The sequence below is a fragment of the Mercurialis annua genome, linkage group LG7 (genome assembly GCF_937616625.2).
Source record: "Mercurialis annua linkage group LG7, ddMerAnnu1.2, whole genome shotgun sequence".
NCBI lineage: Eukaryota > Viridiplantae > Streptophyta > Magnoliopsida > Malpighiales > Euphorbiaceae > Mercurialis > Mercurialis annua.
The window spans coordinates 15,409,510-15,481,598 of record NC_065576.1 but is presented as its reverse complement, the minus strand read 5'-3'; the positions used below and the strand labels follow the sequence as shown (position 1 = coordinate 15,481,598).

The window sequence follows — 72,089 nt, the reverse complement described above, 5'->3', positions numbered from 1 at the left end:
CTTATCCATAAATCCTGCTTTTTTTATTAGCTATTCTTAAGGAATGTAAATAAGAAATATTCTAAAATCAGCAATGCTAATTAAATAAGAAAACACAAGAAAAGATGATTTGGGAAATTGACTATTTCTTCCATATGTAAATCTCTTGCTAGCCAATATTGGTTTTGGAGATTTAGGAGCTGTGTAAGAAAACACAAGAAAAGATCATTTGGGAAATTTGACTATTTCTTCCATATGTAAATCTCTTGCTAGCCAATATTGGTTTTGGAGATTTAGGAGCTGTGTCAGCTATAACATCACCCATAGCAACTCTAAAATGTGCAAATTTTATACTGAAAATGCACTTGAAACAATTATCTTCAGATAGAGAAGTAGCATCAGATGGACCTTACTGTAACTGTTTACATGGTGCATTGAATTATTAAATCATCTATTGTTTAGTGTAGATATATCTCTATGGTATTAATTTAAAATCCACATTTTAAAGAGTTTTTGATTTGAGTTGGGAACCATCAAGTAACTATATGAAGGACTTCATGCTTATTAAATGGACTAGTAATTTACATGGTCTGAGAGTAAAGATCTCTAACCTAGGCTGCGATCATGAAAGGCTAAATTTAGCCATTTCCATGATGAGCTGAGTGAGAGAAACAGACGTTTAGTAAGCTTAGTAAAATTATTGAGTGTGGAATTCAGATGTTATAGGCCAAAGGAGTAGAGTGCAATTTAAGCAGTCTAGTGATCTGTTAAATATTTTCAAAATTACCTAGGGCAAAGAAAGATAGAAAAGAAAAGGTTGTGAGTTCTGCTGCAGGCACGATCACTGTAGCACATGAAACAGTATGTTTGGCATTTGCCCATGTGCTCAACCTATGGCTACGCACTAAGGCCGTGCACGCATACTAACAATTGTTTTTTTGTCTGTTAAATTCAATAATCACAACTTCTGCTTCTTTTTTTTTTTTTTATTATATCTATGTTAATTAATTACTTTCTCACAATAAATAGTAATAAATTTATAGAGAAAATGCATTTCTTTGTCCTTAACAAATTAGTATCTATAGATCAAAACTCTGCTTTCCTCTTATATTACTAAGTGCAAGGTTCTTGTCTCAATTGAAATTTATATGCGTCTATCGCACATATAGAAAGCAAATTTAGCCTGCAAAATATTGGCGATTCGATATTTGATTTGAAATATACTCTTGGTTATTTCATACTTGTTCTTGTTTATATTATCGTTCTTGTTACCGTGACGGGGAAAGAAAGTGGTATAATGTGTGTAAATGTCGTGCCAACTTCCATCCATTGCAGCGTAGGCTGTAGTCTTTTTTAGATTGTAACCAAATTTCTTCCTAGAAATCTATTCATTTGGTTCCTTTTATAGGCGTTTTTATAATTTACGTGATAATATTAGGAAAACAACTGCTATAGTGCTATTAGCATTGAAGGTTACAAAACAAATGCTGATTTAATATGCATAATTTCAAGATGGTGATATGGTTATTGTTTGAACCAAACCTGAAAGGTTTCTAAAGATGCTTTCAGGAAGCTTCATCCAAAAGAAATAGGTCCTTTCAAATTTTTGAAGAAAATAAGTGCCAATGCTTATGTACTTGAGTTTCTGAATGACATGAACAAAGAAGATTTAACTTTGTCTTGCGGACGTGATGTGGATGTGCCTAATGATGAAATTAAAGCTAGACTACCTTCTGGCCATTGTCTAAAGGAATAAATTAAAAATGTAGTTGATCATCAGGTGGTTTCGACGAGAAGGAGTGGTCATCAGAGATTTATTGTTAAAAGGGTTGATCGTTCCCAATCCGATTGCATAGAGATAACTCAAGAAGAGTTCCAAAGGCTTGATCAGGATCAAAATGATAGATTAGCTCTTCCAAGCCGGGGAAAAATGATGGAAAAGGCAGTGGCAACATGTGCATAAACATCGTGCCAAAATGGATCCAATGTTCAAGCATTAATTTGGGACGTAGTTTTGATGGAGAGGCCGAATGAGAAATTAATTAAGTTAAAGAAAATCATTTAGTTGCAGGAATTCAGAATTATCAGTTCAAGGTTGTTTTATTGTAGTGTCTTAGGAAGGGGGATTTTGGGTTTACCTCCTCCTGTTACAGAATTTCTGCAACCAAAGCCATAAAAAAGATGAAAGAAAAAAGATGTCTTTGTTGAGCTTTGAGGAGTTATTTATTAGATGCTAGGTTGTAACTGCTGCTTTTATAATGTCCAGGAGGAGATTTGGCTGCTGATGTTACTCGTTTGTCTGGACAGCCTGTGAAGGACTTTTCAACACTGGAGAGTGTTTTAAAGAAACCACACATCCAGTATAAAGTTCTCGATAAGCATGGTTTTGGTAATGAGCTCTTAAATAGAGAGGAGAAAGCATGTGTTGAGATCGATGTTAAGTATGAAGGCTTCATTGTACGTCAGAAGATCCAACTTCAACAGGTATGTAATAGTTCTCCTCTTGTGAACCAATGAATCAGAAATCTCTGTTGTACTTATATTTGGATGCACTTAGAAGCTCTACATGCACAATTGTTTTATTTTATAACTTGAACAGTACTGCTTCTCTGCTTGTAGATGGCCCATCAACAAAATAGACCACTTCCAAAGGACTTGGATTACAATGCAATGACAACTTTATCCCTTGAATCACGTGAGAAACTATCCAAGGTTTGTACTAACTCCCTGTTCAACTTGACGCTATTAAGTGACAAACATTTTTATCTAATGCATGAGACTACTGCAATATCTTCATTTGGGATCATAGAGGACTGCATTTAATTCAATTGTGTTATAGACAGAGATTAAAGAAAAATTATACTCCCTCCGTCTCACTTAAGAAGTCCCATTTGCTTTTACACACAAATTAACAAAACATTTATTATCTTTGTCTTTTCATGTTTTGCCCCTATTAATAATAGTGAAATTTTTCAAAGAGTTTTTCTAAAATGACTAAAAGAAGGGTAAAATAGGGTATTCAATGGAAAGACATTTCAAAAATAGTAATGAGACTTTTTAAATGGGACATCCCAAAATGGAATATGGGACTTCTTAAACGGGACGGAGGGAGTATGTTTTATTCAATATAGAAGAATATATATACAACCTATAGGAGAACTTCTTAATCTCTGAACTTTTCAATCTCTAGTAGTATCTCTATTTAATTACTTTCTCTATTCTATAACATTAAGTACTTCTCACATTATATAACATTCTACAATATTCTTTGACACTGCCCCTCAAGCTTGAGTACAGATATTTATCATGCCTAGCTTGTTATAAATATAAGGAACTCGATTTTCATTTAGAGCTTTCATGAAATATCTCCTTAATGCCCTCCGGTCTTTACATACTCCAAAAAAGTAGGGACTCTTGTAGTTTTTTTTTGAATAAAGTGACAATTAACTTCAACGTGTTTAGTTCTTTCATGGAATACTGTATTAGATGCAATATGAAGAGTGGTTTGATTATTAAGACATAATTTTGCTGGCATTGGAGTCTTAGGGCCTAGTTCAATCAAGAGTTGATATATCCATATTACTTCACAAATAATTTGAGTCATTGCTCTATATTCTGATTCTGCGTCTGAACGTGAAACAACATTTTGCTTCTCACTCTTTCATGAAATCGAATATCTTTCAACAAAGACACAATAACTTGACGTGGATCTTCTATATTACACCCTGTCCAGTCTGCAGCTGAAAAGCACTCAATATGAGTAATGCCCATGATTTTCTATATAATGCCACATCCAGGTGCTCCTTTTAATAACCTAAAATTTGTTCCAAAGCTGCCCAATGATTAGCTGTTGGAGAGGGCATGAATGGACTCGCAACACTAACAAAGTGCCATGTCAGGACAAGTGTAAGATAGTTCAACTTTCCAACTAAACTTCTATACTTCTCATGATCTTCAAACAATTTTTCCTTGCTTGAAAGTTGCAAATTAGGGAACATTTGTTTGCTACATGGTTTAGCTCCCAATTTTTCTATTCAAGTCAACAAGTCGAGTACATATTTCCTTTGAACTAAGAGGGTTCCTTTCTTACTTCTCATTCCTTTGACTCCCAAGGAATACCCAAATCCTTTGTATGAAACTGAGTATGCAGAAAACATTAGTGTGCTACTACATGGTTTAGCTTTCACTGTTCCTGTTTCGATCAACAAATTGAGTACATATTTTGCTTGACACGAGGATTCTTTTCTTAAGCCTAAGACTATCAAATTGGGTAACCACGTGATAAAAAGGCAACAATTGGCTACACTTGGAACTAATGTGTAAGAATTACATCAAAGACTATCAAATTCGAACAATCGAGCTATCCAAGTCAATGACCATGGTGTTCACGTAAGAGTGGTTGCAAGAGATGATTTCTCTCTTCAAAATGCATGCATAAATAATGGAGGACAAGGTACTGACATAGAATATGAAAAATAATAAAAATAAAGTAGATGTTCCTTGTTTTGATGATATAAAATAAGTGAGGAATGAAGAGTAAGATTTACTAAGATCAGGGTTGGCAAAGATACGGTTTTATGGTGTTCTGCGTGATATGGAGAGAAATAGAGAAGATCCAAATAGTACATAGCTGAAATAAGGACCAAGGTTGAAGAAAAATATTTGCCATTGAGGAAGTGTAAAATATGTCTACACAAGGATCCAAATTTAAATGGAGATTTCTCGGGCAGCATGTATAAAAGATAGTGCAACAATCAAATATGCTCTCTCATATGACAATGAAGGAAGAGAAACAAGGACAACAACCAAGAGAACCCATGCAACAAATAGTTTAAATTCGTGAAGCAGAAAATCGAAAAAAATAGCTGTCTTTGGTGTGATTATTGGGAAAACTGTTTGTTCTATCTTTGTTATCTCCTAATTTCCTTTTAATTTTAGACCTAAAACTTCATATCTAACATTAGTTTCCGCTGTTCTGCTGTTTACAACTTAAACATGCGTAGAATAGATTTAAAAAACGTGTCCTACATCATTTGATAAGCTCAAGCTAGAATTTGGGTTCCTCAAAACTTTGCACTAGCTTGTTTATATAAACTTGAGCTCGAGCTTGATACCTCAACTCGACTGGACTTTGCTTGATTACACCCCTAATGTAAATTGCCAAAATGCTCATGAGTCAAAGCTCAACTAAAACAATTCTTGCTTGACCTCATTTGACGAGTCTCTTCTATTAAATGCCAACTCAAGCTAGAAGCCAGTTCTAGCTTGTAAATTTTGATATGAATAACTTGATACGTAATTTAATTATTTTGCTTAATAATATGTATGGAAATATGTACTTCAACTTATTTGTCAGCATAACATAATATATTTCATTTGCTGCTTTATTATTTTCATCTGAGCTTTTTGTTTATTGGTAAACTGACTAATAACTTAAATTCGTTGAGGTTCATTGACCGCCGTTAAGATAATAAATATAGTGAGTTTGACTACATAAGAAATAAGCCAAGCTCAATGTAGCCAAATCTCAGCTCGGCACAGCTTGTTCATATCCCTTGCTTGATGGAATTGTAGACCAATCCTTATCTGGTTGTACCTCTTCATTGTTAGGATAGTTGCTCTTTAAGTCGATTGTTTATTAAGGCATGAATTGTATCTCTAATGATTATTTTGACTATCATAGGATCTGTATGGGTCTGCGGGGATACATTATAGGATCAAATTGAGAAGATCTATTGTACAAAATGATGCTGTTTAAATATTATTATTAATTTTTTTGAACGAGAATGATATGGTATGGTTAATTTTAATTTGATGATCTTATATTCAGGTCAGGCCACAAACTATTGGTCAAGCAAGCAGAGTGGGTGGGGTTAGCCCTGCCGACATTACTGCGCTTCTAATAATCCTTGAAGCCACCAGGAGGAAAGCACAGGAACAGAAGAGGCAGAAAATATTGCATTCTGTTGCGACAGACGCCAATCCTGAATGCAATGCAGCTTTGACAGAGACAATCAGCTCTTGAGATTGTGCTCGTTCTGCTATCGGTTAAATTCTGTGGGTTTCACTGTCCTCTTCAGAGTAGTCGAGACAAGAAGAGGACATGTATTGAAGATGGTTAATTGGTGAAGGTTCTTGAACGGTCAATCGACCCCCACTTTGTGCTCGTGTGAACAAAATATTTTAAGGTCAGTACTCAGTTCAGAAGCCTAACCTGAAGAGAATAGTCAAAACCAAACAATTTCTTGGCAACTCTATATAACTAGCTTTTCCTGTTACTTTAATCATTAGAGCAGTCAACATTGGCAGGTACTCACATTTCTTGTAATTATAAAGTATATATTTAGGCATAGCGCAAATTTTGTATTATGAGCCTTCATCTATATACAATGATATTTATCGCAATTCTCAAATAGCGGGAAACGTTAGAATGATAAAAAAATACAAATGAAGCAGAAGTATCTCAAGTCTCTTTGTAATCATAACTATGACTGATGAAGACTAGCATTTTTTTTTTCATTTTTGTTGGCCGTCTCCATCAATGGTTTTGCAATGTGAAAGGAGAAAACCTACTGCATACTATGTTACATGCACGATTGGCTTAATCCATCAATGTGTTCTTGTATTTTACTTGTTTTGCATATAAGGTTCCTCCATCAAAATACATCATCATTAAATCCCTGCATTTTCAGTTACATTATCCCGAGATTCCTCTGTTAAAGCAAGTGTTACACCGCTAATGCACTTTCAATTTTTTAATTTTAGGTCTTTGGACTTTTAAATGTAGAAATTTTGCATAAATATGTATTAATTTTTAGTTTAATCAAATTAAAATGGCTAAACCCATTCAAAGGCCCCTCTACTTTATAATTTGGACTCGAAAAGCTCCTACCCCAAAGTTCGTCACGGTTGGGTCCCTGTACTTTCATTTTGGACATTTTGAGGCCCTTACGAAGACGGGAAATTGTGCATGAGTTTCAAACACTGTTAGGGAACGTGAGCCATGAATTTCGAAGTCCAGCTTGGACTCTGAGATAAAAAAAATTTCCACGTGTGTAATGTTGGTGGTCCATGTGGCGGCTGAGTCAGCAACTATAATATGACGCCGTTCCGTTTAATTAATCAAACGTCGTCGCTCTAAACAGTAGAAATTCGTAATTCGAAAACGTAGAACCCTAATTTATTAAGTGGACGGTGCAACTCGAAAACGTAAAACCCTAAGCTCCTAAGCTGACGATGAGTGTCATTGTCTAAAAACACGACCGCAAACACGACCTCAAACACCTTAATTTTAGTGTATGTGAAAAACGAGCTGAAAGAAAGCTCTAGAAAGTTACTGGCCGTCGGTTTGCAAAAACACATGGACAAAGTTCATGCCTTTAGTTGTCCGGTGAAGAAAGACGAAGGTTTAGCATCATATTTATTGAGGTTAGTAACTGTTTCTCTTTGATTTTATATTCTTCATTAATTGTGGTCCTCTTCATTGTTTACTAATTCTTTATGGGTATTTGGAGTAGATGATGTGGTCCCCAATTTATGGTTTTTAAAGAAACTATCGGAATTTATGGTTTTTTAATCAAACTTTTAGCAATTTACGGATTTTTCATTTGTAATTTAGGTTTTTGAACATTGATAATGCTGAACATTGTGTTTATTTTATGATTTTGGGTTGTGTGAAATGAAAATGTGGACCCCAATTTTGAGAATTGAAATATTTAGTGTTTGTTTAAGGTTTTTGTTGAAAGTTAGGGTTTGCAATTGAAAGTTCTGCAATTAGAGCTCTGAAAGTTGTAAAAAATTGTTTGTGTACTTTACTGTGGACCTATGTGGGGTTGGTTATTACTTGGTGTAATAGTTATTGCTTTTGATGCTCTATATTTATTGAAGTGTGTGTATTTGTTTGTAGCCCTAAATGTCTGTTATATTGCATGCAGAAAAATGAGGTATGTTAGCATAGTGTTGTACCATGGGGGTATTTTTACAGCAAAACAAAAATACATACGTGGCAAACACACCATGGTAGAAGAATACTGTGATTTGGATATATTGTCATACAACGTCATCATGTCTTATGTGGAAAGGTTAGGGTATGCAGAAATTAGTGGATTATACTATAGACTGGCCTCAGGGGATCATGTCCTGATATTTGATGATAAAGGACTCTTTGACATGATTGGGAAGCCATACAGTGGATCAGTGCTGTATTTCTATCTTGAGCACATTGTCAAAGGCAAGCAGGACCCCCAAAAGCAATTACAATTCCCTGATCAGTTAGAGCTTGAGCAGTTAGAGGGTGCTTGTCAATTTGAAGGTAATGAGGAGATAGAGGTTGAAGACCATGGTCCGGTACAAGCCGTCGATGTAGATCAGGAGGTCCCTGTGCATGCACAAGCACCTAAAGAAGTTGAGGCAGAGGTTGGTGAAGCTAGTAGGGTTAAGGTTGCTGAAGCTAGCAGAGTTAAGGTGGCTGAATCTAGTAGGGTTGAGGTGGCAGAAGCTAGTAGGGTTGAAGTTCATAGGAGGGATCAGACATTTGACAATCTATGTGTGAGTGTCAGTATATTGACTGACGACGAGGAAGACGATGAGCTACGCAATGCTAGAAAAAATGTAAGAGAAGTTAAGAAAAGGAGATTGTTTGTACCACCTGGAGGAGATGGTGGAGGAGATGGTGATGGTGGAGGAGATGGTGGAGAGGATGATGGGGGGGAGTCTGGGCTGGAAAATTCAAATGTAGAGGAGGATATTATAGACAACGAGGGTAGTGGTGATGACAGTAGCGACGAAAGTTATGTCGAAGAGGATGAGGTATATGGCAAAGATGGAGATGGTGCAGGTGGAACATGAAGTGTTTATTACGACAACGATGATTTGGGGAGCTATTACTCTGAGAACGAGGATGACCCTGACCCTAAACCACCTAAGAGAAGCAGTGTTAAGTATGACCCAGACACAAGTATTCCTGTGTTTTGTGAGAGAATGATTTTCAGAAATAATGAGGAATGCAGGCATGCATTAGCGAAGTATGCAATGTTAGTGATATGCACTAGGTCAATCATGTTTGACCATATTTTGACTTTATCATTTTGTTATATATTGATTGACAGTTTTTATCATTTTATATTAATGATTAAAATACTTGAATGATTAATTCTTTCTAAGGTCATCAAGTATGTGACTTGATAGTAGAACCCTTAGGTTTAATAAAAGAACTATATACCATCTATCCCTAGTCTTAATAGAACATTGAGACTAGTATGATGTTGACTGATGATTATGTTTTACTAATCATGTATATGAGATATTAAGTCAAATCATAGGTGCTATTTGAGAAATAAGGCACTGGATGACCCACTGTGAGAATACTACATAGATCACTGTCATAAGTAATTCTCATTACAATTCTATTAGTATAATCCTTTGACCTTGAAATCATCATGGATTTCTACATAGCTATTTCATGTTTTGATACAGTCTTACATTATCTTTAACAGAATAATGGAATAGATTGTCATTGGATGTGAAAGTAACTATGTGAGAAATGTGAGTGACTGAGAAGGAATTTGTCCCTCATTTATTTGAGTAAGATATCTATGGGCCCCTTGAAGAAGATAGACTGAAGGAAATGCATGGCCATGCTAATTGATAAGGAGTTATCATTTTCAGTCTACTTAGAGTCAAGAAACTAATGATTGAATATTATAAGGATGACAGAACTATGCCTTATATTCAATCTGGATATCGAGTGACAAAGGGATTAAAATATTATTGTAAATGGTTAAATCGGATTATCGATATTCGTATAACTTGGGTAGTCATAATGTCTTGCTAGAGGCCACTTATGACTTGTGGGCTGAAATAGGGATTTCGAGCCTACTGCCAACGTTATATGAACCTACAGGGTCGCACACTAAGAACAGGCCCAAAACAGTTATGGGTTGTACAAGCCCAATGTGATTAAGTGATTAATTATATATATATATAATTCGTAATATATATATTAATAAATATATATATATTAATTCAAAATTTAAGGATAAGTGTTTTTCTTAATTTATTATTTTTTGGAAGATAATAAATATAGTAATTAATATATATGGATAATTATCAAAAAGGAGTTTTTGATAAACATAAACTTGTAGAATTGCAATGAGATTGAAATTCGAATTTGTCTCAAACCCTAGTGTTGTTTATCACTATAAATACACATTAAGCAATTGGTTTGAGAATCACGAAATTCATTATTCACTAAATCACTAAAATTCGAAATTGCTTGTGAAGCAATAGTGCTAGCACACAAGCACTAGTTTTGGCCAAGGTCTGTTCGTGTGGATACTCGTAGAGGACGCGTTCTTTTGGAGGCGTTTCTGATCCGAGGCCAGGTATCACCAAAGTGAACCACCTCCTTCCTTCCTACATTGCTGTTGAATTCGACATACAAGTAAGTAATTATTCTGTTAATTCGAATTACATGGATCTTGGTTTGGGTTTTTAGATAAATTTTTGAAATTCCGCTGCGTTATGAACCTATAAAACCCAACATGCAATAATGAAGAGGCTGAATGTTCATTTTGTGAAAAATGACACGAAGAGGATAAGGGCGGCATGCCATGTTGGCTGCCCTTGGAGGTTCTTGGCAAGCATTGATGGGAGGACTGAAAGCCTGATGGTGAAAACCTACATTCCTGAGCATATGTGCTATATCACAAATACAAATCGCATGGCCACAAGTAAGTTTCTGGCTAAGCACCTGAGGAACAGGCTAATTTCTCAGCCTACCATAAAACTTGAAGACCTGAAGGCTTTGTTTAGAGCAGAATTGAAGCTGAAAGTTAGTAAAACAATGTGCCAGAATATCAAGAAAAGATTGTATCAAGACTCGGAAACAGTTACAATGGAGGAGTACAGGTGCTTGTTTGACTATGGGGAAGAGCTCGGATTAAGTAATCCAGGGACTACTTGCATAATTAGGGGCACTAGGGAGGATGGAATTGAGGTGAATCGTTTCAAACGAATGTATGTCTGTTTGGCTGCATGTAAACAAGAGTGGATGGCTTGTTGTAGGAAGATAATTGGAATGGATGGGTGCTTCCTTAAGGGATTGTGTATAGGACAATTGATGTGTGCCATTGGACGTGATGGGAACAACCAGATGTTCCCTATAGCGTGGGCTGTGGTCCAAGTTGAAAACCATGACAACTGGGGCTGGTTTATAAGGTTATTGGCATATGATTTGCAGCTTCAGAGGGGAGATGGATTAGTGATCATCAGCGATATGCAGAAGGTATATTGTATGCCATTTATGCTTTTTTCAATCGATTGTGCTGTCTATGGTGTTTATAAACTGAATTGTCATTTTGTTCAATTATTGTGATTGGTTTGCTGTCTGTGTCATGAACTATGGTGCAATGAATTGTCATTCCACTCACAGCTCAATAATTGTCTTTTTTTTTGGCTTCACATATGGACTGAGTTGTCTTTGTTTGCACTTACTGTCAAATTGGTAGGCTGTAAATAATATTCCACACTGTTCTTCATTTCAGGGGTTGGAGAGTGCTATACACAACCAACTTCCATTGGTTGAGCACAGGCGTTGTGCACGCCATGTATATGATGCACTAGCTAAAAGATGGAAAGGAGAGGACATGAAACTGGGGTTCTGGACATGTGCAAAATCAACTTTTGAACAGCAACTAAGACATAATTTGAATAAGCTTGAACTTATGGGAGTTGGAATGGCCAAACGATGTGTGCAGATATGATGTGGAGACCTTTTGTAAGGCTTACTTTAACACAACTGTTAAGTGTGATGTCATAGACAACAACCTTGCAGAAACTTTTAATGGCTGGATCCTTGATGCACGGTACATTATTAACCTCTTTATATGTAAATCTATTAGTTGTTTATTTAATGCTTGCTGACTGTTTCTTTTAATTTGAACTATGCAGTTGCTTGCCCAAAATAAGTATGCTAGAGGCAATAAGAGTTCAAGTCATGACAAGGTTGCATGTGAAGAGGGTTGCTTGCATGACATGGATAAATGACATAGGCCCCAGAGCAATGAAACAGCTTGAAAAAAGTAAGAATATGTCAAACGATTGGGTGACTTTGGGAAATGGGGACCACAGCTATGAGGTCACCAGTGTGTATGATACTTAGGATAAGCATACTACCAACCTCAGAATAGGCACTTGTACATGTCGAGAGTGGGACCTCAGTGGTATACCATGCCAGCATGCTATTGTTTCAATTTATAGTGCAAGTCGTGATCCAGAAGACTATGTGCATGACTGGTACAAGGTGGGCAAATATAAAGAAGCTTACCAGTACATGCTACAACCTGTCAGAGGAAAGATCATGTGGCCTGAAAGTGGTCTTGACCCTCTCGAGCCACCTCTGTATAGGAGGATGCCAAGCAGACCAAAGAGGGCAAGAAGAAGAGACAAACACGAAACCAAAAAGGTTGGGCCAATTGGCAGGCAAGGATGGGTCATGAGGTGCAAAATATGTTGTCAACTAGGACATAACTCAAGAGGATGCCCTAACAGGGTATAGTGACTAAACACTCAACCTCCTTTTCTTTAAAGCTTTACACTACCCTAATTTAACTAACAATTTTCAATGTTAACAGGACCCTACACTCCCAACTAGACCAGCTAAACCAAGAAAGAAAGCCAATGGAGCCTCGACATCACAAGTGGTGAGAAGATCAGCTCAATTGGTTGCAGAATTTGGTACAACAAGAAAGAGAAAGAGATCATCTGCAAGAGTACTACCTGATGCACCAGTAGTTGAAGCCCATGTTGCACCAGCAGGAAATGAGGCTCATGGTGCACCACCAGGCCAGGAAGCTCATGGTGCACCAGCACAGGAGGCTCAGGCTGCACCACCACAGGAGGAACATGATGCTGCTTTATTGTTTGCGGATAATGCTGCACCATTGGAAGAGGAACATGATGGACCTTTGGAAGAGGAACATGTTGCACCAGAAGATCAGATGCATGCTGCACCAGAAGATAAGATGCATGAGGCACCAAAAGAAGTACAGCATGAGGTCATCGATTTCACTCAACCAGAAGGAATGGATCTCACATAACCTGATGAAAATATGGATGCTGAGGCTGTAATAAGATCTTCTATCGAAAGCCTGAATGACTTCACATCACTTATAGTCATTGGTGAGATGCGTAGACTGAGTAGGGAAGCGAAAGGGAAACAGACAATGGAACTACGGTCAATTACAAGGAAACAGAAGTCAAACAATGATGTAAGTGTTAATTGTTGCTAAGTAGATTATGACTGGTTGTGATAATGTGTTAATGTTAGTCTTTTTTTGTAGGAACCAAGTGCACCACCAAGTGCACCACCAACTGCATGACGAAATGCACCACCAACGTTATCTCGAGCACGCAGAAACTCAGCTCCAAGTGCTCCATTTCGGAGGCCTAGGAATATTTGAAACTCCCGTGTTTTGGTAAAGTCTTTTTGGTTGTGCCGGGAAAAGATTGTCATATTTTTGAACAATTTGGCACTATTTTGTGTTCCTGCCGTTCTGAAGATATGTACATGTTGTACAAATTGTATCATATCTTGGTAGTCAATATTTTGTGCCTGCCTTTCATAGGATGTGGCTTTTTTGTAAGTATGAAATGGTGGGATATAAACCTCCAAATTGTTGGGTTTTTTCGGTTCATAACGTAGCGGAATTTCAAAAATTTATCTAAAAACCCAAACCAAGATCCATGTAATTCGAATTAACAGAATAAGTACTTACTTGTATGTCGAATTCAACAGCAATGTAGGAAGGAAGGAGGTGGTTCACTTTGGTGATACCTGGCCTCGGATCAAAAACGCCTCCAAAAGAACGCGTCCTCTACGAGTATCCACACGAACAGACCTTAGCCAAAACTAGTGTTTGTGTGCTAGCACTATTGCTTCACAAGCAATTTCGAATTTTTAGCGATTTAGTGAATAATGAATTTCGTCATTCTCAAACCAATTGCTTAATGTGTATTTATAGTGATACAACAACACTAGGATTTGAGACAAATTCGAATTTCAATCTCATTGCAATTCTACAAGTTTATGTTTATCAAAAACTCTTTTTTGATAATCATCCATATATATATATATATTAATTACTATATTTATTATCTTCCAAAAATAATAAATTAAGGAAAACACTTATCCTTAAATTTCGAATTAATATATATATATATATATATATATATATTTATTAATATATATATTTATTAATATATATATATTACGATATATATATATATATATAATTATAATTAATCACTTAATCACATTGGGCTTGTACAACCCATAACTGTTTTGGGCCTGTTCTTAGTGTGCGACCCTGTAGGTTCATATAACGTTGGCAGTAAGCTCGAAATCCCTATTTCAGCCCACAAGTCATAAGTGGCCTCTAGCAAGACATTATGACTACCCAAGTTATACGAATATCGATAATTCGATTTAACCATTTACAATAATATTTTAATCCCTTTGTCTCTCGATATCCAGATTGAATATAAGGCATAGTTCTGTCATCCTTATAATATTCAATCATTAGTTTCTTGACTCTAAGTAGACTGAAAATGATAACTCCTTATCAATTAGCATGGCCATGCATTTCCTTCAGTCTATCTTCTTCAAGGGGCCCATAGATATCTTATTCAAATAAATGAGGGACAAATTCCTTCTCAGTCACTCACATTTCTCACATAGTTACTTTCATATCCAATGACAATCTATTCCATTATCCTGTTAAAGATAATGTAAGACTGTATCAAAATATGAAATAGCTATGTAGAAATCCATGATGATTTCAAGGTCAAAGGATTATACTAATAGAACTGTAATGAGAATTACTTATGACAGTGATCTATGTAGTATTCTCACAGTGGGTCATCCAGTGCCTTATTTCTCAAATAGCACCTATGATTTGACTTAATATCTCATATACATGATTAGTAAAACATAATCATCAGTCAACATCATACTAGTCTCAATGTTCTATTAAAACTAGGGATATATGGTATATAATTCTTTTATTAAACCTAAGGGTTCTACTATCAAGTCACATACTTGATGACCTTAGAAAGAATTAACCATTCAAGTCTTTAATCATTAATATAAAATGATAAAACTGCCAATCAATAAATAACAAAATGATAAAGTCAAAACATGGTCAAACATGATTGACCTAGTGCATATCACTAACACAAATATGTAGTCAAGTGAACAGACAAACTACAAGGGGTTATATGTTAATATATTATCTATATTTGCCTACGACATTTGTGTTTTCCTGCCTGTTGCCATTAATTTTTGCACTTTCAGGTGTTTTCCTGGCTTTTATTCAATTACTTGCTTACCAATGTGTTTTTCTGCCTTTTCTGAAAAATTTGTGTGTTTTACCAAGTGTGTCTCACTTTATCCTAAGCTTCCCTGAACACCCTGACCTTTTCAAAAGCTTCCCTGTACCCCCCTGATCTTTTCCAAAACCTTCACTAAACCCCCCTGACCTTTATTCGGCCTCCATCCACGGACCTCCTGACAAACAAAAACAAAAATTGCCGCGCTGCCAACGATTACATCTTTTTGCATGCGTTTTCCTCACCATCTGTCCCCCACTTATACCTCTCGTTAGTCAGATCCTTCAGTTGCTATGTCAGACACGTCGGTTGACTTTCATATTTTTAAATTAAATTTTTTTTTTCACTAAAATTAATTTTGTCTTTCTTTTTGTTCACCTTCTGACATAATATTTTTTTGTTCATTTATCTTTGTTTTGAAATCATTCCTTTTTTATTCCCCCCCCCCACTTTCTCTGTGTCTGACCTAGCGTTTGTCCTAGTCATTTAGGGGTCTTCATTTTCTCTCGTTCTCGAGTCTGCATGCGTGTGTAATACTAGGAAGAAAAAACCTAGGTACAAGAAAAATGGCTGTTTATTTTGTGTACAGTAACTGTTATATGGTTTTCATTGGTTAACTTTGGGATGTTGACCCATTTTTTCCATACACATGTTTATATGGTAAAACAGTTAAAGAAGATAATGGGAAAAGAAAAGATCTTTGGCACTGATGACATAAAAGGGAAGAAACGACGAGGTTTTTGTTTTATTACATGACATTGTAATTTAAGATTTAGGGTGAAATTTTCGGTTCTTGGGTATGTGTTTTTGGAGGAGTTATTCTTAAGTTGTTTGTATAATTTGTTGGTTTGTGTTGTCTAACTGTCTCTGCATCGTTTGTTTGAACAGCCCCTATCGTAGAAGTAGATTCTGAGATCCTGGAGATTGTCTTGCACTACGATGGAGAATTTGGAGAGGGGGTTTATTTGTGTGGTGATGTGTGTGCAAGGTGTTTTGACATTTCGCAACTGTCACTCAACATGCTTGATTTGTGGGCCAAAAAAATTGGAGTGAAGGGGCTGGTTATGTATTATTGGAGGCAGCCAGAGTTGGACTATCATCGAGGAATAAAGCCAATTGAAAATGACGGAGACGTTGAGGAGATGGCAAGGGTTGGGCTAAAAGTGGGTGTGGTTGATGTGTACGTTATGTATTTAAACTGTGATAATGTGCATAATCTAGTGCCTGAGAGTGGACCCAAATTACAATTGAAAGAAATTGAGGATGATGTTCCATTTGAGCCAGTTGAAAATGGTCCACATGAGGCTGTTGAAGTTGCTCCGGCAGTTGAAGACATATTGTTGCTAGAGTGGTACGGCAGTGAAGATGAGGGCCAGGTAGAAGCCGTGGAGGTGCAGACTAATGCTTTTGAAGGACCATTTCATGTGGCTGAGGGTGCAGTTGAAGGGTGCAGCAAAAAACAGAAGAATAAATAAATGTAGCGTTGTTTTATTGTTCCGGATATGTTGTTATTTTATTTTAAAATACTTATATGTTTTTTATTTTTCCAATTTCCTAATGTAGCGTTGTTTTTCCAGAAGTAAATGTTGTTATTCCATTTTAAAACACTTCTATCTTTTTGCACTTCTATGTTTGTGCAATTTTGTTTATGTTTTGTAATGACTGTGGACAACTGTCTTTCATAGTTGTTGTTCATCTACGGTCCCTGAGTTTTTAATTGAGGTTCATCAATGGACCCTGTATAGACATATATTATCTATATAACGTCTCTGAGTTTTAAATTGGATTTTCGTCAGTGGACCCTGTGAGGACATATAATGCATAAACACTAAGTTACCCCTACATTGAAACTTGTTTACATTTATGACTTACCATTTTCTTATGGTTATTGTATTTTTTCAATAAATTAATGTAGGGAAAACATGGAAAAATGCCAATTTATGCTATCTTGATATTATAACATGACAATCGATGAATTTATCGAAAAACCCTTTGTAGCTTAAGTCATTAACTAATAAATTATAATTTGAAATATTTATTTACTAATTGAAAGTAGCGTATGATCTGTGATTAGTATTGAAATTTGATTTAGATAATGAATTGGTGAATTTGATTTGGATAAGAACTTGAAGAATATAACTTGAATAAAAAAATAAATCTTTTGGTAATACATAAAACATATAGAATATAAAACAAAAGTAATTATATATGTCATTCATTCAATAATTTTTCCACTAGACAACATTTAGAATCTAAAACATAAATGCATAAACAAGCAGAAATTAAGTCATCTTCTCAAGCAATCTCCGGTGCGCGAAATACACAAATCTTCATCTTGATCATACCGTCAGCAAAAAATACGTGGTCAGTATCAAGAAGAAACCCGGAAAAGGAACGGTAATAATTGCCGGTGCCTTGAATATTCTGGGTACAATTGTGAAACTTGTTTATTGAGTTGCCATTCACTTCAATTTCATAAGGACAGCATCCAGATGATGATGGTCCAAGAAAACACATCGTTAGAATATTCCCGTAAGAGCACGACGTGTTGTTCAGAACAAACACAATATCTGTATTTTCCTCTTGTAGAATAAAGAAATTGTCATTTAGCCGAACAGAAGCAGAGAATTTACGACAAAAAACAAACGGCTTAACAAAATCTTTATGCATTACTTTACAGTGAGCATAAATCATTTCAGAAGTCCCCTTCACATTCCAGACTTCTATTGGGCATGCACACTCTATAAAGAACACAACTTTTGGTGGTTACTTAAATCGGGACACCTCACAGTTTTTGGGCATCTATAATTCTTGTAGGAGCAAAAAACTCTTTAAGAATCAACCACCGCTTCCAGTGCCCGGTTCCTCTTTGCCCGGATAGGCAGAGTGCAAGCATGGCACTTCCGAGTCTTCTCAGAGCATGCGTTGCATGTTGCATGCCCATTCTCACACTGAATAAAAGTACAAAATTATCGTTGACCATTATTAAAAAATACAAGTACAGAAATAAAAAAAAATATATGGCAAGAAATGGGTACAAACCATAATAATGGGAGTTGTTAAGGGCTCACAGCAGATTGGGCAATCCATCAGTTCCATATCAAGTGAAGACATAAAGATATTATCGGACATCTTCTGGTTACTCTGAATATGAACAATTTGTTTACTCTGAAATGGTTGATTCATTATGCTGTGATAGTCTATTTAAATAGGTTCAAGCATCGTGACTCTTCAATTTCTTCAGATGCCCATTGTGGATGTAGTTAATTAGCGGATGTAGTTAACGAAGAGGCTATATTGGGACAATACATTGATGGAACGAGTGTAATGAAAGGGTTTCTTGGAAAACCCATTTCTTTGCCATTAAGGTTTTCATTTTTCTGGCGGTGAATTTTTTTGCGATGTCCAATTTAGCCCATGACCTTTTTAACAATTATGAAAGACAGCACCTGAACTTATATTTTACAATCAAGCAAAACACTTCCAATTTTTGCAAGGGTTCCACGACAGCACCGTAATTTATAATTTTGAATCACACACAGATTTGATAGAAAGCAAGTTGAATGAGTTTAAGATAATACAAAAAATTATTCGAACAGGATTAATGCTAGTTACCTAACAACAGTGCACAAACACAAACCATTGTCACTTCCTAAACAAAACTGCATCAATTTTTCTTGAACCAACCAACGCCTAAACTGCCACCGGCAACTGCAAAAGCCACAAAAAAATCAATCTTCATGATCTTGGTTTTCCTCTCCATGTCTGAGCACTTGACTTCCATCAGCTTGAGGTGCTCCTTCAGTGTGTCTATTTCCATAAGTTGCAGACCACTTTCCTCTATCATATTTCCATTTTCTTCGTGGTACATCTCATGAGACTCCTTCAATCCCTCGAAGGCCTCATTAAGTTCCTGCAGTTCGTCCATTTTAGCTGCCACCAGAGTATGAGCCTGAACTAGTTCCAGTAGAGCGGCATTGCGTTCTTCAGTCATGGCATTAAGCTCACTTTTCAAGCTCCTGACCACTGTCATTTGATAGGCCATGTCGTTATCGACCCAGGCAAAAAAATCGCATTGATTCTGTGTAATGTAGGTCAAACGATAGTTAGATGGCAACAACAGAGAATTAATTTTCAATAAAATACTTGCATTTCTCTTAGAACAGCCGTAAAATCTCCGTCCTGGATTTCGTTCAGTAGAGGAAATCTGAATACGGCATGGAATTCCACAATCGCACACAACTTGTTTAGTTTGACCTTCCATTGTCGTTGTGTTCTTCGAGCTGGAGAACTGTGGGTTGAGTGTTGAAAATGGGGTTGAGTGTTGAGTGCAATTATGTGTTACACAGACGTTTATTATATGTAGGGTTTAGATGTCCTTTCTTGTCAGGTGTGACAGATGTCCCTTCTTTCAATAATAAAGTACCTTAATCAATTAATTATGAAGGTTGAGGATCTGAGGTGATCTTATATTAATAGATTGAGGACCGTAGGTGATCATAATTTAAAAGGTTGAGGACCTTCGTTGATCTTGAACAACAAAAGGTTTGCCCTATTGTCAGGTCTGACAGATGTCCATTTTTTAAATAATAACGAACCATAATTGTTTTAATTATGAAGGTTGACGACCGTAAGTGATCTTAAGATAAAAGGTTAATGACTCTAAGTGATCTTCAGTTTAAAGATTGAGTACCGTAAGTGATCTTCAGTTAAAAGGTTGAGGACCGTTGTACGTCCTTACAGGTATTTACAGTTGATTTAACAAAAAAAATTAGACATTCACAATTACATGACAGTTAAATAAAAAATTCACAAATGGACATAATATCCACTGAAATCCAGGTCACAATGAACAACAAACAAATTACAAATAAATACGTTGGACCGGTACTTGACGCCAACCAAATGAAATAAACATGTCCTACAATTACGTGTTTTTGGATCTCTTCCTCACAATGTTCATGTATCTAGAGGGAACATCTTTAGCTCTCCTCTTCCCTTTTCCTTTTTAAGCTTGAGTGGAGATAGGTTGGGACAGAGCTCCATCTTCAACAGTGCTCCGTTGAATGTTTAAGGCTTGCTCTCCTGCATCAGCTTCACCTGGGTGGTTCTGGTCTGGTTGGCTTTGGTCAACAACCGGATGTTCCGCCTGAACTGCTTTATCGACATGAAGCACAAGCTCTCTTTCAGCAGAAGGCTCTCTTTCAGCAGACTGACCACCAGCTTCATGAGTTGACTGACCCCCACTTCTCTTTAGGCACCCCCTCTTATTGTGTCCAAATTTGACACATAAACTGCAAGTCATTCTCATATTTCCTTTCCTTGACAACTTTGCCATATTTGCAGCACCTTCCCTGGCATTTTCCACCCTATGTTTATCTAGTTCCTCTGCCTCCTCCTTTCTTCTAGCTTTTGGTATTCTGCCCCTCTTCTTCTGGTCAACTGGGGATGGTGGGAGTATGACGTTGAAGGGCTCAGGATCTGTTTCCCACATGTCTGGCCCATTCATAGGGTTGATTACATAGCTATATACCTTCTCCTACGTAGCTCTGCTGTAACAGTCATCCACAAACTCTTCAACCCATAGATTATTGCCATATATGCATGGTGTAGCATGCGAACATGAGATTCCAGTAAGCTGCCACCTCCGACATGTGCATGATCTGTTAGCCAAATTAACCACGAACTGGCCCCATGGGCCATCTACCTGCCACTGAGGGCTACCACCGGGCTCTGCGGTGAACTTCAAACCATAATCAATGATTTTGGCCAACTTCTTTCTGATCTTTGGACACAGCTCACCCTCTATATTTCTCCCACGGTTCTGCTTATCATTTATCCTCTTCATAAGCTGAGTCCTTATCATTTCGAACATTGACAACACTGGCCTCTCTCTTGCAGCAAGTATGTACTTGTTGAACGCGTCAGCCAGGTTGTTAAGGAGGATATCACATTTGACTTCCTCCTTGAACAGCGCTCTATACCAGTGTTTCTTGGGCCTGTCTTTGATCCATTTGAACCCCGCGTCATGTTTGTCTTCGAGAGCTTTCATTGCTCTATCCATGGCCGCTTTGTAAGTTGTTGTTCCAATGTTCCAGATCAAGTGCTTCAAGTGTTCCTTGTCAAACGTGCTCTTGAAATTGGCCCACAAATATCTCCAGCAAAATCGGTGCTCTGAATCTGGGAACAGCTCCTTCACATCATTCACCAAACCCTGCACAAACATCAAAATATAATTACCCATGGAATTGTAAATAATTCAACAAAAAACCTCTATAAACCACATGTAAAGACGCTAATACAACACATTACGATTGTTCACTAAAATCAACTAAATCTGCCAAACTGAATCTGCCAGAGTAAACAGTTATGCAATGTACCTTTTGTTTATCGGACATGAAAACAATGTTATTGGTAAGGTGCAGATCAGCTTTAAGTAGCTCAATAAACCACATCCAGATGTCTGTGTTCTCCGTTTTAACCTAGGCATATGTTAAGGGGTACATACAGTCATTTGGATCAATCCCTGTTGCAGAAATAAGTTCACCCCCGTATTTACCCTGCAACAAGCACCCATCCAGACAGACAATCTGTCGCATCCCATTCATGAAGGCCTGCTTCAACCCATGAAAGCATACATACATTCCCTGGAACTTCCCCGTTGCTTCTTTAAACTCCACCGTGCTTCATGGGTTGGTTCTCAAAACCTCCCTCTTGTAATCATACAACTTCTCGTATTGCCCTTCCTCATCACCCTCCAGTTTCTTCAATGCTGTCCTTCTTGTTCTTCTGGCTTGCTGAATGCTTATTGATTGTTTTAGCTCCGTCTGAATCTTCTTCACAAACACATCAGACTTATATTCAGGGTCCTTTCTAAATTCTTCTAAATACTTGTCGGCGAGGAATGCACTAGTCAGGTGGAAGTTTTTTCTCACTTTACTACATGTATGGGCCAGATTAAGGGTTTTCACTCGGAATGTGTTGTCATTGGGATCTTTGGGGTGCAGCTTTGAGGCAAACACATTGAACTCACATTTTTTGTCTGAGTAGCACCTTGCCCTCACCCTTGTTTTCTCATTTACAGGGAAATGCAGTTGGTACCTGTGTTGTATCCCCCACTCACGGCATGCCTTCTTAAACTGCTCCCTGTCATTGAACAACATCCTAACAGAGAAAGTTGGACCCTCATGGTCGTGATCTTCATCAAACACATTAAAAGTTTCCCCCCATCTTCTTCTGAATCTGAAACAGACCTATTACCATCAGACTCTATGTAGTCTAAATCACCACCTTCAGTGTCCTGGTGAATTGTTCTGTCCACACCACCAGACTCAACTTGGGTTTTACCTTTAGCTCTCCTACCAGCACTGTTCTGCGAAACACCAATATTCTCTTCATTCTCTTCATGCAATTGACCGGTTGACCTCAACTGGGTAGTCAAATCTTCATCACCATCCAAGATGTCATAATCAGGATCCACAATGTACTCATCAACATCATCATCCCAATCTTCAACCCATTCATGTGAAACATGACACTCTTCTTCAATGTGCATCGGTGGATGGTCTTCACTGCGCCTTTGAGGCAGTTCCCTGTTCTGGTCCTCAAATAAACCCTCAAGTGGGGGCTGATGTTGGGCCTGGAAGAAATTTTCAAAGTCCACATCTTGAGTTTGTTGAGTAGGACCCTTATCATGCAGCCCCTCTTCCTCAACGATGTGCGGCCCATGGTCAGCCCCCAAATCATGAACGTCCTCATGTCGCCCCTCAACTTGAACTTCCTCATCTGGCCCCTGAATTTGAACTTCCTCATCCGGCCCCTGAGCCTCCATTTCTCCTTGGACCATAGCAGCCCCTTCACTTACATATGGAACCACCCATGACCCTCCACTTCCTGAAGGACCTTCACCAACAGCCCCGCTAGCCACTGGTGTAACCCTTACATTTCTCACAGGAGTGGGATACACGTAAGTGTCATTGGGTTTTGGTATCTCCTCAAGTACAACATGTGGGGGCGACGGGGGACGAGGGACTAATGACTCAAGGTCTTTAATTGTCAGTTTCCTCACATAGACATCCACTTCTCCATCCCTCTTCCCAGCCCTGGCCATTTCCATGACATCGCCTTCATGATTTATCGGTCTTATCCAATCATGAAATTCCTTGTCTTTTTCTTTCCAATGATAATCAAATAATCCTTTAACTTTCTATTTTTTCACCCATCTATCTAATTTCCTCATAGCCATATCGGTTGCAGAATAAGTGTCGGTCAACACTTCCCCATCATGGTAGCCCCATTCCCCCAATTCCCCGTTAATGTGAAGGTTTATTTGAAAGAATTCTAAACCTCCCGGTGACACTGCAAACAGACAAATATTTAAACACACCAACACCCGTCAAGCAACACAACAAGAATAGTAAATGCCAACCAACAGAAACGTGCAAAAAACAAGTCGTACAAAGATTAAACAAATCAAACCAACTAGTGGTCCTACAGCAGTAAACAAACAAAAGCAATAAACAAATCAAAGCATACAATAAAAGACATTTACATAAATAAATCAAAGTACTTATGTGGTCCTAGTAAAACAAAATCCACAATAAATAAACAAAATAGGGTCACAATTGACATACCTTCTACTACATCGTCACTATCGCTCTCATTCCTTTGATTTTCAGGAGTTCCAGTTGGTCCCGTTCGTTCTCTTTCCTTTGATTTTCCCTTTTCTCTCATTTTTTTAATTCCTTCACTATAAAAACCTGTGACAGAGAGAGCACATTAATCAAACCCAATACCACATGAACCAGACAACAAGAGTAAAAATAAATCTTTCTTACTCTAAATTTCTGTTTTGTTCCTTCGTTATTTGTTCTTCTTCGCAATGCAAGAAGAAAGAAAGAAAAGAAGACAAAGAATAATGTTAGAGAAGGCAATCGAAGCAACAATGATGGTGGGAAACGGAGAGTTCGAGAAGAAAGAGAGGGAAGGAAGTGTATGTCAGAACGAAGATGAAAGAAATACAAAAGTTACTGAGCGGTTACTTTTTTTTGTAATTTAAATTTAAAAAGTCAAACTGCATCTCTGAGGGATGAACTGATGAATCCGACTGAGGGACGGGGTCACGTGGGAGACAAGTGGCGAGGAAAAGGCATGCAAAACGATTTATTCGTTGGCGGCGCCGTGATTTTTGTTTTTGTTTGACAGGAGGGCCATGGATGGAGCCGCCAGAAAGGTCAGGGGGTTTAGGGAACCTTTTTAAGGTCAGGGGGTTTAGGGAAGCTTAGGGTAAAGGTCGAGGACCGTTGATGATTATTACATTTTAGGAAGTTAACAAAACTAACAAGAAATTACAACATTAATTATCAAAAACTGATCATCTCAAACAAGCATACATAAATTTCAAATTGCAGTACTTAAATAAGCATAATACATCCAAATTGCAGTACTTAAGCATACAAAATTACAAATACATCACAATTAAAGTACTTAATAGGTCCTACATAATACCATCCTAATTAAACAACACATAAATATTCATACTAATACATCAAATAATATTGATACTAACACTCCTACTTGCCCTTCACAACTAAAGTGATCAACAACACAACGAGTGCAATAACAAGGTAATTAGGGAACTCTTTCTCTTTCTTCACATTCTTAACCTCATTCTCATACTCCAGGATCTCCACCAATTTCTTATTCAGCTCCATCTTAAGCTCCTTGTTGAGGTCATCCACTTTAGTCTCCAATATGACTTTGTCAGCCTTCACCTCTTCCAAACTCTTCTCCATCCCAATTGCATCAAGAGTGCTAGCATGATCCATCAAATATTTTAGGCGAAAAACATCACCCCTCAAATACTCAGTCTCCTTCGTCAATACTCTTTCTTAATTTTTCAAATGCCTCAACATGACTTTGATGTGGTGTGCATACTCCTCATCGAACCACATAAAATATGAGCATTGGTTTGCCTAACAAACAGAAAACAGTCCACTGTCAATAAACTCAAACAATAAGAGGCATAAACCCTAAAAAAAATAAAAACAAACCATCCAAACACACTATATCAAGTTAGGGTTAACAAACCCTGAAACAATTAACCAAACACTTGAACCCCTAAATTAATTTAAGACTAACAAACCCTAAAACAACCAAACAATTCAAAACCCTGAATCAGTTTTGGGTTTGCAAACCCTAAAACAACCAAACAATTAAAAACTCAAAATCAGTTTAGGGTTTAAGAAACCCTAAAAAGACCAAAAACTTCAAAATCCTAAATCAGTTTAGGGTTAAGAAACTGTGGGAAAAATTAACTATAAAACATGTAGAAAACAAATTTAATTTATCATGTTACCTCACATCGGAAAAATCTCCTTCCAGGGTTCTTGTCGGACCATGAAACCAGCATTTTAGCCTTCTTCCCGCACTTACAGTTACTGTGTTCACTTACAGGGACGACGCCGTCAAACGATTTTTCCGGCATTGCAGACATGATAAACGGGAAAGATGAGGAAAGGCAAGAAGGACAAACGAAGAAAGAAATAATAAGAAACGGGAAAGAAGAACTAAGAAAGAAATGATAAGAAATTAAAATAATTACTTAGGGTTTTTTTGAATTATGTTTGCCACGTCATGTCCACATTTCACCTATTTTCCACCGTGTCCCATTACATATATTACAATTAAATGACATGCAAATGCTTAATGGAGACTAACGGAGATTGAAACTTACGCAGAAATTCCCGTCCTCGTAAGGACCTCAAAATGTCCAAAATGAAAGTACATGGACCTAGCCATGACGAACTTTAGGGTATGGGCCTCTCGAGTCCAAATGGTAAAGTAGAGGGCCTTTTAAATGGGTTTAGCCAATTAAAATTAAAACGTATATTTTTCAAAGCATATGAATTTAACATAATAATGTCAAAAAATTATATCTTTTAATTATCATTTTATTGAATATTTAAATTGTTCTTATTAAATATTTAAATTATTATTATTTAGCTTTAAATAAAAAAATATAATTTATTACTTTCTTTAGGCTTAAACACCAAAAAAATCCGACCTTTTAGCCCCTTTTCACTTGCATCCTGACGTTGCAATTTTATCTATATCACCCTAATTCGCACCTTTTGTTTCCAATTACATCATAAAAAATTAAATTGACCCTTTTTCACTTGAAAAAAATGACAATTTGATCCTTTAGTTTTAATATAATTTTTAAAAAGCACTTAATATTATATAAATGAACAAAAGAACCCTCTTCTCTATAAATTAAAAAATTAGTAATAACTTTTTATTTAAATATTAGATATTAAAAAAAAAATTCTACCGCTTCGGGTTCGTCAGGAGAAAAACAAACCAGATCTGGTTCAAACGAACCAGATCTGGTCCATCTTCTATTCGTCTTCCTCTGTGAGGAAAACTGGTCTTCCTCACAGAGGAAAACCAGGTTCTCTTCCTCAGTGAGGAAGACGATCAAACACAATTCAGAGAAAATCTAACTATTTTCTCGAACAAAAATTCAAAGGAAATCTTCGCTTTGTCCTGTGTTCAAACAGAACCATTCTCCTCGAATACTGGTTATCTGTTCTGACCATTCCGCTCCATGATTGTAACGTGTTTCTAACTTAGGAACATTTCACATGTTCCATCAGTTGTAACGTATCTCGAACACAAGAACAACTCATGTGTTCCTGATCAAAACATCAATACATACTACACACATGTATAGTTGCTATCTATAGCTGAATGTATTCAATAACTGACAACTGATCAAGACATGACTCGAATCCTATGTTGCTGCAATAGTTCACTAGGAATTCTTATGACTTCTAGTACTTCTACTTAACATATATCAGCAACAATACTTCGGACATTCAAGTCCTAAAACATTGCTCTGATACCACAATTGTCACGACCCGATTTCCCCCTCGAAACTCGAGCCGAGACCGGCGCTAGGGAATGGGAATGGTTGTTCCGAAACCCGTAGCAAGCCTAAAATCTCTATAAATTTTTCGCCTCCTAAATATAAATCTAGATCGTACCTCGCGCACGACCCGTTTTCAGAAAACACCGTTAAAACATTTTTCCGTTTAACGTGGAAAATACATTCTGAAAATATTCATATAAGCGAAATCGCATTTTTAGAAATCCTGGTTGAATAACCCTAGTTATTCTGCCCCACGCGCATTTCTGAAAATCGGTGCGGTGTTACAAGGACTTGGCTCACGTGCCTTGCCTCGCAGGCATCCCTGTTTTAAACCGCGCACCCGAACAATATGTTTAATAAAATATATCGAACACTTTCCTTTTCAAAGCGTTGTATCAAACATATTTAAAAACATGCACAGCAGGCACACAAACGTAAGGCCAGCTAAAACTACACACAGTGTCTTTGCAGACCAAAGACACGAAACTTGGCCCACCCGTAGGGGACACCATAAAACACCATATGCCTATTGAGTAGCCACTTATTAGAGTTAGACAAAGTCAAGTTCCTATCAGAGTATATAGACAGAGGAACCATGACGTGGTCACATGCATATCAAACATATATACACTATTGCAGCATCTAAGAGTTAAAGTGTTATTTACATAACAACAGAATAAGCTTCCCTGATGGAGAAAGGGTGGAAGCTCGACCAGACCCGGTAGCTAGGTACCTGAAAAATTATAAACAACAACGGGGTCAGAAATATAAATATTTCTGAGTGAGTAGATAGGTTTACAGTTAAATACCAAAATCGCATATAGACAAAATATCGATATAAAAATATTACCAGTCCTCGATCCAAATGAAACCCTAATCCTGATTACGTTATAATGATATCATATATATAATGCATATGCACAACTCTTGTTTAATACAGGATGAGCTGTATACATATGTATCACAGCCATCTTGACTCTGTATAGGGTTGCTGGGCTGGAACTTAAATCACTGCCACCTCAGGACTACCCGATAGGTTTAAGCCGCTTTATAAGCATCTGGCTTAAAACCTAATCTCAGTATGTATGCTTATAATATTTACCTCTCATCTAGTTCATTAACACCGGTGATCACACAGTCCTATTGTTGCCCAATAGATAGCTCGTTTCAGTGGATCTTCCTTGGCTAAGTTTCATACTTAGTGCGATTTATGGATTTAAAAATAATTGAATACTGATATTCAAAAGTAAACAAATGAACTCACAAACACCGTTAGGTCTGGAACTTAATCCCGTGGTTGTGGTCAGACTGCTCGCTAGCTGGTCGGACTAACACACAAAGCAAACAAGATAAAATACATCAATATATGTTTCCTATAAAATTTCTAGGTCCTTAAACCCAGATCTAGGTCAAACATATAATCATATAACACGTAACACTTATGGTCTGTTTTCTTTTAAAACCATATTATAAATTCTCGTTTTGAGAAAACGTTCTAACTTCACTTTAGAAGTTATTTTAGGTATCACAATACCTAAAGAAAACCATTTATAGTATAGACCTAATTGTCAAAACAATTCTCGGTCATATACTAAGTATTTAGCAAAACTGATTGCTAAATCTTTAAAACCGTTTAAACGTTGACTTTAACTCTTTTAAAGTCCATTATAAACGTTTAACTTAACTTTTAAAATCTCCTTTTAAAAGTCTTTAGGTTTAGGTTATAAAACCTTTTCACTTTCTTCTAACACAAGTTATCGTTTTTAAAATATTTAATTTTGATTTAAAAACATTTAATAAAAGTGTTTTAGGTTCGGTAGGAAAACACCTCGGGTTATTAGGCGAAAGTACGTCGGAATCGCCCCCGGAAAATCCCCCGAAAACCGAAGAAAAATCGAACCCCCGACTGTCGTCGGGCAGCTGTGCGGCCGCGCAGCACAGTGTGCGCCCGCACAGCACAGTGTGCGCCCGCACAGTGGGCTGTGCGGAAATTGAAATTCGGAGACCTCCCGTCCTGCTTAAAACGTTCAAATACACTATTATAACGTCCACAATCACGTATACACAATTGAAAATCAATACGGACGTTTAAAACGATAATTCGATACGGTAACCGTTTATAAACGAGTTTATATTCGAAATAAATCGAAATAAACGTTTAATACGGATATAATACCTCGATTACGTGAGTAATCGTTGAAGAAATTGAGTTAGAATCGAGAAACGGACGAAACGGTTCGGAAACCCTAAGTCGCCGAAGTCACAGAGAGCAAGCTGCTCTATTTGAAAGTTGAAGTTGATGAAATGAGGGTTCTGTTCTCATTTCATGTGCTTCAATTCCTTTAAATAATAAATGGCTAAAGTGCCGTTTGGTACTAGCTCAATCATGCACTTTAAACCAACTTCTAAACTAGTCGTCCGTAGCCTAAACGGAAACGATTTTCAGATTTCGTGAAAATTTTACCAAAAATCTAATAAAATATAACAAGAATAAAAATATAATTTTTATTCTCATCCGACTTATATTTTATTCTTAATAAATCATTTTCGATTTATTAAGCCCGTATTGACTGCGCTTGATAAAATTTCTGCTTCCAAATTTTATCAAATTTTCACGATAACCTTTTTAAAATATTTCGCGAATATTGACACCAAAAATATTCGCTAGGGACTTATAAATTATTCTGCACCCAATTCATAAATCCATATTGCCACCGTTAACTATATAATTAATCAAATTTAAATTCTAAAAATTTAAATTTGAAATCCTATAGCCATAATATAAATTTAGGGACACTTGTAAATTAAATTTATCTTTAAATTTAATTTACCTACTCCCGTCTAATAAAATATTAGACACGTGGCTATATTTTAATCCTTAAATTTCCGGATTATTACATCCTCACCGCGGAAGACAACCTGGTCTTCCTCACCGAGGAAGACCGTCTTTCCTCAGTGAGGAAGACCACCGTCTTCCTCAGTGAGGAAGACGATGAACAGTCACCGTCTTGCTCACTGAGGAAGACGATGAACAGTCACCGTCTTGCTCACAGAGAAAGACAAACAGATCTTCCTTGAGGAAGACCATGGTTCGGAACAGATATGGTTCGAACCAAATCTGGTTCGAACCAGGTTCATCTTCCTCGTGACAAATTCCGTCACGTGAAAGATGAGCGGGTTGTCGATTTTTAGAAAAATAAAATAAAATTAATTATATATTTTGTTAAATTATTTATTTAAATTTTAAATATCTTAATTTATTGGGAAAGAGGGTTTTTTGTTCATTTTATAATTTTAAATACTTTTCAGAAAATAAATTAAAAATGAAGGACCAAATTGGCATTTTTTTCCTAGTAAAAAAGGGTCAATTTAGTTTTTTAGGGTGTAATTGTAAACGAGCGAATTAGAATGGTATAGACAAAATTGCAACGTCAGGGTGCAAGTGAAAATGGGCTAAAAGGTCAGGTTTTTTTTTGTGATTTAGTCATTTCTTTATTATGTTAGAAAATAATAGGGTTAATTTCAATAAAATATCAATGTTTGTGGATTTTGTCAGCTATAATCAAAATTTTAAAAATCGGCTAGTTTAGTCCATTTTGGGATATTTGAAACCTTTTTGTGCAATTTGTGAATCAGACCGAAAAATTTGTCATTCGTGAATGGACTAAAATATTCGATTTTCAGTGATATGAGATATTTGAAACCTTTTCTGGCGAAATCAATCAAAATCAGCTAGTTTATCCTATTCACGAATGATAAATTTTTTAATTTTTTTTGAGAATGTCTAGAAAATATTTCAAATATATCAAAATGGCTAAACTAGCCGATTTTGAAGTTTTAGTTATAACTGATAAAACCCGTAAATGTTTGGTATTTCTATGAAATCAAAGTGCATGGATCTTATTTATATAAATTAAAAGTGCAGGGACCTAAAATTAAAAGTGTAGGCACTTTATTTGTTTATATAAAACTACAAAAATAAATTCTAGTATCATAAAGTAAAAATAAATTCTACTCTCATAAACAGATATTACACACGCTGATAGAAGGTTAACAAAGGATTTCGGGTTGATAGAAGTGAAAGTGCAGAGATTTAATGATGAAGTATTTTAGTGCATGGACCTTATGTATAAAACAAGAAAAGTGTAGGGATCCGCCGATGGGTTAACCCGCAAGGATTTGAAGATTGTGCAGTTATCAATATCTGCATTAAATTAAGGGTTTTTTTATATTAAATACTCTACAACATTTAATTTTTTACTACTCTTTTTAAATTTTGACATCTCATACTAATTTTTTTTTAAGATTTTACTTTCTAATTTAACTCTCATTTTTTAGTATTTTCTTTCACTATTTTAAATTTTTTTTCACCATTGTATTTCTCACTTAATATTTATCATATATTTAATTTTTAATTTTTTTAATTTTTTTTTTGGAATTTTACTATTGACGTTTTTCGTCAATTTTAACATCAACGTAATATCAATACAATACCAACAATATTTAATAAACTGGGTAATATTAATTTAAATATTTTTTTCATACTAATTTTATTATTTATATTTTTTACTCATAATTAATCAGCATTTATTATTTGTAATATATTTAATTTTAATTATTTTCATATATTAATATTAGATCAACCAAAATCAACATGTAATAAACTAACTAATTTAAAATTTAAAATTTTTAACAATAATTTTTATATTTTTCAACATTGCTTCAAGTTTTTTTATTTCACGTATTATATAGTCTTTTTCACTAATGCTAAAATCAACCAAATATCAACATAATATCAATACAGTATCAACAATCTAAATTACAATAGTCCAACATCATTATTGTCTTATTTACCAATGCTCAAATCAATGAAATATTAACCGAAAATTAACAAATAAATCAATACAATAGCAACACTGTGAAATTAAAATAATTCAACATCATTATTGTCTTTTTCACCAATGCTAAAATCAACAAAATATCCACCCAAAATCAAGACAATATCAACACAAGATCAATCAACTATCAACTTAAGATTAATATAAAATTAATAATATTATTATTCAATCTCAATTTAATTTTAATTTTTTTTAGTTTATATTGCATACAATATCGTCTTCTTTATCAATGGTAAAATCAGTAAATATCAACAGAAGATCAACAAAATATCAACACATAATTAACACAAAATTAACATTGTAACATTATAAATATTCAGTAACATTATTAATTCATATTTAAAATGACTTTTTGTAAACAATATCATTACATTTAATTTCACAAAAAAACTGTTCGATTAAATCTTGCAAATCTTGATCCATGGCTCCAAGAACCCTCTCTGTTTGCTCCTGTACAACAATCTCTCACAAAGAAATCACTAAATCAGTAAGAATTTATTTATCAACTAAACAACTACCATAAATAACAAAAAAAAGGAGCAAATTAATCAATAAAAACATGTTACACAAGAAGAGTTTGTTTTCCTCATTTTATTAAAATTTGAATTTATACAATGTAGAAATGATCAGATTGATTCTTTCTACTTGGACATAGAAACCCAACTTCAACAAAGAATCGTATAAATTAATAGTATTTGTTGATATAATTACTGAAAATAAACTGAAATTCAATGAGTTTGAATCCGGACTAAGTCATTTTATTTTAGATGTTTCGCAGCACAGTTTGGTGGTGCAAAGCCGACTACATATCACGCCGTCACTAGGATAAAACAGCCGAAATACTGCTGTCAGTGTATTGTAACAACATCTCTAAAACAATTTTCTGTATTGCTCTTTGTTTGCTCTGTAATTTTTTGTATTTTCAAATGAAAATAGAATAAGTATTTATAGGCATAGAAAATAGAGCTGTTAGAGGCGAAGTAAATACAAAAATAAATACTGAAAACGTTTTTGATAATAAATAATATTAACAATAGTTAAAACGTGTGGAGAAAACCAAAGGATATATTTTTTATTTGGAAACAAATTGTTATGTAATAAAATAAAGTTTAATTAATTACGTATCCAAAAAAATATAGTGCAAACCGAACCAAACCACCCACCCCACCCAAACCGGGCTAGCCGACCGGACGGACGACGCGTGTATGGTAAATATGGAAGGATGTAACTTCTAGCCCGTTCACAAAATTAGGTACCCCTTAAAGTACAAACCCATATGAGAAAAATTAAGTTTATAAAGTCAATAAATTAAGTTCTCCCAAGCAATGCGAAAAATCACAAAACTCTTCATATTCTCATTTTTAATAACAAGGCATTTTTCTTTTTGTTTTTTTCAAAGTCAATAAAGTTTCCAACAATCCCCCACTTTAAAATTTTTAAATAGTTTCTCGAGCAATTTATGTATTAATAAGATTGTGCATAAGCAAAGGATTCTTTCGATTTGAATCTTTGCGTAGTGTATTCGATTCTGATTCAACAAGAGTGACTCTTAGTTTTGAACTCTATCTCGGACATCAAATCATGCACAACCTATTCAAAAGTGTTTTTCCAAAGCCAGTGTCTTTATGGCCCTGCACATCTATCCCCGTTTAGTGAACGCTCTAGAATTTTGCCTCAAAATCTCATAGAAAGCAGCACCACTTCCACATTCACAAAGGTGAAGCTATTAAGAGTATTCTTGTAGCTAGGTACTTCATTCCATATGGAATGTAGAATTCATTAAGAGATTCTATTAACTCATCATCTACTTGCTTCAAGAATCATGCACCAACATTACATATTCTGGCTCATACCTTTCATAACTTGTTATTACCCATTGAACCTATTTTTTGAGATCTCCAGTCAGTAAGGTCAGGTTACCATTATGAACAATGCATTCTATAGGCAATAGTCCTTGTTCTGGAAGTCTTCTTTTTGGCATGTACAGTTCCCGACCTATTTTAGCGCTGCAATAATATGGACCTTGGTAGTGTCGTAGCCTTTTCAGCGGTGTTGTATATGTCATGTTTTAATATCGCTGCTTCTTTATATAATTTTGCTAGGCTACGCTTATGATTAATAATTAGACGTCACATATTATGTAGTGCGAACTAGAAAGTTTGCTAGCTATATATGTAGTGACTTAGTACGTTTGATATAGTATATGAAAGTTTGTTCCTCTATAAATATTTTGTACACTACCTTTCGAATGAAGTATTACATATGCATATGCTAAAGTGTTTCAGCTAGTTTATTACTCTAAGTTAATTGTTTAACGGTTTAGTTTCGTGAAAAGTTTTTGTCACGACCCAAAATATTGAGCCGAGACCGGCGCTAGGGAACGGGAGTGGTAGCTCCGGAACCCGTAGCAAGCCTAAAACCACTATAAATTTTTCGCTATAAAACAAATAAAATATAATGTATAAACGGAAGCAACGTCATATATGTATATATTTATACCAATTAGTTGACATAATACACAAGGGCGTCTCACTTCCGTACCACGTACGTACTAGCCCACTTGTCAACTCGTACAGAGGGGTCATAATCGTAAACAGAATAGCCTAACTTAAGGCTCATACCCAGAGTGAAAAGATTTTTCTATACTAGGTCGCTCATAATCATTGTATACTACTGCAGCACTAGAGAGACCCGTGCTTTGTGCAAGCCAAGCAGACTTCTAGCACAAAGAGATGATCTGTCTGATCCAACTCCGATAACCTGAAAGACATCAAAGGTGAAGGGTCAGTATTTGGGAAAATACTGAGTGAGCTTGCAAGCTACTAACGATATTATCAAAAACATAACATCGCATACGATAAAAACTCATATATACAAATCGATACACGATATCAAAATATAACATAATGTAGTAGATAATACTCCAAGCATTAGATCCGATGGAAACCCTAATCACGATACTCAATACGATCAATAATTTCATACGATTCATAACGATAACAATCGATTCGATCGATCCAATTGGTAGGGTCCCGAGATAGTTCAACCGAGTTAAACATCTACCATCGCTTAATCCCAAGGTGTGGGTCCCGAGATAGTTTAACCGAGTTAAACCCACTGGATACGGGTCCCGAGATAGTTCAACCGAGTTAAACCTCGTATCCAATTCGATATATATTCCAACTTTGATACGATACGATATGATAAACGATGTTCGATATTCGATGTTCGATATAATTCCATAACACGATAATAATCTAGACACGCTAGACTGACATACTCACCGGTGATCACACAATCCTATTGGCGCCCAATAGGTAGCACGTTTCCTCGGATCATACACTGGTTTAAAAACTATAATAATTCGATAAACGATACAATAATCGATAATAATAGCAAATGATAATCGATAAAAGCAATTCAATAAGCGATACTTCAAACCATATATTATGCGATGTATAAAATCATAGTATATGATAATTACTTTTATAAACAATACGCGAAAGTAAAATGCAACTCACCGTGACCGCTATCCAAAAACTGCAATATCGTTATTCAATCACGCAGGTTCTATGCGTCGTTCGATCTCGTAGCTATTTCAGTTCGCCGGCCTGGTAGCTCGTCGATACGTCGGTTACCTATTCAAATCACATGTACGTTTAATCTATAAACGTCATCTGAATACTAAAACCCTAATCGTCGGCGATGTGTTTTACGTCCAAAAATCACGTTTTCGGAGTCCGGAAGTCACTATCGGGTCAGAGTACTTCATGTCGAGCCTCAGAATGGCATTCCCATGAAGAAACGTGCTTGGCACATTGTGCCAAGCCTCCCTCACGTCGTGAGCATGGTTTCTCATGTCGTGAGGACCCTTCCTCACATCGTGAGGATCATGCCTCACGTCGTGAGGCATCCCTCACGTCGTGAGGATCATTCCTCACGTCGTGGGGAACCCTAAATCCATTCTGTCATACTCTCATATCACTTTAACACAAAACCCATATCGAAAACCATCAACAATATCAAAACAATACGATTACGATTAGTTCACACGTTCGTGACGTAACAGCCCAAAACAACAAAATTACCTTCATTTGAACCTTAGAAAAGATAGAGGATCGAATTCTTGATCCAACGGCGCGAGAATCGCTCGATTCGGACGAGAAACAGCGAAACGGCGGCGGATCGACGATGATCGCCATTCCCTTCTTCTTTCTTTCTGGATCCATCTGATCCATTCTCATTTCCTTATTCTTAAGGAAATGTTTATATATAATTTGGCAAATTTCCCACTTCAACCCTTCGTTTCTTTAACTTAAACCAATTCTCTTTTAAACTTTTTATTTTAACTTAATCGGTAAATTATCCGTTTTAACTCAAATACATTCGTATTATTTATTTCCAAATAAATAATACTAACCCAGAATTAGCAATTTTCGTCAAGAATATTCTAATTACTATTCTCGAGGCTTGATTGGCTAAATTACACTTTGGTCCTTGAACTTTTCAAAAGTTGCAACTTAGCCCAAAACGTATTCACGTCCAAATTTTAAACAGTCTCCGATTGACTTGAAATTTTTATCATATATACTTTAAAATATTTCGCGGACTTTGGCGAAATAATTATTAACTAGGAATTTGTAATTTATTTTATATGAATTTTCTCAGCTATTTCCTTAAATCCCGTTAAATAACTTGATATAAATTATTCTTAATTTCTGATATTTTAAATTAAATGAATTCTGATTTACTTTATCGAGATTTACGACACGGGGCACGATAGAAATATTCGGGGTATTACATTCTTCCCCCCTTATAAAAATTCGTCCTCGAATTTTCATATACCGTTCTTATATAATTTGTTCAATTGGTATCCTTACCAATTTTCATAATAGTATATCTTATTTATCTTATAATGCCTTGTCGATACACTGAATTGATATTCCAATTCCTGTATTACTTAAACCACAACTTCAATTGTTGTTGACGACTTTAACGTCATTTTCTTCTTTTATCGTGACGGGAGTTGTATTCTTATGCCTCATGATTCCTTACCTTTAATATTTTCTCCTTGACCTTGTATACATGGCCTTTTTAACTGTTCCTTGTCTGATCAATACTGTAAATTCTTGTGCCTGTAATTGAACTTTCAGTTCCTTACTGATGTCCAATGGTAATTCGTTCTAATGATATTTCATAACTAAAGATGATAATCTTTGTCATTCGACATCTCCCCTTTTATGACGACACAAGTCGTATTCATATGTACTTACAATTCTCCGTTCTTTATTCTTTTCTTTTGTTCAATACGTCTAATCCTATCATCATTCATTGTTGAGTGATGTGAATACTCAATTAGCTCATGCTTTTCTACTTACGTAGTCTCTTTTGTATGGCCGTCATCGCGGTCTGATCCTTATTTATCATTGTGTTGGGATCTTTATCCCGTTATTCACTATTCTCTTATGTCTTGTCGTTTCACTTATCGTGTGAAGATTCCTTCTTTTACTATTTTCGTCCATCGGCAGTCATCCAAGAGATGGATCCTCATGACGTATCCTTATAAGGTCTTTGTTTTCCTTGTAAGGGTTTACTTGACTTATTTCTTATCTCTTCTTACTTCTCATCACTCTGTTTTCTCTTTCATTCTTTGTAATTTTGGATAACTGTGTTTGTCATCCCGTCCTTTACTTCCCCTTACGTTCATTGTTAACATAAGATTGTTCATCTTACATTATGTTTCTTTACATCACCGTTGCCCGTACCTTAATGCTTGATGTCCTATAAAAAAGAGATGTTTAATCTCTTAGTGAACCTTCTTGGTTCGGGCGCAGCTGTTACGTACACGATCTTCATACCATAAGGACATCGATTGTTGCCGCGTTGGAGTTTTACTCCTGATTTGTTCGATGTACCTCGTTTACTCATTTCCAATGAGGATCCTTGACTCTTTCAACTTTTATCGTCGTGTGTTGCTTTTGGCAGTGTTGTCACTGTCACCATCATCGCGTATCGTCTATACTCTTAATGATCTTCAAATTCGTTAATCCCTTATCTCATCTATCCAAATGCGTACTCGTGCTCTTATAGTGATCTTTGTCTATCCTTACCGCAAGCGTAACCATTCTTATAATCGCAATAGTATCTTGATCCTCGTGATCATGTACTATATTTGGATCCTTGTTGCAATATTTGGCACTTTATACCCTATTTACCTTAATCTTCTTTCGATGTTCCTTCCTCCTTTTAGTGAATATCTCACTATCTGCCTCGTTGTGATCTATCTTTTGAAACTCTAATGTTGACTTTAGTATTAACCCTTAGGTTATACTCGTCCTTAACTTCTTATATCATCTCAATTTATACTTTTCTCTCCTTTATTGTCTTCTTGACATAGTTCGTCTTTCGATTTTCAAAAATGCTTTTAGCATTCATTGTCATAATCCAACTATCACATGTCTATTTCTCCTTTTCAAATATTTGATCTTAGTTTGGCTCTTAGTTTCCAAACTATTTCATTACTATTACATGGTTTTAAGTTTACTTATCCTTACTATTCACATTCTTGTCTTTATCGTGCTTCTCGATCATCTTCCATTTCATTCTTTGCATTCTTCTTCATCTTGTCGCGTACATCGTGTACTTCTTCTTTTAGCATCAATAAAAGTGATCGTGAATAGGGGTCGTAGTCTATCTTGCCTGAATTACTCGACGCGGTGTGCATATCGTCTTATCGTACTCTCACTGACATCTTAATGGTCGGTGAGGCCGACCCTACGTTCGTATCATCTTTATCCCATATGTTTCCACGTATTTGCGACTACATAGAATTCGATTCATCTAATCTTTTCATCAACTTTCCATGTGACTTGCTCTTTTCCTTTTCTGGATCACTCTTAGCGAGTTCCATACGACATATGCAGGTTATTTTTACTCTCTCGATACTAATTACCCTTAAACGTCCTCTTTACTATCCTTTATCTGCCATCAAACTATTATTCTTATCATACATTTATTATACCTTCGATATATCTTACTCTCATCTTTTATCTTCTGTTTCGATCTATCCGGTACTACTTTCTTGAGTATGGCTCAATTCTGATATTGGGTCTCTTGTTCACATCCTTTCACGTATTTCGATGCTCGAAGCTCCAATCATATGTTCGACAAGTTTGATGTTATGTGATATATCTTAACCATCTGCATATCGTATCTACGTTCCCCATTCAAGGATCATTACTGATCTTCCATAACGATCGCGCTATGCTTTGACTCTTTGTTGGTCGAATCTGAAATTTAAGATTCGATATTCCACATACATCTATCATATTGATACTTTCGGCGGCTTGTTAATCTGCTTCGTAATTACAAACTTGATGCTGAAATTGCAGACTCCTAATTCATTTATTGCAATACTTATCGTTTACTTCTTAATCTTACGTATCATATACTTCAAACTACTCAATTCCATACATAATTGATATTAGCTATACTTAAGTGATCCATTTCCATACTTCGTTCCTCATATACCGGTCGCTCGTCCATTTAGCTTGTCATTTCTATCCATACATATTCATCATATATACTCTTATAAACATTACTTCAAATTCTCGGTTTGACGATCATAACGGTTAATACTTAGGTAACCGTCTTAGGGGCATCGTGTCCCAATAAGAACTTGATCCAACAGTTCAATTAGAAGTTATCACGGTTTTATTAACCTTCACGATTCATAGATCATATCTATAGCTTATCACGTCGATGCATAGTAAACTCTGCATGTTCCTTGCACTATGGTATATACCTGTCGATCTTTTGATTATATCTTTTTATATACTTCTTCTCTTATATCATAGTTTAATATCTTTGACGTCTCGTCAAAGCGATACTCATTTTCTAGCTTATCACTAATCAAGTACGCATCATTTTCCAATACATCTGTCATTTCAGCTGTATTCTAGCTCGTTAACTCACTACGGCATTTCAGCTGTTTTGCGACGAAAAATTCCGTCGCAATTCACTCATAATCCGTCGCAAATACACTTTTGCGACGGAATTGCGACGGAATTAGTCCGTCGCAAAAGCTCTGGTCGCTAAAATATTAGCGACCAGAGCGTCGCAAATATGGCGACGGCTAGCCCGTCGCCATATCCAAACACACCGTCGCCAATGTCGTCTCCCAAAAAATGAAAAGGGAGACGTATTGGCGACGGATTGAAACATTTTGCGACGGAAGATAGTCCGTCGCAAATCATGCCATTTTGCGACGGTTATGTGTCCGTCGCAAAATGGCAATATTTGCGACGGACTATCTTCCGTCGCAAAACGCGTCGCAATTTGGACAGAAATTATCTATTTTTCGTCCGTTTTTCCTATTCAATTCACGACGATTAAAATCTGTAAAATCTATCATTTGCAACTCTCAGTAAAACTCAATTTCCAAAAACGACCGATTTCATATAAAAACATGTTATATTTTACATATCGTAAGAAAATGTATAAAACAAGATAACACAAAATGTATAAAGTGACAAAATACAAAATGTCAGAAATACAAACGTGACACTACAAAGTCGGAGTGTCGTCATCGTCTGAAGGACCTGGGGGTGGGCGATACTGCGGAGGAAGAGTCTGCATCATCTTCGCCATCTCGGCCTGAATAATCTCGGCCATCCTCTCATTGGTTCTCGCCTGCAGGGCACGGAGATCCTCCACCTCAGTGGTAATCTGGCGCAGTCCATCCTGGATCCCTGCCTGCACACGCCGCTCGATCTCCTCCTCAGTTCGCTGTGACTGTGTGGACCTGGTCCTCGCCCTACTAGACGTCGTCGTATCCACGTACGCACTAGTCGCTGAACCCAACCCGTAGACACGCCGCTTCTTGTTGACGCCCTCGATATCCAGAAATAGCTGCGTCTCGTCGACTTCCGCTGTGCTAGACGAACCACCCTCTCCGGTCGGCGGCTGCGATGCAGCAGCAAGTCTCTGAGCAATTGCATCCTACAAAAAGATTGAAAAACATATATATCACATAACGGCTAATTAAAACGTATAACATATGAAATGTAAGTATAAATCCTAACGAAAAATCGGCAGCATTTCCTCTATAATTTGATCAACACCCATTTTTCAGGGACATCCTGCAAACATATAGATTTCATATACAACCCACCGGCTGTTAACACACCTAATCTAACATTTACAATTTAAATTAAAACACATTTTACACTAATTTAATCTAACACTTGAGTAAAGTAAAACAACTACTAAAATTAGATTGTTTATGACTTACACTCATGTCTTGGGCCCTCTAGTCTACCATGACACCCTTATCAGCTTCCGTGGAGTGCATCTGAGTATACAGCTCCGTTGCGGTAGGCTTGCGGCCGAGCTCGTCAGCCTAAAAGAATAATAAACAATTTGTTAGTTCATCAGAAAATCAGAAAATAAAAGATAGTTATAAATAAAAAAGAATTCTAGAAACAAACCAACACATCCATATGTCTGATGGCGGAACGGGATCCCCCTGTATGGCGTACTGGTCCGGAACCGGCTCCAGCAGGCTCGCTCATCCGATTAGCGCGAGCTACATCGGACTTCTTCTTCTCGTCCTCTGACGCCCAGACGGCCTGCCAGGAATCCCAGATATCTTGGCTGATCGAGGTATGTTTTCCGTCCTTCTCTCTCATCCTGTGAATAACGTCCTTGTATCGGTTGGCAGCATGCGTCATGAATACACCTTTGATGACGTTGTCGCTGTAATCCGTCGTATCCCACCAGTATTCCTTCTGCAAAACATAAACACCAAGTTTGAGTTAGTAATTTTGCGTTAGTCTAAATTCAAACTTTAAAATTAACAATTTATTACCTTAAATTCCTCCCAATAGAAATCTCTCTGCTCTGGAGTCAGAAACCGCCAGGCTCGCCCATTCTCGAACCAGCACTTTCTAAAGATCTCCCGCATAGATCGGGAGATTGGTCCAGAGTTCAACAGCCTCTCCCTGCGAGGTTACAGCAAACTTTTACTTTCTATAGCAAAACGATAAAAAAAAAATTAAACTAACAATTTACATTCTTACCTACTGGCGTCTGGGAAACACAGTGCCCTCCCCTGATCATCCAGCTCTGCAGGGGGCTCTCCTGGCTGTCGGGGCTGAACGGGGGGTGCCGCCTCCACCTCCTGCTGCTGATCCTGAACAGGGATATCCTCAACAGGGGCACGCACAGCTGGGTTACCCCGACCACGACCTCTAGCTGGGTTACCCCGACGTCCCCGACCTCTAGTCGGATCACCTGAACCACCCTGCCCTCTCATACCTGCAGACATTAAAATATGTTTCGTTCCACATATAACAATTTAACAATTATAACAAAACATTACAGAAAAATACATTATAAAAAAATACATTTTAATTGTTAACAATTTAATATATTTAAGTTAATTAATACATTTAATAATATAACTAATTCATTACAATAATAAATGAATACAACTAACAAAAACTGCAAAAATATCAAATACGTCAGTCAAGTTGTTCTTCATCTTCGTCTGATGAGGATGGCGGAAATTCTTCTTCTTCATCTTCAGCAGGAGGGATTTGCAACGCATCTTCGTCCTCCACCTCATTCAGGTCAGCTAAATTTGTGGGATTGTCGTCCGTTTCAACTATTAGGGGATTTTCTTCAATGTCATCTTGAAAGGCCGGGATAATTGCATCGGGCATGTCAAGTTCTGATCGTGCCTTAATTTTGCAAACTGCCCACCAATTTACTTTGTCCCGTTTTCTACTTGGATATGGAAGGTAGTGAACTTGGTCAGCCTGTTCTGCCAAAATGAACGGTTCGTATTTATTGTACATGCGTCTGTGATTAACATCTACCAAGTTGTATCGATTGGTAGTGTCAGTGCCTGTATCCGTAGGGTCGAACCATTCGCATTTGAAAATGACGGTCTGCTTCATTGGTAGAGCTGGATACTCTAACTCATTATGTCCGTTAGCACTCCATAAAAGTCATTTTCACCCTCAACATATTCTGTTCCCCTTACGCACACACCGCTATTCATTGTAAGTTGATCCTGCCCATATTCCTGAGTCAGAAATTTGAAGCCATTTACATAGTATCCCTTATATGTGGTGACCTTTCTACACGGTCCCTTTGCGAGACTCAGAATAAACGGATTAGTACAGACAGTTGGATCTTTCACCTGTGGGGAGTTAGAAATTTGTAAGATTTATAAACCTTATTATAAAAATGAAAGTCCATTGTTATAAGATACGTACATATTGTTCGAACCAAGAGGCAAAATCACTTTCAAGCACTCTTTCAATTTCTGTTTCACTTATGTCACTGTTCCTTTCGCGCAATCCGGCCACAAAAACCCTTTAAATGGAAGAGGCCTAAACTACATCAAATTCTTGCAAATATGTGAAATATTACACTATATTTAAATGCTTACCTTCGATAATCTTCGATTTCGGAACAATTTAGAAGAACATAGGTCCGAGCAGCGATGATCTCATCGTCTTCAAGATATCTCCTGCCGCTACCGCGCAACGGCTTTCCCTTAGGTTTAAAAATTCCCAGTCTTTCGGCATCTTCATCGATATCCATATCACAAGTTTCATTTCTTCCCAAACGCACGGGTAACATCGGATCACCTTCAGCAAAATAATAGGATGCAAATTTAGCGATTTCTTCTTGCAGATATCCACTACTAATGCTCCCTTCGACCCTGCCTTTATTAGTGACCTTTTTTTTCAATTTCCTCAAATATCTGTAACCGGATATTAATATTAGTAATATGAACAGATAGATTCAAGAAAAAACCATGACTAATTGATTACCTTTCAAATGGATACATCCAGCGATACTGAACCGGTCCTGCCATCATAGCTTCATACGGAAGATGCACGGGGAGATGCTCCATAGAGTCAAAAAAACTGGGTGGAAATATACGTTCCAACTTACACAGGATTTTTGGGATCTCAGTTTCCATACGGTTTAGATCTTCCTGTGACAGTGACGTGGAAGTTAACTCCCTGAAGAAGATACTTAACTCTGTTAGAGGCTCCCACACGTTTTTCGGAAGTAGCTCCCGAAGAGCGATTGGCAGAAGTCGTTGCATAAAAACATGGCAGTCATGACTTTTCATTCCATGCATTTTCAGCCCCTTTAGATCAACACATCTAGACAAGTTTGACGCGTACCCGTCTGGAAACTTTATTTTCTGAATCCACTCAAGCAAAACTCGTTTTGAATCCCTATCCAAAGCATACATTGCCTTTGGAAATCTCCCAGTTGCCGGATCTTTAGCTAACCCTGGCCGATCACAGATGTCGTTCAACTCTTCACGAGATTTTGCATGGTCTTTTGTTTTCCCGGGGACATTGAGAACGGTATTAAAAATGTTATCGAAGACATTTTTCTCAATGCGCATGACATCGAGATTGTGACGTATTACACTCGTTCTCCAATAAGGCAAATCCCAAAATATACTTTTTTTATTCCACCCATGATCTTTTGACAGTAATGCATTAGTAACTTTCGCACCAGGCTCAAATGCCTTCTTAAACCCCAATCGATCAATCTCTGCTAACAGTTCATCTCCAGTTCTCACCCCTGCAAACCTTTTGCCGACCTCTCGTTTCCCCTTACGGAAATCAGTAACATTTCGACGGAATTGGTGATTCGGAGGCAAAAACTTGCGATGGCAATCAAACCACGATTGTTTACCGCTTTTATCCAGTGTGAATGCATCGGTGTTTTCCATGCAGTACGGGCATGCTTTTCTACCAGCAGTGCTCCAACCAGACAACATAGAATAAGCGGGAAAGTCATTTATTGTCCATATAAGAGCCGCTTTTAGTTGAAAATTCTGACGCTTATGAACGTCATATGTCTGGACTCCACATTCCCACAGTTGGTTCAACTCTGCAATCAGCGGCTGTAGGAAGATATCCATTAGGTGTTTCGGGTTTCTAGGCCCCGGTACCAAAACCGTTAAAAACATAAACTCATCCTTCATGCACATGCCTGGGGGGAGATTGTACGGCGTCAAAATGACCGGCCACGAGGAATACTGCTGCCCAAAATTGGTAAATGGCTGAAACCCATCGGAGCATAAGCCTAATCTGATATTTCTCCCTTCATCGGCAAACTCAGAATGCAGTTCACTAAAACGTTTCCAAGCCGGAGAGTCGGACGGGTGGCACATCTTATCACCATCCATCTCGTGGTCTGCGTGCCACGTCATATGCCGAGCAGTGGCTTTCGAAGCTTACAACCTCTGTAGCCTCGGAGTTATTGGAAAATAGAACATTTTACTATATGGCACGTTAGCCTTTCTTTTTGTGGATTTTCCGTGGGTCACAGGTTTCCACCGCGCATAATTGCAAACTTTGCAGTGCGTTAGATCCGCGTCCTCCCCCCAATAAATCATACAGTTATAAAAACAACAGTCAATAACCTCAACCGGCAACCCCAAACCTTTGACCAGCTTCTTAATTTTAGCAAAATTCTTTGGAATCTTGTTGTCCTCCGGGAGCAGCTCCTTTATCAACCCGCATACGTCGTCAACTAAAGCTACTGAACCCTTATGTCGACACTTGATCTCCATCACTTTAGCAGATGCAGAAAATGGAGAGTGTCTGCTATTCCCAGGCCATATATCTTCTTCAACCGCACGCATCATATCATAAAATTTTTGAGCTTCAGCATTCGGGAGCTCATCTTCAGGAAACGTTATTTCTGGACCGGCCGCATCAAGAATCATTCTTTGAGCGGAACTGAACTCACCTGGCCCCTCATCTTCATAGTCGAACTCAACATCCTGCTCTGGTAACTGTGCAAGGGGAGGGGGGTTCAAAACGCTCCCCTCGCCATGAAAAACCCATACTTGGTAACCTTTCACGAACCCATTCTTCAATAGATGGAATTCCACCTCATCGACATCCCGATAGCTTGTATTTCGACAACCTCTCTTAGGGCAGGGGCATTTTATCTGTACCCCACTCATACAAGCCAGATGCCGTAATGCAAACCGGACAAACTCCTTCACATGCTCCTTATACCCCGTGGTTAGCAGCCCGTTTGTGTGGCTCCTGTACATCCAACTGCGGTCTGTCTCCATTTCTGTAGCGCGGATAATTAGAGGTGGGGTTTTCACTCGAGATAAGCAAAGTCAATGTAATTGACTGCTGAAAAGGTAGGGGCCTATCCCATTCGCAAAACAGGCGCCCCGTAACTCGGCCACGATATATGCCTAGCAACGGAGAAAAATATTCGGCAGTCTTCCGGCGTCGTTCTCCTTTAGTGCGATATTTAGTATATGCGTTGTAATGCTAATTATATATTCCTCGAGGAATAAGCGTTACAAAACATATACTAAACATCCACCCGGAGAACAAACGCTGGAAAACAACCGAATATTTTTCTACCGCTACTAGACATATATGGTTTTTCGTGATCGAGTTACGGAAGCACAAGTTTTGCGAACTGTACAAACTGTACAATCCCGTGTCGTTCAATCTCTTGAACACACGGGACGGGAACTCTACGGCTAGGTTTACGATTTTATTCGGTGGGAATAAAATCGAGGTTTATTTAGGTTGATTATCGTAAATAAAATCTATTCCAACTAAAATAAATCAAATTAATTGAGCGATAAAACCTACTTGTTGAAGGGCAGAACCGCAAAGAGAAGGTGAAACGTCCGGATCAATCGGAACCACGGTGCGCGGGCTATCAAGGGCTATCAGCGACTGTCAGAGAATGCAAACCTATCATATTAAATAAAAATACGTATTAATAAAAAATTTCTACTAAAAATTCGGCAGAACTTCCCCTAAAAATGAGCATCACCCATTTTTCAGGGAAATCCTGCAAGCAAATTACATAGCACAATCCAAAAAATCATGCCACATATAATCTATTACTTCAATTAATATTTTAAATCTTTGACAAAAAAACTTTAATATTTTAAATGCATTTAATTAAAAAATATTTAATTAACCTAATTAGAAAAACTAATCCTAATCCCAATCAATCAATTAAACTAACGTAACAATTTAACTTAATCAACCAATTAGACTTAATCAACCAAATTAATCTAACTTAACAATTTAACCCAATTAATCAAAATCTAAACCTAATCCTAATCCTAATCAATCAATTAAGCTAATTAACTTAACAATTTAACTTAATCTAACTTAACAATTTAACCCAATTAATCAATAAATCTAAAATAAATTACGTAATCAATTTTTAGAACTAATTAATTTAAATAAATTATAAATCTAGATTACACCAATTAATCAAATATAATTGTAATTCATTAGTTAACTTAACATTTTAACCAAATTAATCAATTAACCTAAGTAATTAAACTTGACAATTAAATTAACAAAACAAATTATATATTAATTCATGAAATTAAACTAAATTAATCTAAACTATAATTTTTTTACGTAAAATAATTATAATTAACTAGTTATTATAATTAATTAAACTAAACTAAACTAAATTAATCTAAACTAGAGTTTTTTACCTAAACTATAAATTATAATATTTAATTAAACAAAATTAAATTAAATAATGAAAAACTCACTATGGCGGCTGGACAAAGGCAGCGGCAGCGGGCAGCGGGACGTCGACAGCGACAACAGTGAGGGCGGCGGCGGCAGCGGGTATACGTCAAAACGGTCTAAAATCGAAATCATAAATTAAATCAATATACTAAACAATTAATTTAGGTTGAAAAAAACAAAATAAATAATTAACTAATATAAAAACACTTACCGCCGGTGGATGAGGAGGAACAGACGGCGGCGCACGGTGGAGGAGAGGAACAGGACCGGCGGCGCACGGTGGAGGAGAAGCAACGGATGGCAGCGGCTCTCGGTGGAGGAGGAGGGACTGATGGCGGCGGCGCTCGGTGGAGGAGGAGGACTGATGGCGGGGAGGAGGACTGATGGCGACCGGCAGAAGAAAAGGAAGGAGGAGGACTGATGGCGGCAGAAAACCAAAAAAATAAGAAAAAGAGTGAAGGAGGAGACCAGTTTTCAATTAGGTCTATTTTTTGCGACGGATTTTTATCCGTCGCAAATCCGTCGCAAAAAGTGGACCTAATTGAAACGCACCGTTTCAATTAGAAGTTTTGCGACGGACAATAACGTCTGTTGCTAACATTTTGCGACGAACGTTATTGTCTGTTGCAAAACTTCTAATTGAAACGGTGCGTTTCAATTGAGGCAGAATTTAGCGACGGAATGGGAAATCCGTCGCTAAATTTGGCCTCAATTGAGGCGCCAAATAAACCCCGCCAATTCCCGCCTTTTTAGCGCCAAATAAACCCCGCCAACACCCGCCAACACTTTTACAACTGTGGCGACGGATTTACAACTTTGTCGCAAATTCCGTCGCCAAACCATCAAATTAGCGACGGAATTAATTTCCGTCGCAAACTTCCGTCGCTAATTTGATGTTTTCTAGTAGTGACTCACGGCTAAGTTCATATCCTAGAAGCATAACTTCTATGTTCTCGCAATTACACGTATTCGATCTTCTCGTGACCTTGATTGTCGCTTGCTCGCGAGCACTTCACTTCCGTCACAGAGTTCTGGTCTAGGTATACTTACATAAAAATAAAACTTCTTGAAAACTCTTCAAAACAAAACGACTCATTTTGAAATTTAATTCAAAATTTCATTAAACCTTAGCAAAATTGTGCACTAGGGTGATGATACCTCTCATCCCCAAAGAGTTGCCACATCTCACCTTTTTGTCTGAACATAATGCATATGATGCATGTCCTACTAATGCATGAATTGATGTATGTAGTGATGCATTTCTATCAATGTCGTGGCATTTATAAATGACTATTACGGGTCTAGGCACAATTATGCTTTTAGAATCGTTAAATAAATAACTTTAAAAAGTTATAAACTTTGCATTTTGTAAGTTCTCTAGACCTTCAAACTCTGTATCCGGCAAGTTCTTCCACTTCTGTAGCTTTATACTTCTTCGTTGTCCGCCTCCTAGCATTTCAATCGATCATTTCGATAGTATCTAGCTTAAATGTTCCAAAACATCAACTGCCTAGAATTTCATCTCCTCGAGGTTCCATCTGGATATGCATATCACGTATGCATATTTTATCAGAAACAACATACGCGCGTGTATCTCTTATACGTGTGTCACAATAAACAAACAAGCACTTCACAAACCAATCAATCATACTATCGCAAAACAGCAATGCAAACTACTTGGATCAGACAGAACCCAACTCTATAGCTGCAGTAGTTCCTAGGTCACTTAACCGACAAAACTCATATTAGCAGAGGTAACTGGACCAACTGCTCTGATACCACAATTGTTACGACCCAAAATATTGAGCCGAGACCGGTGCTAGGGAACGGGAGTGGTAGCTCCGGAACCCGTAGCAAGCCAAAAACCACTATAAATTTTTCGCTATAAAACAAATAAAATATAATGTATAAACGGAAGCGACGTCATATATGTATATATTTATACCAATTAGTTGTCATAATACACAAGGGCGTCTCACTTCCGTACCACGTACGTACTAGCCCACTTGTCAACTCGTACAGAGGAGTTATAATCGTAAACAGAATAGCCTAACTTAAGGCTCATACCCCAAGTGAAAAGATCTTTCAATACTAGGTCGCTAATAATCATTGTATACTACTGCAGCACTAGAGAGACCCGTGCTTTGTGCAAGCCAAGCAGACTTATGGCACAAAGAGATGATCTGTCTGATCCAACTCCAATAACCTGAAAGACATCAAAGGTGAAGGGTCAGTATTTGGGAAAATACTGAGTGAGCTTGCAAGCTACTAACGGTATTATCAAAAACATATCATCGCATACGATAAAAACTCATATATACAAATCGGTACACGATATCAAAATATAACATAATGTAGTAGATAATACTCTAAGTATTAGATCCGATTGAAACCCTAATCACGATACTCAATACGATCTATAATTTCATACGATTCATAACGATAAGAATCGATTCGATCGATCCAATTGGTAGGGTCCCGAGATAGTTCAACCGAGTTAAACCTCTACCATCGCTTAATCCCAAGATGTGGGTCCCTAGATAGTTCAACCGAGTTAAACCCACTGGATACAGGTCCCGAGATAGTTCAACCGGGTTAAACCTCGTTTCCAATTCGATATATATTCCAACTTTGATACGATACGATACGATAAACGATGTTCGATATTCGATGTTCGATATAATTCCATAACACGATAATAATCTAGACACGCTAGACTGACATACTCACCGGTGATCACACAGTCCTATTGACGCCCAATAGGTAGCACATTTCCTCGGATCATACATTGGTTTAAAAACTATAATAATTCGATAAATGATACTATAATTGATAATAATAGCAAACGATAATCGATAAAAGCAATTCGGTAAGCGATACTTCAAACCATATATTATGCGATGTATAGAATCATAGTATATGAAAATAACTTTTATAAACAGTACGCGAATGTAAAATTCAACTCACCGTGACCGCTATCCAAAAACTGCAATATCGTTATTCAATCACGCAGGTTCTATGCGTCGTTCGATCTCGTAGCTATTCCAGTTCGCCGGCCTGGTAGCTCGTCGATACGTCGGTTACCTATTCAAATCACATGTACGTTTAATCTATAAACGTCATCTGAATACTAAAACCCTAATCGTCAGCGATGTGTTTTACGTCCAAAAATCACGTTTTCGGAGTCCGGAAGTCACTATCGGGTCAGAGTACTTCATGTCGAGCCTCAGAATGGCATTCCTATGAAGAAACGTGCTTGGAACATCGTGCCAAGCCTCCCTCACGTCGTGAGCATGGTTTCTCACGTCGTGAGGACCCTTCCTCACGTCGTGAGGACCCTTCCTCACGTCGTGAGGATCATTCCTCACGTCGTGGGGAACCCTAAACGGACCAATAGTCCGCCTTGATGTGATTCCAACCTCTAAAAAAAACCTTAATTCCATTCTGTCATACTCTCATATCACTTTAACACAAAACCCATATCGAAAACCATCAACAACATCAAAACAATACGATTACGATTAGTTCACACGTTCGTGACGTAACAGCCCAAAACTCTTGATTTTCAGAGAATCAAACATCAAAATTACCTTTATTTTCGGGGCTTAATAGATAGAGAATCCTTTCCTCTTTCTAACGCAATGATAATCGATCAATTCCGAGTCCGAACGAAGAAGTTATGCCGATTGCAAGTTTGATTGCATCACGGGGCTATGTTGCACGTCGTGAGACATTGTCGCACGTCGTGAGACATTGTCGCACGTCGTGCGACACCTTCCAACAGCCCCAAACATCATCTGGACATGCTCCTGACACCCCTAACTCATTCCGACATGCTTCTACATCAATAATACACAAAATTTAACTCAATAATTATCAAAAACGACGTGATTACGGTTGAAACAATTTGAGCGTATAATAACAGCTACGAATTCTTCAATTACAGCACCCAAAACAATAAAATTACCTTCATTTGAACCTTAGAAAAGATAGAGGATCGAATTCTTGATCCAACGGCGCGAGAATCGCTCGATTCGGACGAGAAACAGCGAAACGGCGGCGGATCGACGATGATCGCCATTCCCTTCTTCTTTCTTTCTGGATCCATCTGATCCATTCTCATTTCCTTATTCTTAAGGAAATGTTTATATATAACTTGGCAAATTTTCCACTTCAAACCTTCGTTTCTTTAACTTAAACCAATTCTCTTTTAAACTTTTTATTTTAACTTAATCGGTAAATTATTCGTTTTAACTCAAATACATTCGTATTATTTATTTCCAAATAAATAATACTAACCCATAATTATCAATTTCGTCAAGAATATTCTAATTACTATTCTCGAGGCTTGATTGGCTAAATTACACTTTGATTCTTGAACTTTTCAAAAGTTGCAATTTAGCCCAAAACGTATTCGCGTCCAAATTTTAAACAGTCTCCGATTGACTTGAAATTTTTACCATAGATACTTTAAAATATTTCGCGGACTTTGGCGAAATAATAATCAACTCGGAATTTGTAATTTATTTTATATGAATTTTCTCAGTTATTTCCTTAAATCCCGTTAAATAACTTAATATAAATTATTCTTAATTTCTGATATTTTTAATTAAATCAATTCTGATTTAATTTATCAAGATTTACGACACGTGGCACTGTAGAAATATTCGGGGTATTACAGTTTTAGTGGTTTTAGATTTGTTACGGATTTCAGATCTACCACTCCCATTTCCTAGAGACGGTCGTGACTCATGAAATTGAGTTGTGACACATTAAAAATTAGTTTTGTTCTTAAGCGAGGGACAATCGTCTAAGATTTTTATAAGATCTTATGTTGTAAATTTTTTGGACGATTGTCTGTGCAGTCAGTATTTAAAACTGAAACTTTGTTTCAAACTTTATTTTACTCGAGTTTTCAAATCCCAAAAAGACCAAACTCTTTCTCAAGCACATTTCACTTTATTCTAAGCCTAATCCATGTGGATTTGAAGATTTCTAATAATCTTGGGAGTTTTGATCAAGAATTTAAAGAGTGTTCTTAAAGAAAAGGTTGTGATAAACTTGGTTTTAGGTTTGATCTTTCTTTCTCAAAGTTTATTTATAGTTTTAGAAACTTCAAGGAGGTTAGTAATTTCTGATTAAATATGAATTTTGCATTTCATGTTGAATCTAAGCATGTTTTAGTTGAATTCTTGGATTTTTTGTTCAGTTCTTGAGTTAATCGTGATTTCATGCTTTTTTGATGTTCTTAATCTTGAATCTTTGACATGAAAGTGGTTTAAGTTCTGGAAAATTTATAGATTATGTTATCGTGTTAATTGAAGCTTAATTCAGTGAATGTGTTTTTGTTTTAAATGGTTTTAATGGTAAATTAATGCTTATCATGTTAAATGATAGATTCCTTGACATGCATGTAGTGTTTTTAGCATATTTATATTCTTAAATTATAATGTTTGTGTAATATCCTTGATTTTTCTATTATATTAAATTTAATAAGAATTTAAAATAAATATTTTATCTTTGTAATTTTAAAATATGTGATTTTTTTAAATTTGAATTTTGAATAAAATTTTATAAATAATTACATTTTTTTATAATATTCATTTAAAATACTTAAACCTTAATTTGCCTCTATATATACATGATGGAGTCTGCCTTCTGAACCGGTGAATGAGACCTGCAAAACAGGGTAGAAGCTAACCGGACGGTGGTGGTCCGATTAACTCTCCGATGCTAAAGTCAGTTTAGAGCTTTGAGCAGCGTTTTGAGTATATGAATGTAATTGTGATTCTAGGCATACCTCATGCTCCTTTTATAGTAGATGAATGCATACCTTGTAGGTAAGTGAATCCTACTTTGTAGGGATCGGGCTACTTTGTAGGGATTCACCCTGATTTAGCGTGATCGACCTTATTCAGACATGAGTCCTATTTAAGAACATCTTCCTAAATAGTCTCGTCTTCCTAAGATATAGTTTATCTTTCCATGTTGGAGATTATGTCCAAATGGGAAGATACTTCGAGATATTATAGTAGATCATGGCGATCTATTCCAATCCCGGATTAACGCGCTTTGGGCGGATTCTTAAGGATTCTGTCTTCATTGGTATATCGGCGGATCTCAAGGGATTCGGCCGCCTTCTTCATATATTCAGGTCTTCCATCGGGAGTCCGGTATCACCTGAGAGTGGATCTCCTGTGACTCGGCTCCACTGTAACTATCGTAGGATTCGGTATCCATCAATACACACACTTATATATTTTGTCTATCTTCTTAGAAACCCTAATATAAAAATAGGACCTGGTTCTTTTTCCTCCTAAGGTAACCTCCTTAACTAGTTAAACCAATAATAATTTCGTCTTTTATGTCGCGGTGTTAATCGAACATTAATTTATTATAAAGAGGCGTTGCAATACATCCATTTCATCATTGTCAAATTTTGTTTCCTCCATGTGCAGTTATATTTAGGTAACTCTCTATTTTTTTATTTTTTTTATTTCTATATTTTTCATGGATTTTTATTGAATCATTTCTTTGTCACATAGTTCACATCACCATTTTATTTTAGCTTCTTTTTATGAGGCTTGCATAAGTTGAGATAACCTTAATTTATGCGCCGGTCATGATCTAATTTTGGGTCGTGACAGTTTGGGCTGGTCATATAATTTTTGTTGATTTAGTATGATTTTTTTGATTTTGACCCTTACGAGTTGATTGCATGATGTTTATTAATTAATCATGATTTTGGGTTATTTGGCATGCTAGGTGGTTCAGGGACCTAATTGTAACTTTTGACAAGTATAGTGACCTAATTGCTAAATTGTCAAATCTGTAAATGTGCTGCATTTAGAGCTAATTGAATGTGTAATTTTAAAAAATTGGTGATGTGGCTTAAGTTTGGTGTTGATTTGGACAATTTAAAAAGTATAGGCACTAAAGTGCACTTTTTATAAAATTTGGGTACTAAAATATCATTTGACCCTTTCTACAAAATAATTTTCCCCCGGTCTAGAATATTTAAAATATTTTGATAAGAATATTTTATTGAGAATTTTGAGTCCATTTTGGAGAGTTTTTCCTTAAAAAAACGTTTATTGTATTTTGGCCAAAATTAAGGATTTTTTTGGTAATTTTACCAAATGGGAACTATTTAGTCATGCGGGATGTTTTAAAAATTATATTTTTAAAATATGATGTTAGAAAGGTTTTGGGTTTGTCCTAGAGTCGAGATACGCTCCAAAAATGGATATTGGCGGTTTTTACGAAAAACTGGAATTTCGTTTGTTATGTCGGATTTTAGTGGAATTAAAAAAAATCGAAATGGAAGTGACGATAAGTACATTTCTAAAAATGATGGTTTTAAAGTGGAAAATCATGGGATTTTACCGTTTTGACAGGTTTTGGGTTTCGGGCCTAGAAACATGGATTCGGCCGAAACCATGCATGTTAACGCTTTGGAAAATTTTATAAGGATTTTGAAAAAATATTATTTTGTATAATATTTAATTGTTTAAATCCAGAAAATAATTTTGAGTCGAAGCGCAGTTGAAATTCAAAAATCCGTAAAGTTTTGGTTTTCAAAGTTTTCTCGATCAAGTGTGTTTTACATGTTTTGCTGTGTCAAGTTAGTTGCCATACTTTTTGATATGATGTGTCTGGTGTGTTCAATATTCTAGAGTTAGGCATGGTTGATTTGTAGTATAGATTCTGATATTCGATTCGTGTTGCGCCCGCCTACTTCAGGGTGTTTGATGTCGGAAGAGTTATAATGGAACAACTTACTTTGTCCGGCTAGAAATGCGTTCGGCAAGATGTAGACACCTATTTTTCGGACAGGTAAAAAGTAATAAGTAACTGAAGCATCCAATGATGATTTCCAGAGAAATATGTTTGGGTGACAAGCTTTCGATTTGCTTGCTGGAATCTAAGCAGGCGTAATCTGTGCATAACTGCAAATTTGGAGGATTAAAACGCAATTAGGCGTAATAGCCCATAAAAATCAAAGAGATTGTAATCTAAGTCCAAAAATTGGACTAATTGCAATGTCTTAGAAGTATATGGGCCGATTTGCAAGTTTTACAGATTGGAATTGACCATGATCAAACTTATAGGGTCTTAGTAGCCTTTTTGACACTTTTAGGCACCAAAATTGACTTTTAGCAAAACAAGTCCAAATCCAAAAATTGAAAGGAAAATTAATTAAATAGAGTTTAAAGCTAATCTTAATACTTCATGACATATCACTTAACAGTTTAAACCCTAGAAGACTCTAAGCTAACCCTAGGTCATTCATTCCCCTATAAATATAGCCTTAAGTCAGCCTAGCTAAAGGTGGCACACGAACCCTAAATTAGACTAAGAAAATTCGGGGCCCTCACCTAGACAAGCCATAGCCAAAAATTAGATATCACACACACAATATCACGTCGATTCCGGACCTAAAAACACCGATACGTGTTGATTCTCCAAGATCGCACCATCTGCACGGATTCGAAGCTGGATTCCGCATCCACTTTGCCAGCAAACGAGCCAAGGGCTCAGACCGGCAATTTTGAGGACCCTCAGTATTATTCCTTTGAATTTTCCATTAAATAGTATGCCATGAATATCATAATTGCTGCGATTGTGTGTTTTAGGGTGTATGTTAGCTTATGTGTTAATTTTAGCCATAAAATTGCCATGTTTAGCTCAATCATTGAATTGCCAAATTGACATGAAATTGATGAAAAAATATATTAATGACTAATTTAATGTGTTCAAATCCGGAAACCCAGTAGATTGTAGCTCTTAGGATGCATGTTAGGTGTAATTTTGAGCTTATTTGCCATGAAAAATCAATTTTAGAACTTGCTGCCCAAAAAAATATTTTTTGTCTAAATGATCTTTAAACACTCTATAAATTCCATATTTGCATTCATTGTTCGATTTTATGCGGTTTTGACTACTTTTGCATGAGAAACGGACTTCAAACGAGTAAGAACGAAGCAAAATAAAATCCCAAAAACTGCTGTCATCGAACTGCCGCCGTCCCCCAAGAACCGCCAGCACCGCCGGAATAAAGTGGCGGCGCCGCCACTATGTACTTCCGGCACCGGTCCCGTGTTCTTCATTCGTCGGCCTTTCCCAGAACGCCTCCCAGATTTTCCAGACTTTGATCCAAACTTCGGAACGTGTTTCCGAGGTCATCCGGACTCCAAATCAGGTCCGGTTTGAGCCCAGACGTAGATAATTTAGTGTAGAATAATACTCTGTATTTTAACGGACCTGAACCGATATAAAATGGACCCAGGATTCCAAATACATAACATAGTGTATAAACCGGGCCCACGAGCTAGAGGCCCAGCAAACCAGCAACTTCCAGAGCCGATTCTGGGCTAACCCAAACTCGGAATCTACTCTGGATTAAACCAGTAGAAACGGATTAACGAGACGCACAACTCTCGTGATTTGACCAAGGGCCCATTCCGACCACACCGATGGTCAAAACTCACGCGAGTGTTAGACACTCAAAGTCAATGAGGTTAAAAAGTATTCCTAACCTTGCATGTATATCAAACTGCCCTTGAGCATGCCAGCATTGTTTATCACTTTCCAAAAGCATTCCAAATCAAATAATAACCGGATAAAGGACTAATCACCTAAAATTGTCCTATCAATGCAATTCCATCCCATCACTTAGATATCGTATGACTAATACGAAAACGTAGTAACGGTTGTATAAGTTTTTCAAGACTCGCCTAATAAAATCAGTCAATCAAACATTTACATCCGATTTAGGCTTTGTGCATGTAAAATATCCAGACCAGCCATACTTGTGCTATTTGCTAGAAACCATTAAGGTTAGATGTATATTTAGGAGTACCAGCTACTTGCCTCAAATGCCAGTCTAGATCGAGTCATATACGGGTCAAACCTTTTACTGCTTTGATCCCTATTTATTTAAAGCTTTTTATATCCTGTGAATTGCATATATTGTTTAGATTAGATAAAAAACAAATATGTCCCGTAAATAAAGCCGGTAACAGATAAGCCAAACATAAGAATCTCGGGGAGGTCGACGAACCCTAGTCTTTGTTCAGATGCACGATAATCTTACCAGAGGCGAGTAAGGTTATCTAGTCGGTTAAAAGGCATTTCCTAGTTGAACTAGATGGAGACTCTATTTTTCAAATCATTTCCAGATAGAGAAATCAGCCATAAGCCTTGAGCGAGCGACTCCCGAATCCCGCTCTGCTCATAGTGGCGACTCCACTGGGGATTAAAATCAACTGTTTTTAAAACATTAAACATAAAAATATTTTCATAATTGTTTTGAAAAATTGTTGCCATGGACCTAAACTGCACGGCTTGCGCCTTATCAATCACCGACTTTATTTTCCAGACATATTTGCACCTGTTGCATTGCATTAGAAATTTCTCTTCTCACCTACTCTCTAGGTGTCCTTATCCAGCCCCGATACTCATAGCCGATCTCACGCTCTGGCGTTGCACTGCAATGTCCAGAACGTCTTATGCGGAGCAGCTTCACTCACAGCCCATAACCTTGGTTGTTTGTACTCGTGATTGAGGAGACCTTTCAAAGGTATATCAGTCTGTGGGAGCCTTCAACCGATTACTACCAAAACCAAATGACTCAGCCCACATGCATTCCGGCTTAGACATTACCCTCAAGGACCAACCCAATATAATGATTCTACTTGAGGCATGATTGTCGATGTAATGATTCTAAATCCAAGTTCTCAAAAAACTACCATTTCAATCTTAGTCTTAGGTCCAGCCTAACAAATTTTCCAATTTCAAAACCAAATTTTCAAGACATCATGTTGGGCCAGGCCTAAAAGTAACAAATTCGATTAAGTGAAACTCCTTCGCTTAATCAAATCTCTAATAACCAGTCTAGTATAAACTCCTTTCACTAGATACAGCCGCAAGGATAAATCAAATTCCAGATTTTAAATCGGACTTCCACGTCCGCCCTACATGTTTCAACCCTTTCAAGAAAGGGATAAAAGAGTCATTATATCGACAAATGTCGTCTATCTTCTTTAGAACTGCTAGAAGAGAGCTTTTGCAGGAACACCGAATCTTGCATTTCGATGCGAGGGTCTATAACAAAATACCTAGGGATAAACCTTGCCCTGAACACGTGTGGGAGAAATAAGGTTGGAAGGAACAACGTGTCTCTGTGATATCAATCTGTTCTCTTTGATGTTCCATTTGCATCTCATACATCTCATGAATCCAGAATATAAAAATTTCATATACTAATCCCTTGTGGACGCAGCCATATAAGAAATACATCTCTGACTGCTACTTACTGACATCTCCAAAATGACGCACTACGATATCAAGAACCAAGCCGCCATTCAAGCCGAGGCAAGAGAATCTGCTCAGGAGTTCGATCTGATCGTAGATGAAAGGAATCAGAACGTCATCCCTATGAGCACTCGATTGGTTACCCAGACAGCATCTGGGATGCCAAGCATCAGCCAATTGCTTGCGGAACCAGGACATGGAAGCAACCAGAACATGAGTTTGCACGCCGAATGGGGCAAGAGACGAGGGCTAAAAGGAAGAAGTGTGAAGAAGAATATGCAGGATCAAGTGGAGGGGCAGATGAAAGCGATCACGCATTTCCCAAGACCTACAAAAAAGATTCTGAAGAGGAGGAGTATGTACCTTCCTTCAAATTGAGAAAACCAATTGCCTCCGTTTCAGAAGGCTGATAGAACCAATGCCATCAGAAGACTTTTGCAAAGAGACGAGATACTCCATAGTGCAGTATAAAAGCTTGGAGCATGCTGCACAGGCCACCGAAAGGAATACCGTTAAACGAGATGAGTTAAAGAGTTTCAAAGCTAACATGATTGCTGAATTGAGGGCCGAGATGGAAGCCTTCAAGCGTGAGATAAAAAATGAAGTCGCATTTATGTTAAAAAATGTGAACAAACAGCTTGTTGTGCTAAGACCGCCCATGGAAGAATGGTACAATGCCCAAAAAGGATCAAAAAAGGGCTAAGCACGCAAGGGGCTCTTAACAGAAGATTCTCTAAGTTTGAGGAACTCTATCAGCCATAATCAAAGAATTGAGAGATTTGAACCTAATAGAGCCAATAATAGCGAGGACAGTACATGATCCAAGTAGGCCAAACTATGTCATCGATGCATACTGCCAGCTGCACCAAATTAGAAGACATCATACAGATCACTGCATCACTCTCCAGCATAAGATTCAAGACCTGATTGACAGTGGGACCATCTCAGAGCATTGAAGAGACAAGAAGCAATGACACCGCCCGTGCTTGGGGCATTCTTGGAGATCTTTTCTCCTTGACTATCTTTACCGTTTTTCAGTTTTATTTCAATTTTCCAGTACTTGAACAATTATAATCAATTTTCTTTATTTGATTTTCATTAAAAATCCAAAGTCATTGATGAAATATATTCTGCTCATTTATGTGATGTCTTGCCTGATGAACATGTTATTTTCAATAGCCATATATGCATGCATTGATGAGATCGAGCTATGTCATTAGATCATTCAATAACCGATACAAAGAAGTGAATAACTTATAGAGATAATTCTGTCGCAAGAGACTTTACTCCTGAATCATGAGAAAAACCAGATAGCTATTTTATAGGGATAGCGGCTTGCAGGGTAGTACTCACAAGAGATCTCTCACATGTCTCTTAGCATAAAAAGATTTGGACACAAACCGGAAGGCTTACGCAATTCCAAGGCATCAAGCAGTAGAGGAACACGTTAGAACGAACGTCTAGCCCGCATAGGAATCACCACCAACAAAGAAGTCCACCACCAAGCAGTAGCCCACCTATCTACAAGAGCGGGACGATCTAAAGAGTGGAAGAAGAAGTGTGCTATAAGACCTCTTCTAGACGCCTGTGAGCCGTGTAAGACGCTCATAAAAAATAGTCAATAACAAAAATATGAAATGGACTAATTGACGATAGGGGTATGGCCCCTTGAAACAGAAACTATCTTAATTTTACCAGTTATTCAATGAGTTAGAAATATAAAGCTCTTATCAAGCATGCATGCCATGATTATTGACCAGCGCATGTACCTAGAAAGGACAGATAAACGACCATAAATTCTACAGCACAATCTTTGAGGCAATGGAAATTATGAAATGATAATAATAATCAAATTCACTTCCCAGTAGTGCCATGTAATTGTTGAAATGCACATATACTGTCAAAACAGAAACCAAATAAGTCCTACAGGGCTAAGCCACATAATCAAAGCAGATGAATAGAGTAGCCGGACTCTTTGTTAGAACATCCAATTGATAGGAGTAAAATACTCCTATATTACAAGTCACTTTTGCATCGCTTTGTATACTTTTATCGCATGTTTCGAGTGATTATGTCGCTTATTACGTGTGTTAGCGTTTCAGGATAAACGAAGCGTATGTGAAGAAATTTTGAGTCCAAAAGAGCAATGAATCGATGATATGTGGAAGTCGGAAGATAGATTGAAGCAAAGAGTGCATTGAAGATCAAAAGAAGCTTCCCTCTGCATGGTCTCGATCGAGAAGCATAATTACTCCTTGCTTCTCGATCGAGATGAGTTAGAGAAATCGGCAGAGTTTTGGGATTTCAAGCTTCTCGATCGAGAAGCTGTTTTTAATGAAGCTTCTCGATCGAGAAGGCCCTGTTTTCAGCATTTCAAATCCTTTTGGGTTCTTGTGCTTTCTAGGCCCACTTCCTCTTTTGGACAAACAAGCTTGTAATAGGATGTTTTTTGTTTCCTTTTTGGGCTTTACTATTTAAAGGCACCTTATGTCACATTTTAGGTTAAGCCTCTTATTGTAGCAACAATTAATACTCTAGCAATTATTCTCTTAGTTTTTGTGACTTGTTCTTGGAGATTCCTCCATTGTTAAGGATTTCAAGCTTTTATTTCCAGATTTTGGGTTTTGAATTCATCTTTAATACAAGCTTAGTTATTGAATCTTCATTATCTTGTTCATGCTCTATTGTTCTTCATTGTTATTTGAGGTAAACTTTCTCACTTTTATTATGTTGATTTACTATTGCTTAGTTGTTGTTTTAACTTTAATCATGAGTAGCTAAACCCCTAGTCTAGGGGTTGTTTATGATTGCTATATATGATTGATAGATGATTGGTTATGGTTGTATGGGTTAGGGTTTTGTTGTGTTTAATGATCTTAATGCTTAGATTAAGTTAGCTTCTTAATTTATGAATTGTGTTTGATTAGTGAGGGCGAGAGTTAAGCTAATTGAATAGACCTAGTTGAGCATAAGCTTAAGACCTAAGTGCGCGAGAGTGATTTAGGGATTTAGCGGTTGTTTGAGTTTGCGGATTAATCGGATTGATTGTTGTAGTCGACATCCAATTGCGCGAGAGTGAGTTGGATTTCGACTCATTAATCAATTGTCGGTTCTTCAACTTCCGGCTTGAGAGAGCGGATTTAGATACCTTAGAATGGCTCGACCCGAACCAATACACGTATACCCGACCTATTACCTAGGAATCTCGTTGGCATGATTAGCAACCCTTAGGCGCTTTTAATCCTTTAATCTATTAGTTGTTTAATTCTTAATTGCTTCTTAGTCTAATTAGTGATTACTTAATTTTAGTTCCGTTGTTATTAATCAAAAATCCAATTACTCGTTGCTTTCCAAATTGAAAATCAAAGTCAATTTCATTCACTTTAAACCTTTTGTCTCCGTGGGATTGACATCCGACTTCCGGATTACTACAAGTTGGGTTTATTCTCAACAAGTTTTTGGCGCCGTTGCCGGGGACTAGGTTGCGTTTAATTGATTGAAAGTATTTTGAAATTCGGTCGAGTTAGCGCTATTTTCTGTTTTTACTTTTTGTTGTTCATCTTGCGTGTTTTCGTGATTTGCGCTCGGTTCTCTTGTCTTTGATTGTGTAGGAATTCACCCTTTGTGTATGCATAATACACGACGTGCTAATCTCCCACTAGAACCTTTACAAGAGGATCTTGGTAGTTACGAAAGAGGCGTGAGAAGAAGTGCCCGGATTCCGTTAATTATGGAGGGTGACGGGCATGATTATGAGGTAGAAGAAGGATTCAATCCTCTAGTGGATGAAGGGGAACAATAATATCCACCCCCTCCTTCACTTGAGAATGTGAATCAACAAAGGCAACAAGAGCGACCAAGGGATGTTCGCCCTCGAGTGCAACCGCAAGTGCAAAATCAACCGAGGCAAACTTTGGGCGAGTTTTTCTTGCCGGATGTGGATAACGCCACGTTCGGATGTTTCGCTATGCCGGTTCAAGCGGCGACTTTTGAGATCAAGCCGAGTACTATCCAACTCTTGGAGAACCGTTGTGCTTTCTATGGTTTGAAGCATGAGGACCCAAATGCCCACATAGCCAAGTTCTTAGGTGTTCTTAACACGTTCAAGCTTCATGGGATAACCGCGGACCAAATCAAGCTCTGGATGTTCCCTTTCTCTTTGAGGGATAAAGCTAGTTTGTGGCTCCAATCTCTACCCAATGAATCGATCCACACTTGGCGGGAGTTAGCTCAAGCTTTTCTTAACAAATACTTCCCACATGGCAAGACAACAAAGCTCACCAAAGACATTCTCGAGTTTGTGCAATTCGATGGGGAGTCACTTTATGAAGCATGGGAGCGCTTCAAGGACTTACAAAGAAGTGTCCCCCATCATAAGCTTAACAAGGAGCATGTGATTCAAATCTTTTATGATGCAACGAATGTCACTACTAGAGCTACTATCGATGCGGCTTCGGGTGGGTCTTTGATGCAAAAGACGTATGAAGAGGCTCTTGAGTTGGTAGAAAAGTTGGCCATGGTGAGTAGCACATGGGGGCCCATGGATAGAAGGGCACCGGCTAGTCAAAAGTCGGTAATGACGCTTGACCAAGTTAGAGAGATGGCGGCTATCAAGGAAAAAAATGCGTCACTCCAAGCACAATTGGATGCTTTGAAGAAACAAGTTGCGCCTAGAAATGCTCCGGTGGCTTATGTGCAAGTCGGTTGTGAGTTTTGTGGTGATTTCAACCATTCGGGGGGAGAATGCCTAGTGACGGGGCAAGCTTTGAGTGAGCAAGTGAACTACATTGGGGGTCAATGGCAGGCCAACGATCCTTATTCTAACACCTACAATCCGCGGTGGAGAAACCATCCTAACTTTGGTTGGAGGAATAATGAAGGACAAGGTAATGCGCAAGCCCCTCAACAACAAGCGGGACCTAGTTTCCAAGGTGGAAATAGACCTCCACAACAACAAGGGAACTATCATCACAATCAAGGTCATGGAAACAATTCGGGTGCTAGACCTCAACATCCCCCCGGTTTTCAACCTCAAAGAAATATGGATCAAGGGAATATGCTTGCCAAGTTGATGGAGGAGCTTAGAGAGATGAAGCAACTTCAAAAGAACCAAGCCGCCACTAATCAAATGCTTGAAACTCAAATCTCACAACTTGCTATCAATCTTCAAGGTAGACCACAAGGGGGATTTCCCTCTACTACGGAGAACAACCCAAGGGAGCACCTAAAGGCGATAGAGCTTCGGAGTGGGAGAAATCTAGAAAAAACTAAGGGTAAGAAGCATGTGGTTGAGGAGGATGAGCCTCAAATGGTGATTGATGTTGCTAGCTCTAGTCAAGAGCCACCTATTGTTTGTGAGGAGGTGGCTATTGAGGTTGAAGAGCCTTATGTGTGACCGCCACCGCCACCACCGTTTGTACCACCGGTTCCGTTTCCAAGCCGGTTAAGGAAAGCTCAAGGGAACGAAAAGTTTCATAAGTTCCTTGAGATTTTTAAGAAATTGCAAATTAATCTTAGCTTGGCGGATGCACTCCGAGAGATGCCGCAATATGCCAAGTTTTTGAAGGACATCATTACCAACAAACGGAGTTGGGATAGTGGTGCAACTGTTCCCATTCCTGAAGTTTGTAGCTCAATCATTTTGAATGATCTACCGGCTAAGTTGAAGGACCCAGGGAGTTTTTCTATACCTTGCACTATTGGCACTATGAGTTCTATAAATTGCTTATGTGATCTTGGTGCTAGCATTAATCCTATGCCTCTAACTCTTTTCAGGGCATTATGTGGAGATCAAACCGTGAAGAGCACCTCGATGGTACTCCAACTAGCGGATCACTCATTGAAGAGGCCGTATGGGATTGTTGAGGATGTGCTTGTGAAAGTGGATAAGTTCATATTCTCGGTTGATTTTGTTATCTTGGATTATGCAGTGGATAAGGAATGCCCAATGATCTTAGGGAGGCCCTTTATGAACATCGGGAGAGCTTTGATTGATGTGCACGATGGGAAATTGACCTTGAGAATTGATGAGGAAACGGTTGAGTTCGATATGAAGAAAGCAATGAGGAGTACCATCGAGGAAGAAGAGTGTATGAGGGTTGATTTGGTAGATGAAGTTGTGAGGGATCAAGTCGAGGAAAACGTGGAAGCATTCAACCGGGGAACATTGGAAAAATTTGACAATTTCACCTATGCCCAGGAGCTTCTCGATCGAGAAGCAGAATTACCCCTTGCTTCTCGATCGAGAAGAAGAGGTGAAATTGGCAGAATTTTCCAACCAAGAGCTTCTCGATCGAGAAGCAACTCCCAGTCCACTTCTCGATCGAGAAGCACAGAAAAGGGGGAAATTTCGCAAGTTTCAAAGGTTGTCTTCCATTCCGATGATCCTAGTGATGAATACACCGAAGATGATGAACCTAAGCCGGAGAATTTGAGTAAGAACAATGGTGTGACGCCTCCATCCTCCGAGTTGCCACCAATTATTGAGATGAAGCCACTTCCGTCTCATCTCCGGTACACCTTTGTTGGGGCGAATGAGACTTTGCCAATAATCATCTCCAACAAGCTTTCTAAGGAACAAGAGAAGAGGGTTGTAAAAGTAGTGAAAGAGCATGTGCTAGCCATGGGGTGGCAAATCTCCGACATTCGAGGCATAAGCCCACAAATTGTGATGCATAAGATTCATCTTGAAGATGAGTAAAAGAAGTCAACTCAAAGGCAACGAAGATTAAATCCGAATATGAAGGAGGTGGTCCACAAAGAGATCGTCAAGCTCCTCGACGCCGGAATAATCTACCCTATTTCGGATAGTGAGTAGGTAAGCCCGATTCAATGTGTGCCTAAAAAGGGAGGTATCACGATGGTGGAGAATGACAAGGGAGAGCAAATCTCCACAAGGACGGTAACCGGTTGGCGAGTATGCATCGATTATCGGAAGCTCAACGCGGAAACGCGAAAAGATCACTTTCCGCTACCATTTATCAACCAAATGTTAGAAAGAGTAGCGGGTCACAAGTTTTATTGTTTCCTCGACGGGTACTCCGGATACAACCAAATATTAATTCTCCCGGAAGACCAAGAGAAGACGACCTTCACATGCCCCTATGGTACTTTTGCATACCGACGAATGCCTTTCGGTCTATGCAACGCACCCACCACATTTCAACGATGCATGACCTCGATATTCAATGACATGGTGGAGGATATAATGGAGGTATTTATGGACGACTTTTCTGTCTTTGGTGATTCGTTTGATGGTTGTTTGGCAAATCTTGAGCGTGTTCTAGCACGGTGTGAGGAGACCAACTTGGTACTTAATTGGGAGAAATGCCATTTCATGGTAGAAGAGGGAATTGTGCTCGGGCATAGAATCTCGGAAGCGGGTATTGAGGTAGATAGGGCAAAGACGGAGGTTATTGAGAAGTTGGTGGCTCCGGTGACGGTTAAAGGAGTCCGGGCATTTTTGGGGCATGCGGGTTTCTATCGCCGGTTCATCAAGGATTTCTCATCCATTGCGAGGCCATTAACGAGGTTGCTAGTAAAGGATGCCCCGTTTGAGTTCACCAAGGAGTGTCAAGAGGCCTTTGAGAAATTGAAGGAGGCCCTTGTGACCGCTCCTATTATTTCATCTCCGGAATGGAGCTTGCCTTTTGAGCTTATGTGTGATGCAAGCGATCAAGCCTTGGGATGTGTATTGGGTCAACGGAAGGACAAAAAAGTGCACGTGATCTATTATGCAAGCCGGACAATGGCGGGGGCCCAACTCAACTACACCACTACCGAAAAGGAAATGTTGGCGGTAGTCTTTGCTTTGGATAAATTTCGACAATACTTGCTTGGATCCAAGTGTATCATCTACACCGACCATGCCGCTTTGAAATACCTCTTTACCAAGCAAGATGCCAAACCAAGACTCATCCGATGGATCCTTCTAATGCAAGAATTCGATATTGAGATTCGGGATAAGAAGGGCACGGAGAATGTGGTGGCGGACCATTTGTCAAGATTCGAGAATCCGGAGCCAATTCCTATCGGTATGGAAATCAACGAGTGGTTTTCGGACGAAACGCTTATGGTAATCCGGGAAATGGAAACTCCATGGTATGCCGATATTGCAAATTTCCTCTCATCTAAGGTAATGCCTCCGGATTTGACGCACCATCAAAGGAAGAAGTTCCTTTCCGATGCTAAGAGGTTTCTTTGGGATGAGCCCTATTTGTTTAAGAAATGTGGAGACGGGATGTTGAGGCGATGTGTTGCTTTGAAGGAAATAATGCCCATCTTGGAGGCTTGTCATACATCCGATTATGCCGGTCATTATGGAGTGGCGAGGACCGCCGCCAAGGTGTTGGAGAGCGGTTTCTTTTGGCCTACCTTATTCCGTGATGCTAAGGACTTTGTGAGCCATTGTGATAGGTGCCAACGGGTTGGGAACATTTCAAAAAGGGATGAGATGCCATTGACTTCCATGCAAAAAGTAGAGATCTTCGATGTTTGGGGGATTGACTTCATGGGTCCTTTTCCGATGTCGCATGGGAACCTATATATTTTAGTTGGCGTATGTTATGTGTCGAAATGGGTGGAAGCGGAAGCTCTACCTACCAATGACGCCAAAGTAGTTTTGAAGTTCCTCAAGCGGTTGATGAATAGGTTCGGTACCCCACGGGTCATTATTAGCGACGGTGGATCCCATTTTTGCAACCGGCAATTCGATGCCTTAATGAAAAAGTACAATGTATATCACCGGGTTGCTACCCCCTATCATCCGCAAACAAGTGGGCAAGTTGAGGTTTCTAACCGGGAGTTGAAGCGGATACTAGAGAAGACGGTGAATGGCACTCGCAAGGATTGGAGTTTGAAGCTTGACGATGCATTGTGGGCATATCGCACGGCATTCAAAACGCCATTAGGTATGACCCCTTATCGCATTGTATATGGGAAGGCGTGCCATTTACCCTTGGAATTGGAGCACCGGGCTTATTGGGCAATTAAAAAGTTGAACTTTAATCTCAAAGCAGCGGGGGAAAAACGTTTGTTGCAATTGAATGAATTGGAGGAATTCCGGTTCTTGGCTTATGAGAATGCAAAGCTCTATAACGAGAAGACCAAGCGATGGCATGATGCCCACATTTCCCCCAAAACTTTTGAAGTAGGAACTTATGTGTTGGTGTACAATTCGAGGCTGAGATTGTTTCCGGGAAAGCTTAAGTCCCGATGGAGTGGGCCATTTAAGATCCGGAGTGTGGCGAATCATGGTGCCATTGAGTTGGAGAATCAAGGAGGTGAAACGTTTAAGGTCAACGGACACCGTTGCAAGCCTTACTTAGGGCCTTTAACGGATCAAATTGGGGAGCAATGTCATCTCGACCCCGCCTCGTGAGTTCCGCAAGCGAGCACGGTCGAGCTTTCGACCTTAAACAAGCGCACTTGGGAGGCATTCCCAAGCAGTTCGATTTTCTTTATCTTTAATTAATTTCTTGAGTAATTTACTTTGAGAAATTGTCATTTTGATTTAGTTAGCTTGTTTATATCTTTTGTTCAATATGATGCCGGGGTGTTTCGTGTTTTTGGTTGTATAGGGAGTGGAGAAGCGTTGAACCAAGTATGAGGGAAGTTGAGCAAGTTTTGATGAATTAAAGGGGGAGAAGCCAAGATTCTCGATCGAGAAGCTTATTTGGCCTTTGCTTCTCGATCGAGACCGTTAGAAAAAAATGGCAGGGTTCTTTTAGCCATTGCTTCTCGATTGAGAAGCTGAGTTAAGAGGGACTTCTCGATCGAGAAGCATCTTTTAAAAACGGATCTTTTGGTTTCTCAAGAGTCAACAAGTGCACATGGGGGGGTGAAGTGGCTTAATCTCTACCATTCAAAAGAAACACAAAACACAAGAATAGATAGTTGTCACTATCTCAAATTCAAATTTCAAAAAGTAAGTTTCTTTTTCCTTAAAAAGACCACCCCACTTCCTCTTCTTCCCCATATTTTGCCATTATTAGAAAATCAAAAGCTTCATCTTCTCTCTTCTAAAAAAATTCGGCCACCCCTATACACACCCCAAACCACCACCAAACTCCAAACTAAGTACATTTCCAACTACCCTTTTGCCTCCTCTCAACATGGCCGGAACTTCAAAGTCATCCAAGGGCAAAGCCGCCGCCACCGAATCCGCCCCCGTACTAAGACCTCTCCGAAAAGGGAAGCAAACCGCTTCCGGAGCAAGAGTTGTGGGGGCTAACACGCCGGCTTCCTTGACACGAAGATTTGAAGCACCTTTTGAGATACGCTCCGTTGAAGAAGGAAAGCGTTTTGAAGCTATCAAAGCACGTACGTTTGCCATTCCCTTTCAAATTAATTGGGACGACATGAGCGGGTTGCGTTTGACGGAGGATGTGGAAAAATACTTGGAAATTTTAGGAGTGTTGCGGCTTGCTTAGAACCAGAGCATCGGGTATGAGGAGTTAACGTGGGAGTTCTTCACGACTCTCCGGCGTTGGGAGGATAGTAGTATGGTGCTTTATTTTCGGTTATTTGGTGTGGAATATGAGTTGACGGTGGCTACACTAAACCGGCACCACGGAATGAGGAGGACCGGATTGACGGAAAACCCGAAGAGATTTGACTACAAAGCGGTTTGGGAGGAAGTCTCGGATTTGGGCGGCTATCAAGCAAAAACGGCAAAGGTAAATGACATCAAGGATTCCGCGTTAGTGGTGGCGGTAAAATGGCTCGGCCACACTTTCGGGGGGCGCCATGAATATAGCAAAGTAGGGGAAACCGAGGTGCTCATGATGAATGCCATGCTACACCCGGAAGTAAATGATTACAAGATCGACTCGGCCTTCCTTTTTTATTAACGCTTTGAGAACGACTCCGGAGGCGGATACAAAGATTGGGTTTGGATGGTGAATTGTATTTCGTTGTGTTAGGCTTTATTTTAGTACTTACTTTTTGTTGTTCTATTTTGTTTTAGAGTCTAGTTGTGTTAGGTTGTTTGAGTCACCTCCACTAAACTCTTGTGCCAAGTGTGTGAAATGATCTTTGTGAAAAAGTTAGTGTTTTGGTAATGATTTGAATTGTATCAACATTCACTATCTCTTGTGCTTTAATGTCATTATGCATTTTTCTAACTTAGACAATTGTGTTCAATGCTTGCTTAATGAAATGTAAATTGATAGGACATGTTGAAAAGGGATAGCGGTAAAATTGACCTTTAGTTGTTGATTCTCGAATTCAATTGATTAGCCTAATACAGATGCATGATGTGTGACAAAGTTTGAACAATTTGTGTTGATGCAATTTTGGGCATAAGTGGCATGAAAACATAGGAATTGAGCATTAGGCATAACACCACATATTTTTTCGAGATTTATCGAGCCTATTTGTTTGTTGTGAGTGTCAATTGTCCGGAATTCCTAGAATTTGCTCGGTGTCCATTCAAAATTACATTGTTGAGTGGTTGATGATTAGATGAGTATGGCATTAGGTGTAACCAATTCTAGAGACCACTCAAAAAGCTCACCTTTTACCTCTAGATAGCCAAATTTGGGCCTAGACCTTTGTTGAATATTTCCATAATCACATCATATTCTGTTCTTCAATTTCCACTTGTAATCACCCGAACTTGACTTGAGAACTAGTGTGAGGAGGAGAGGGTAATAGCTTGATGAAAATGAAGAAGTTTGAACTTGAGTTTCAAAGGCAAAAATCTACACCAAAGAAAGAAAAATCAAGAAAAATTGAAAAAGGAACAGAAAAACACAAAAATAGAAGTAAGAAAGGAAATAAAGGTGTTAGAATGAAAAGAAAAGTTCAATAATGCTAAAAATTCCAAGCTAGCCTAAAAAGCTCGATGTTAACGTAGTAACTAGTTTTCAAGTCAAGTTGTAGCCTAAATATCAACTTCATCTACCCCGACCTTGGCCACGTTACAGCCCGTACAGAGTCCATAGGATAATTGTCGATCACCGAGCTAAGTAGTGGAGTTTAGGACTATGAGCAAACCTATGGGAATTCCGTGTTTGTGTGCTTCAATTCTTTGCTTTAAACACTTGAGTGTTAGAGTGATACCTTGTGAGGTTTTTAGTGCCTTTAATCAATGCTTATGTTTGATTTTGCCATAACTTGCCCAATGTTCTTGTTGACCAAGTGTTCACATGTCCCGTAGATGATGGTAATAACTTGAGTATTCGAGATTGACCTTAGACTAATGCAATTGTCTCCTCTTTGTCTTCGTAATATGCCATTACAATTTGCATGGTTCATTTGTGTGCATTGTTCATCGTTGTTGATGTTAGACGTTTGCATTTGTGCATTTTTGATACTAGAGTATGATTGTTGATGCATGTTCAATCTTGCCAATTACTAATTTTTGAGTTGTGTGCAATGCATTTCTTACTTGAGGACAAGCAAGGTTTAGTGTGAGGAGGTTTGATAGGAGTAAAATACTCCTATATTACGAGTCACTTTTGCATCGCTTTGTATACTTTTATCGCATGTTTCGAGTGATTATGTCGCTTATTATGTGTGTTAGCGTTTCAGGATAAACGAAGCGTATGTGAAGAGTTTTGAGTCCAAAAGAGCAATGAATCGATGATATGTGGAAGTCGGAAGATAGATTGAAGCAAAGAGCGCATTGAAGATCAAAAGAAGCTTCCCTCTGCATGGTCTCGATCGAGAAGCAGAATTACTCCTTGCTTCTCGATCGAGATGAGTTAGAGAAATCGGCAGAGTTTTGGGATTTCAAGCTTCTCGATCGAGAAGCTGATTTTAATGAAGCTTCTCGATCGAGAAGGCCCTGTTTTCAGCATTTCAAATCCTTTTGGGTTCTTGTGCTTTCTAGGCCCACTTCCTCTTTTGGACAAACAAGCTTGTAATAGGATGTTTTTTATTTCCTTTTTGGGCTTTACTATTTAAAGGCACCTTATGTCACATTTTAGGTTAAGCCTCTTATTGTAGCAACAATTAATACTCTAGAAATTATTCTCTTAGTTTTTG

The 72,089-nt window shown here is 37.9% G+C and overlaps 5 protein-coding genes and 1 non-coding gene across 6 annotated transcripts in view; 2 read left to right on the top strand and 4 right to left on the bottom strand.

Annotated features, from left to right (window-relative positions):
- Positions 1-6,384, top strand: part of LOC126655158 (uncharacterized) — a 21,011-nt gene extending 14,627 nt beyond the window's left edge. The window contains exons 10-12 of the mRNA XM_050349178.2: positions 2,246-2,463; positions 2,599-2,691; positions 5,810-6,384. Of these exons, the coding sequence (XP_050205135.1) occupies positions 2,246-2,463; positions 2,599-2,691; positions 5,810-6,004 (506 nt within the window). The 3' untranslated portion in view covers positions 6,005-6,384. The remainder of the gene's footprint in view (positions 1-2,245; positions 2,464-2,598; positions 2,692-5,809) is intronic.
- Positions 6,385-10,528: 4,144 nt separating this feature from the next.
- Positions 10,529-13,076, top strand: LOC126656894 (uncharacterized). Its single transcript, XM_050351519.1, has 6 exons — positions 10,529-11,263; positions 11,487-11,727; positions 11,798-11,843; positions 11,929-12,126; positions 12,238-12,529; positions 12,612-13,076. Exons 1-6 carry the CDS (start codon positions 10,529-10,531, stop codon positions 13,074-13,076), a joined length of 1,977 nt encoding a protein of 658 aa, XP_050207476.1.
- A 27,556-nt stretch (positions 13,077-40,632) lies between these two features.
- LOC126656640 (uncharacterized) lies at positions 40,633-41,502 on the bottom strand. Its single transcript, XM_050351251.1, has 2 exons — positions 41,489-41,502; positions 40,633-41,196 (listed from the first exon to the last, which is right to left on the bottom strand). The coding sequence occupies exons 1-2, from the start codon at positions 41,492-41,494 to the stop codon at positions 40,762-40,764; spliced, it is 441 nt and encodes a 146-aa protein (XP_050207208.1). The 5' UTR covers positions 41,495-41,502; the 3' UTR covers positions 40,633-40,761.
- Positions 41,503-41,506: 4 nt separating this feature from the next.
- Positions 41,507-41,940, bottom strand: LOC126656893 (uncharacterized). Its single transcript, XM_050351518.2, has 2 exons — positions 41,685-41,940; positions 41,507-41,596 (listed from the first exon to the last, which is right to left on the bottom strand). The coding sequence occupies exons 1-2, from the start codon at positions 41,925-41,927 to the stop codon at positions 41,507-41,509; spliced, it is 333 nt and encodes a 110-aa protein (XP_050207475.1). The 5' UTR covers positions 41,928-41,940.
- A 3,535-nt stretch (positions 41,941-45,475) lies between these two features.
- On the bottom strand, positions 45,476-46,327 carry LOC130014823 (uncharacterized). The gene has a single exon (XM_056103768.1). It carries the CDS (start codon positions 46,325-46,327, stop codon positions 45,476-45,478), a length of 852 nt encoding a protein of 283 aa, XP_055959743.1.
- Positions 46,328-63,372: 17,045 nt separating this feature from the next.
- LOC126658921 (small nucleolar RNA R71) lies at positions 63,373-63,480 on the bottom strand. Its single transcript, XR_007634487.1, has one exon. It is a non-coding gene; the product is annotated as a small nucleolar RNA R71 (small nucleolar RNA).
- Positions 63,481-72,089: the final 8,609 nt, after the last annotated feature.

Excerpts from the sequence above, each read along its gene's own strand:
- LOC126656894 (XM_050351519.1), top strand. The coding sequence starts at position 10,529 with ATGAAGAGGCTGAATGTTCATTTTGTGAAAAATGACACGAAGAGGATA. Across the intron at positions 11,264-11,486 it reads TCATCAGCGATATGCAGAAG|GCTGTAAATAATATTCCACA; the intron begins GTATATTGTATG and ends TCAAATTGGTAG. Across the intron at positions 11,728-11,797 it reads AGTTGGAATGGCCAAACGAT|ACAACAACCTTGCAGAAACT; the intron begins GTGTGCAGATAT and ends GTGATGTCATAG.
- LOC126656893 (XM_050351518.2), bottom strand. The coding sequence starts at position 41,927 with ATGACGCATGCTGCCAACCGATACAAGGACGTTATTCACAGGATGAGA. Across the intron at positions 41,597-41,684 it reads TCAGACATATGGATGTGTTG|GCTGACGAGCTCGGCCGCAA; the intron begins GTTTGTTTCTAG and ends TTATTCTTTTAG.
- LOC130014823 (XM_056103768.1), bottom strand. The coding sequence starts at position 46,327 with ATGGAGACAGACCGCAGTTGGATGTACAGGAGCCACACAAACGGGCTG.